The 68,003-nt window shown below is 46.0% G+C and overlaps 7 protein-coding genes and 2 non-coding genes across 16 annotated transcripts in view; 4 read left to right on the top strand and 5 right to left on the bottom strand.

Moving 5' to 3' along the window:
- The window catches only part of S100A16 (S100 calcium binding protein A16), a 6,346-nt gene extending 2,524 nt beyond the window's left edge, over positions 1-3,822 (bottom strand). Inside the window, exon 1 of one of the 2 annotated variants that reach the window (XM_058309674.2) lies at positions 3,655-3,822. Coding sequence is in view for 1 of the 2 variants with exons in the window: in XM_058309670.1 (XP_058165653.1) it covers positions 3,500-3,516 (17 nt within the window). In the remaining variant the exon portion in view is untranslated. Of the gene's footprint in view, positions 1-3,499; positions 3,532-3,654 lie in introns of those variants that run through there. The other variant, XM_058309670.1, reaches the window with a different exon arrangement.
- Positions 3,823-5,454: 1,632 nt separating this feature from the next.
- S100A14 (S100 calcium binding protein A14) lies at positions 5,455-7,094 on the bottom strand. Of its 2 annotated transcripts, none has more exons than XM_004474948.5 (4): positions 6,963-7,094; positions 6,489-6,602; positions 5,909-6,055; positions 5,455-5,683 (listed from the first exon to the last, which is right to left on the bottom strand). In XM_004474948.5, exons 2-4 carry the CDS (start codon positions 6,516-6,518, stop codon positions 5,546-5,548), a joined length of 315 nt encoding a protein of 104 aa, XP_004475005.2. In that variant the 5' UTR covers positions 6,519-6,602; positions 6,963-7,094; the 3' UTR covers positions 5,455-5,545. The 2 variants fall into 2 exon arrangements, with proteins under 2 accessions (XP_004475005.2, XP_071063547.1); XM_071207446.1 differs by having other exon boundaries at positions 6,489-6,574; positions 6,963-7,056.
- Positions 7,095-9,440: 2,346 nt separating this feature from the next.
- On the bottom strand, positions 9,441-32,573 carry S100A13 (S100 calcium binding protein A13). 4 transcript variants are annotated; one of them, XM_004474954.3, is made up of 3 exons: positions 32,436-32,573; positions 25,097-25,290; positions 9,441-9,675 (listed from the first exon to the last, which is right to left on the bottom strand). In XM_004474954.3, exons 2-3 carry the CDS (start codon positions 25,247-25,249, stop codon positions 9,532-9,534), a joined length of 297 nt encoding a protein of 98 aa, XP_004475011.1. In that variant the 5' UTR covers positions 25,250-25,290; positions 32,436-32,573; the 3' UTR covers positions 9,441-9,531. The 4 variants fall into 4 exon arrangements, with proteins under 4 accessions (XP_004475011.1, XP_004475010.1, XP_071063548.1 ...); XM_004474953.4 differs by lacking the exon at positions 32,436-32,573 and adding an exon at positions 26,160-26,914; XM_071207447.1 differs by lacking the exon at positions 32,436-32,573 and adding an exon at positions 26,116-26,174.
- Positions 29,107-31,010, top strand: S100A1 (S100 calcium binding protein A1). Its single transcript, XM_004474956.3, has 2 exons — positions 29,107-29,247; positions 30,691-31,010. The coding sequence occupies exons 1-2, from the start codon at positions 29,107-29,109 to the stop codon at positions 30,832-30,834; spliced, it is 285 nt and encodes a 94-aa protein (XP_004475013.1). The 3' UTR covers positions 30,835-31,010.
- On the top strand, positions 32,381-41,696 carry CHTOP (chromatin target of PRMT1). Of its 3 annotated transcripts, XM_058309676.1 has the most exons (7): positions 32,381-32,521; positions 33,500-33,581; positions 34,896-35,049; positions 35,663-35,746; positions 37,741-37,927; positions 38,713-38,850; positions 40,465-41,696. In XM_058309676.1, the coding sequence occupies exons 2-7, from the start codon at positions 33,517-33,519 to the stop codon at positions 40,668-40,670; spliced, it is 834 nt and encodes a 277-aa protein (XP_058165659.1). In that variant the 5' UTR covers positions 32,381-32,521; positions 33,500-33,516; the 3' UTR covers positions 40,671-41,696. The 3 variants fall into 3 exon arrangements, with proteins under 3 accessions (XP_058165659.1, XP_004475007.1, XP_023439426.1); XM_004474950.4 differs by lacking the exon at positions 35,663-35,746; XM_023583658.2 differs by lacking the exon at positions 35,663-35,746 and having other exon boundaries at positions 37,744-37,927.
- A 14,150-nt stretch (positions 41,697-55,846) lies between these two features.
- On the top strand, positions 55,847-57,271 carry SNAPIN (SNAP associated protein). The gene is made up of 4 exons (XM_004474957.4): positions 55,847-56,033; positions 56,277-56,323; positions 56,585-56,703; positions 57,026-57,271. The coding sequence occupies exons 1-4, from the start codon at positions 55,891-55,893 to the stop codon at positions 57,125-57,127; spliced, it is 411 nt and encodes a 136-aa protein (XP_004475014.1). The 5' UTR covers positions 55,847-55,890; the 3' UTR covers positions 57,128-57,271.
- Positions 57,272-57,838: 567 nt separating this feature from the next.
- ILF2 (interleukin enhancer binding factor 2) lies at positions 57,839-65,201 on the bottom strand. Its single transcript, XM_058309677.2, has 14 exons — positions 65,045-65,201; positions 63,855-63,914; positions 63,238-63,280; positions 62,745-62,849; positions 62,280-62,357; positions 61,840-61,942; positions 61,154-61,219; positions 60,725-60,841; positions 59,773-59,851; positions 59,456-59,543; positions 59,007-59,068; positions 58,814-58,928; positions 58,493-58,583; positions 57,839-58,352 (listed from the first exon to the last, which is right to left on the bottom strand). The coding sequence occupies exons 1-14, from the start codon at positions 65,047-65,049 to the stop codon at positions 58,192-58,194; spliced, it is 1,173 nt and encodes a 390-aa protein (XP_058165660.1). The 5' UTR covers positions 65,050-65,201; the 3' UTR covers positions 57,839-58,191.
- Positions 65,202-65,389: 188 nt separating this feature from the next.
- On the top strand, positions 65,390-65,461 carry TRNAM-CAU (transfer RNA methionine (anticodon CAU)). Its single transcript has one exon. It is a non-coding gene; the product is annotated as a tRNA-Met (tRNA).
- Positions 65,462-67,409: 1,948 nt separating this feature from the next.
- On the bottom strand, positions 67,410-67,546 carry LOC111759558 (small nucleolar RNA SNORA2/SNORA34 family). The gene has a single exon (XR_002793503.1). It is a non-coding gene; the product is annotated as a small nucleolar RNA SNORA2/SNORA34 family (small nucleolar RNA).
- Between the last annotated feature and the right edge of the window lie 457 nt (positions 67,547-68,003).

A 68,003-nucleotide genomic window follows, 5' to 3' on the forward strand; every position in this document is an offset into this window, starting at 1 on the left:
TTTTTTTTAAATCCTGGCTAGACCGTCTCCCTGCTTTTCACGCCGACCTCCATGGCTAGCCCACAGTGCCTCACTCAAGGTAGATGTTCTAGAAACGCTACGTCTCCAGGCATCCGAGAGCCCTGACTGCTCTTCTGAGCCGGTGAGGGTCTGTGCTCTCCTGAAGCTTCTTCTGAAGGAAGAGACCCAGAGGTGGGGCAGGTTAGCACAGGGAACGGAGGAAGGAGACTGGGACAGGCTGCCAGAGCCCGCCTGGAAAGCCCCTGAGGGGAAGCCTGCTACTAAGGACAACCTCGCTGAGGCCCTGGCCGCCAGGTCTGTTTGGAACTCTTTCCAGGGTCAAGGGGAAGCCTCCAAACAAAGGGCCTCCTCATTGGCCCCCTGAGAGCTCACAGGCGGGGCAACCAATCAGAAGAGCAAACAGCCGGGGCCCTCCCCAACATTAGGAGGGGTGAGGAGAGAAGGTCTTACAAAAAGGCCTAGGGAGCCAATGTGGCTCGCACGGTTGGGTGCCTGCCTCCCACATGGGAGGTCCTGGGTTCAGATCCTAATGCCTCCTAAAAAGAAGATGAGCACACAAGGAACAGACACAGAGAGCAGACAGTGAGTGCAAACAACGGGGGTGGGGGGAGAATAAATAAAACGAATCTTAAAAAAACGGCCCAACCTGGAGCCCCATGTGCACATCTTGCTCTGCAGCATGCCCGCAATCTATGCCTCAGATTGTGTGCTGTTTCTTTTCCTGTTTCCTAATAAAATTTTACTCCCTTGCCTACCCTATGACGTGTCTCTAAATTCTTTTATGTGATATAAACAAAGAAGAAGCCCAGAACCCAGAGCGTTCTACTAATAGAGGGACTAAGCCAGGAAGCAGGAGGGCAGGCGGCCGGGGTGGTCAGGCTGGGCAGCGCCCAGCTCCAGCTGGGAATCCTGCCCGCTCCTTCCCTGGCCTTGCCCAGCTGACCACTGGCCTGGCCGGAAGGATGAAGTATGGAGCTGTGACTGCAAGAAAGCATCTTCTTTTCCACCCTGGTCATTTGTTAAGGGTGTAACTGTGTGGCTCAATATTTGTATCTTTGTAAGACATATACACCAACACTCATGCACAAGTGAGGAGGAGAAATATTTGTCAGCCCCTGACCGGCCTGCTCTGCTGCCTTTGGATGTGGGGTGGCCCAGGCTCTGACCAGTGTTCCTGGGGCTTCTGGATGGGCTATGTGCCTCTCCCCACCCCCACTGCCTTCTTCATCCCCCTCCTCTGGGCAGTCAATTCTCTGAGAGTCTTCTGCCTTTCCTCAGTACTCTCCCCTCACCTGGCCTCTGGCAGCAGCCCAGCAGGCAAGACACACCCAAAAGACCACCCAGCCACTCGCAGTCAGGTGTGCTGGGTGATCCCAGAGAGGCAGCTCAGCGTCTCTGGGCTTCAGTTCCCAGGCCCTCTTCCCAGGAAACTCACCGCTCCACCCCACTTCTTGTAAAATGGACCATGCAGGAGATAACCATCTAGACAAGTTCTTTCCTGAAACTTTTCTAAAGGAAGAGTGTAAAAATTGGACAGTCAAGTGTTATTACCCTCTTGCTCCCTCCCTCCCCTGGGGGCCAAGAAGTAGGCTCTGCCACCCCACCAGTCCCATAGCCGTCTGCCCTCCTGCCTGCTCCATCCTCCCGCCACCCAGGCTGGAGGGACCCCAGGCATGAGGTGGGGGCGTGCAGCCCCCTCAGCCCATTGCCAGGAAGGGTAGGGCAGCAGACGGGACCTGCATTGACTTTCCCAAGGGTAGATCCTGGCCTGAGAGTTGGGAGGCAGGAGATAGACAATATGGGCTGGGGTCTTCCAAAAAACTGGGAATCAGGGCACATTATGTCCTCCAAAGCGCTGTCTCACCTGGGCCCCCCAGCCCCCTCCCCACAATGCTCTCATTGTCTCCTTGGCTGATTCATCATTGAGCAACCCGAAGGCTCTCACCCCCACCCTGCCTACCTCACCCCAGCTTGCTGACTTCTCTAAAAGCCCAAATTGCCCAGACTCCATCCCCCTGGAGCGCAGCCACTCCAGCCCCGCCCTCCCACCCCCACCCCTTCAACTCCCCAGTCCCCTGCAACCCCGAATGTCCACGACACCCTCCACAGTTCACCTTCTCTTCCCACCTCCATGCACAGTTTTCGAGTCTTAAATCTTTCTTAAGAGTTGGGACAGGTCCCCGGACTCCCAGCCCCCCTAGTCACTGTTCTCGCCAGTTCTCACCTGACCCTAAAGTTTGCACTCTCTTTATCCCTTCCAGTTGCCTGGCATTCGTTCACTCATTCCCTCACCGTTTGCTCACAGTCCGTTTTGCTCACCGTCCATTTACTTACTCATCCATTCATTGACTCGTTTGTTCACTCATTCATTTCACTTAGGTATGCCTTCTCTCGCTCATTCCTTTGCTTGTTAATTTGTTCGCTCACTGCACCTTCCTTCAATGTACAGGGACGGAGCCATCTAAACTGCGCTGTGATGCCTTACCCGTATTTGCAAGACTGTTTCAAACAAATTTCTCCATCTTCAAAGCCCCATTCTCTGCTCCCTCTTCTCATGCTCCTTTCCCAGTTCCATGAGGTTAAATTCTCAATCTCTTACACCTGTGCCACTGCCTCCCCCCTTCCCACTCTCAGGGGACCCAGCAATGCCCCCAATTCACACATACACACCCGAGAGAACAAGGAACTCTGCCGTTCCTTATCCTCTCTTCTTAGGTAACTCATCGGCTCTTCATTCCCTTCTGCTTTGGGAGAAACCGGCTCCTCTGACCTTTCTTCCAGAAAAGAGCATTGGAGGAGTTCGGTGTGGGTGCACGAGCACTCAGGCACGTGCCGGGCGACCCCAGCCTCACCAGCACCCAGACACGGCTTCTCCAGCTGGTGGGGAACCAGTACCTCCAGTGCCCCCTCTCCCAGCACCCCTGCACTCACCCTCCACCCCGCCAGGGCCGGGCAAGGGTGCTGCTCTAAAGTGGGTGGCTCTGCCAAGCAAAGCAAGTCAAGCCAGGACCTGCCTGGGTCCTGAGGTGGAGAAGCTGCTGAGGTTCGGCCCCCTGGCTCCCCGAGCTCCCAGGCTCCCCCAGGGCCTCACCCAGGTGGCTTCCAGGTCCCGTCGTCCCTCCCAAGGAACCATTCCCAGAGTGCAACGGGGCCTTCTTCGGGGTCCCGGGAAAAGCCACCTCAGCCTCTGCCCGGCTCCCTGGCTCCTCCCGGGCCCATCACAGCTCCCAGAGCCCGCTGAGGCCTGCTCCTGGAGTCTGGCCGCCCCACAGCCCCATCTGCAAACTTTGCCCTTTTTCCTGTGAGGAAGGATAGGAGCAGCTACAGGCAAACCTCCCAACCGCTCTGCCGGTGGCCTAGCCCCTGGATCGGAGCCCAGTGCGCTGCGGGGCTGGGGAGGGGTCTCCCCACCTCAACCCCTCCTCCTAAGACTCCCTCAGGCCCCAACCCCAGCAGGGCTCCCCCCTCCCAAACTGACCTCTCAGGAAAGTTCATTATTATCCAAATCTTCCTGCTCTGCCTCCCGCGGGCCCCTTTCCCCAGCCCGGCCCCAGCGCCCCTCCTCCTGGCCCCCCAAGCCTGCTGGGCCTCTCCGGCAGGCCCGCCGTCCCAGGCCAGGACTGGGGCACTCACCTGCCTCCTCAGTCCACCTCCTGTCCCGCAGGGCTCTGGGGCCTGGGTTCTGGCACTGCCAGGCAGCTGCCGCTCGCCCAGCTGGGGCTCCTCCCCACTGCACTCCCAGGATCTGTCCCACTCCCTCCCGGCCCGCCTGGCAGAGCTGGCTCGTGGGGAGAAAGTGACTGAGCTCCCTCAGACTTGGCCCTCGGGTTGGGCCCTTGTTAAAGGGATACACACCTTTTTAAACACCCTCCACCGCCACCCCAGAGGGAGTGGTGGAAGCTGACACTTCCCCCCACCCCACCCTCCCAACATCCCCCCCAGGGTCTGAGCAGAGAAAGAGACTGTGGCCAGCCCTTCGCACCTGGATCACTGGGGGTCCAGTTTCGGGGGCCCCCAATAGACAAGCTCAGTTAGCCCTCCTGGATGGCCAGGATGGCCCCAGATACTTCCTTGGTGTTGGACTTGCAGATGTAACCCCTGATTTCTGTGGGCTCAAGTCAGAAGCGCACGCAGCTCAGTCCATCAAGAGCCGTCCTGAGACCTTCCCTGGGACCCCCCCATGTGCAGCAGAGGACTCTTCTAGAACCACCCCCGCCCTCGGACATGTTCTGCAAAATACCCAAGGAAATGTCCGCTTTGACCTCATCATACAGCAGCTGCTGAAACGCAGGAAGGGGAACCCTACCCTGTCCTGCTCCAGGGATGACTCTGTTCACTCAGCACTGCCTGTGTGTCCAGCGCTCTGCCAAGTACTTCACGTGGTGTGGGGCATTATTATCCTCCTAACAATCCTGTGAGGGAGGCACTATTCATAGCCCCATTTTACAGATGAAGAAACTGATCATCTGAGAGCATTGCCCGGAATCCCAAAGACAGTAAGTGGCAGAGGCGGGATTCCAGCCCAGTCCCGTCAGCCTGTCCTCGGCCAGCTGTTTCCCTTGCTAAGAGTCAGCCAGGCCCCAGGACGCCTGGGTTCGTCCTTTTCCCCCAGGTGTGCTCACACGACCTCACCTTCTGTCAGAGGGCCAGGTCACTGGCAAAGAGGAAACTGTTCCTCCGAGAGACCCGGGTCTCCCAGCTTTTGGGTCTGGTACCAACCCATGGGAAAGAGAGAAAACCCATTCGCCCCCAAGTACCACATGTCCCACCCCATCCCCTGCTGACTCTCTGCCTTCTGTCCTCAGCCCTCTCACCTATGGGCCCTCTGGGGACAGGTGGAGGGGAGCGGGGGGTGAAGGGAAGGTAACCAATCCAGACAACATCTACTTCTTCCATTTTTTTATTAATCAAATGCTACAAAACCATCATTCTGTAAATGCCCAAGCACCCAGCTGGTCCCCTCACCCCCAAAGTCACACCCTCCTCTCTCCCCCACCCCACTGCCCCTCTCCCCCTGCCCTAGCCAGGGACAGAGCCCTGGGTGGCCGCTGGGCAGAGCTGGAGGTAGGAAGGGACAGCACTGGATAGACAGTTACAGTTTGGGTTGGGGGAGAGATCAGGAAGGTTCTTGGAGACCCTTTTTATTATCAAATATCCAACCCTATTCCCAACCCCATTCCTCAAATCATTCCCCAGATCCCAGCTCCTCTCTGCTCCCCACTACCAATTTCCTTGTCCCTTACACCATTCTCATGCCTCAGGGTCCCTCGAGATTCGCCTCTGGCCCCCGCCTACCCCTTGAACCTCCCTGGCGTGGGGAGCCCTGGCCCCATTAGCTCCACAGAGCTCCCGGGGAGCACTGAGACCCCTGCGGAAGGCGGGTGTGAACCGGGACCAGGGGTGTGAGGGGAGGTCGACTGAGGACTAGGTTGGTGGCGATGGAGAGAAGAGTTTTATTTCCAAGCCCACAGTCTCTAAGGTTCCCTTTTCCCAACATCCCCCCAAGAATTCCCAGAGGAGGTTCTCAGCTCCCTGGAGCAGGACTCTTCAGCTTCACACTCCTGGCTGCTTCTCCGATCAGCTCCCAGAAACTCCCAAACTCCAGTTTGGAGTCGTTACAGTTGCCCAAGTTGGCAATTTTCTCTTCCAGTCCACAGTTGCTCTGAGGGAAGAGAAGGCATCCAGGGGCTGAGCAAGGCAGTATCTCCAAATCTTCCCACCCCACCCTGCCCAGGGGCAGAAAGCAGGCTCTGAGTCTACTGGCACCCGGTGAGGGGGAAGGGCCAGGGGTTGCCAGTGCCCGGGGCTGTGCTGCGTGGGTGGGCCCCTGGAGTTCTTGCTTTGGAAGTCAGGGTGCTGTCTGGGGCCGGGCCCACTCCCCTAGTACCGGCATGAGGTGGGGCAGCTGCTGGGTAACCAGGTCCTGTAGCTCAGAGGCGGTCAGGGTCTCCTTGCCACCCTCCACAGAGTACTGGTGGAAGTTCTTGATGAGCGTCTCAATGGCCCTCTCCACCTCACTGAATTCCTGGGCGTCCTGAGGGCAGGGAACGTCACCCACATCAGGCAGGAGCCTGGCAGAGCCGACAGGGCAGAAGAGAGCTGGAAGGCACACAGGATTCTGCCCTCTCCCCACCCAAAACCCAGCACCCTGCACCCCTTCCAGCATCCCCCCGGCCACGGTGGCCTCTGCCCTGAGCCAGGGCTTGGGCACGGCTCCTCTCCCAGCGCCACCCCTCTCCCCAGGCGCCAGGCAGGGCAGGTGCCAGCATGCAGCCCAGGCATGGGAGGACTGCCTCTGCATCACCCCGTGTGGGCACCAGGGAGGGGCTTCGGCTCTCACGGGCTGGGTCTGGAGTGCAAGGCCAGGCCAAGGGGAGGGGACAGAAGTGAATGGGGGCGCACAGACCCTCAGGGTGGAGGAGAGGGGCGTGGGCACAGGAAAGCGGGCCAGGGCTGAATGGGCCCACCTCGGCGTTGGCTGACCGACACTGTCCCATGGTGGCCGGAGTGCCTTCGGTGCCCTGGAGAGAGTGAAGTCCTCCTACAGCCGGCCCTGGGGGAGCCGATGAGTCATGTTCTGCCTGCGGGGGGCGGCCCAAGGTGAGGGGAGACCTGGGCACTTCCTTCTCAGTCGCCCCTTTCGGCTCCACCCCAGATATTGTGGGCCTCATCCGGGGGGGTCAGATCCAGCCCCCCACAAGGCCTGTCGCTGCCCGGGCTCCAGGTCACAGGCCCCAGTCCAACCCATTTAGAGGGAATCCCCTCCGCCTCGTTCCTCCCACCTCTTCCAACCCCCACCTCTGCTACACACACACACACCAGACTCCAGGACCGGTCCCCCCAGCCCTTCCCCTAAGAGCGAAGGGTAGGGTGGGCTAAGGGTGCCCTCTCTTGGGTGGGGGGGGCAGCTCATTTAGGTGAAAAGCCCTGGGTTTCCTTACCTGCTGGCAGCTGCTGAGACAGAACGGAGGAGCCAACTCACCTGAGCTCAGCTCTTATACCTGGGGGCAGGGAGGGGAGGCAGGGGGCTGGGCCTCCACCCAAAGCCACCCCTGCTCTTGCTGCCAGCTGGGTGCTGAGCCAGCTCGGCGAGCCCCACCCTCCACTGGCCAGAGCGCCAGGAGGGAACCATGCAGGGCTGGCTCTGGGATGCCCGGGGCTCCAGACCGGCATGCAGCGTGGTGGGGAGAGAGGCGAGAAAAGGAGGGCTTAGAAATCCCACCTGGGGGGTGCAAGGGCCTGGAGGAACTGTGGGGCAGGGGAGGGGGCCTGAGAGGGACCAAGGAGCCTCTCTGTACTTCCTGAACATCTGCCACACACACACTCCTCCCAGCCAGGGCCAATCTGAGTAGTGACGCTCAGGCCTGCCGGGACCCCAGGACCCCCAGCCACTGTCAGTCTTGACGGCAGAGAGATAAATGCAGAGGCCCGGAGGAAGGGGTCCAGAGAGGGTGGTGGTGTCTCGACCTCCCTTCTCCCAGAAAGCTCCCTCAGCCTCTGTGTGCACACGTGCGTGCGCGGCCCACTTGGGTTATCTGGCAGCTAATTACCTCTCCAGACTGGTTTGACAGCCTTCTCCTTCCTCCCTCCGAGCTCCATGCCTTCCCTACCCCAGCAGCAGCGGAGCGGGCGCCCCCAGCCCCCATCCCATGGGGACATCCACGGAGCCCCAGGGAGCTTGGGCTGCAGGTCAGGGGACCTCAGCCTCAGTCTACCTCCATCCCAAGGAGGGATGGAACCTGGAGTCATTGGGGGGAAAGACTGGAAACTGGAGTCATTGGGGGGAAGGGGGAAGATGGGCAGAGGAGTGGGCTGACGGGGTGGAGCCAAGTCAAAGTCCATGGGCTCCTTTCCTAAACTCTTCTGATCTCAGTCAAAAGCAAGCTACTCAATGGAGGGACCCTTCCAAGAGCGGCTCAATCTGAGAGTCCCTCCACAGAGCTTCAATCTGGGAACCCCCTGAGCATCTCTCAATCTGGGGGCTTTTCCGACAGCGCCTCAGTCTGTGAGCTCTCTGAGGAGTCTAAGGGCCAGTCCTCCTAGGGTCTCACACTGTGGGGATCCTCCCACGTGGAAGCCTCTCTCTAATGTCTCAGCCTAATGGCCCTCCACAAGTCTAGGGACCCTCAATCCGAGTCCCTTTCATGGTATATGGTGGAGAGCTTGTCTCAGCCTAAAGGTCCCTCTGGACTAACGGCCATCCCAAATGGACTCCACCTCACAGTACTGGCCAGCCAGCCCCAGGGAGGGCCGTGCCCTCAGGAGCTGCCCCACTCCTGCTCCCTCTGGTGGTGGGCGGTGAAAACCACATGGCCTTGAAACCATGAAGGAAAGGGAGAGTCACGGCACCGCTGTGAAAGTCCCACTTCTGGCAGCATCGCCACCCTCATCCCAAAGCTCTTGAGTCCGAGCCGCTTGTCCATCCTTCTTCTGCTTCACCCTTGCTCTGGAAGGAGTTTGAAAAAGGTCTAGTGTTCCCAAGCACCCATCCAGAGAAGAATCACAGCAGCGCTGGAATTTCAATCCAGGTCTACCTATCCTTGTTTTTGTGACTTAACCCCTCCAAAATCTGTTTCCTCATCTTTAATACAGATCTTAAAAGTAGCACCTATGGGAAACGGACTTTGGCCCAGTGGTTAGGGCGTCCGTCTACCATATGGGAGGTCCGCGGTTCAAACCCCGGGCCTCCTCGACCCGTGTGGAGCTGGCCACGCGCAGTGCTGATGCGCGCAAGGAGTGCCGTGCCACTCGAGGGTGTCCCCCACGTGGGGGAGCCCCACGCGCAAGGAGTGCGCCCGTGAGGAAAGCCGCCCAGCGTGAAAAGAAAGTGCAGCCTGCCCAGGAATGGCGCCGCCCACACTTCCCGTGCCGCTGACGACAACAGAAACGGACAGAGAAACAAGACAAAGAAACAAGATGCAGCAAATAGACACCAAGAACAGACAACCAGGGGAGGGGGGGAAATTAAATAAATAAATAAATTAAAAAAAAAAAAAAAAAAGTAGCACCTATCTCAAAGAGCAGTGAGAATTAACTGAGATAATGCAGTAAAATGTTGAGCACCATAGCTCTCAACACACATTGACAGCTATCATCATCACCCAGTGCCACGAACCCCAGGAATATGAAAGCTGGGAGCCAGGCAGCACTGAGGCACTTGATAGGATGAGTCACCTCACCTGCCCCCTACCCAGCGTTCTGTCTCTACCTTCCATATATTCATTCATCAACCATTCATTTAATGAGCTCCTACTCTGTACAAGATCTGGAGCTAAATGTTGCAGAATATTCAAAGATAAGTAATATTCCCGACCCTCAAGGAGCTTGTAATTTCCAGACCCATTCTCAAGTCAGCAGAGCTTTCCTACCCTCTTGTCTTAAGAGAAGAAATCAATGCAGGGTGTGAATAAGTAGCACACTTGTATTTCAAGGGGGAAGCTTTATTTGGGAGAAGTGGGGTCTACTTGGCCCTGCCAGGTCCTGCCCTGTTTGCCCCATCCCTAGGCGGCTTTACTTCTTCTGCAACTCCAGGGCCTTCTCCTCCCTGATCTCCTTGGCCAGCTCCCCAATCAGTCTCCAGTACTCGTTGAATTTGAGCTCCGAGTCCTGATTCACATCCAAGCTTTTCATCTTCTCATCTAGGGAGCTCTCATCCTGGGGAGACACCAAGGGGAAGAATCGGGTTAGAAACCATGGTTCTTAAGACCAGGGGAGAAGAGAGAATTACCAATCGCCATGCTCTCAGGGAAGGGGTCTCAGAGAGCACTAGGACCTGCCCCTTGTCTTACAGATGAGGTTGCAGCCCCAAGACAACACTGCCACGGTGCCTGATTCCAAGGGTCATTATTAGGGCCCTTACTGATTTGTAGTACTTGCCATAATACTCCCACCACTGCTGACTTAAGGCCATAAATATGATGTCATTGAAGGCAGAGCATACCATTGGCACTCACCAGAGGTATGAGCCAGCTCCAGCACACCACTGCACCAGCCATGTTGTATGAGCCCAAAGAGGGGAGCAACTTGCCCAAGGCTACTTAGGGAGCAGCTGTAGGACTGGACTTGACCTGGCCACTCTCAGTGCCTTCTCAGACCATCCTCCCCCTCACAGAGAGCTGGAGATGTTCATAGCATTTAGCTGTTCATTTGTATATAACCTTTTTTTTTTTAAAGTTTTTTTTTATCTCTCCCCCTCCCCCCAGTTGTCTGCTCTCTGTGTCCATTCGCTGTGTGTTCTTCTGTGACCACTTTTATCCTTATCGGCGGCACCGGGAAATCTGTGTTTCTTTTTGTTGCATCATCTTGTTGTGTCAGCTCTCCGTGTGTGCAGCACCATTCTTGGGCAGGCTGCACTTTCTTTCACGCTGGGTGGCTCTCCTTATGGGGCGCACTCCTTGTGCATGGGGCTCCCCTACGTGGGGGACACCCCTGCGTGGCAAGGCACTCCTTGCGTGCATCAGCACTGCACATGGGCCAACTCCACACGGGTCAAGGAGGCCCGGGGTTTGAACCACGGACCTCCCATTTGGTAGGCAGATGCCCTAACCACTGGGCCAAGTCCACTTCCCTGTATATAACCTTAATACCTTCTCATCTTTCAAGCTGGGTCACTAGCCTGGTAGATCAGGGAAGTAGCAAAAACAGGGGGTATCTGGTTTTCTAAGTGGCCCTTGACAAAGTCTCTCCCCATGGGCCTATGAAATCAGTGGATACTATAAGCTGGACCATCACGATCAAAGAATATGTTGCCATTTAAACAAATCACAGCCAAAAGTTGACTGTTGAATAATGGATCAATATCAAACCAGAGAAAGCCTGACAGTCAACATTGGAATCAAAATTTGGATGAAAGCAGAAAAAATGTGCCAAATCTATAGCTGGCACAAAGCTAATTCATAGAAGAACTAAACAAAAATATATTTTTAAGCCACAGTCACACTTAGTTGTAAATACTATAAGCACTGCCAGAGGAAGGCAAGGATGCCCAGTGTAACATTATATTGGGAGGGGGGAAAATGCATGCAGTTAAATGAGAGAAATAAATAAAAGGTTAAGTATTGGGAAAGAAGAGGCAAATTCATCAATATTAGCAATTATATAGTTGTATACCTAGAAAATTATATAGCTATATACCTAGTAGCACTAACTGTTCCAAGCATCATACAACCCGTATTACATGTTTTCCTTCATGAAAGCCTCTATGAGCTCAAAGAATTTGTCCATCTTGTTCACCACTGTAATCCCAGGGGCTAGGAGAATGTCTGGCATATAAGAGGTGCTTCTTCACTGCAGTAACCCAAAGCCTAGGACAGTGTCAGGGCAGGACATGGTAGATGCTCAATAAATATTGATTGGCGGCGGACTTGGCCCAGTGGTTAGGACATCCGTCTACCACATGGGAGGTCCGCGGTTCAAACCCCAGGCCTCCTTACCCGTGTGGAGCTGGCCCATGTGTAGTGCTGATGCGTGCAAGGAGTGCCGAGCCACGCAGGGGTGTCTCCACATAGGGGAGCCCCATGCGCAAGGAATGTGCCCTGTAAGGAGAGCCGCCCAGCACAAAAGAAAGTGCAGCCTGCCCAGGAATGGTGCTGCACACACAGAGAGCTGACACAACAAGATGAAGCAACAAAGAGAAACATAGATTCCTGTGCCGCTGACAACAACAGAAGCGGACAAAGAAGACGCAGCAAATAGACACAGAGAACAGACAACCAGGGTGGGGGGAGAAGGGGAGAGAAATAAATAAATAAATAATAAATAAATAAATATTGATTGAATAAATGTAAGACCAACCCAATGAGAAAGAAATTATTATGAGTTTTCCAGATGAGAAAATTAGGGATCAGAAAGATTAAATTATTAGCCAACCTAGAATCTGCATTTGAACTTAAAACATCCAACTTAGAGTTTAAACTCTTATCCATTATTCTGTTTTCTCCATCCCACACCCCAAAAAAGACTATTGGAAATGATAAGCTGTCTGGTTATAATATTATTACTCAAAATCCAATAGCTTTTTTTTAAAAAAGATCTATTTTTTATTTCTCTCCCCTTCCCCCACTCCCCCCTCTCCCATTGTCTGCTCTCTGTGTCCATTCGCTGTGTGTTCTTCTGTGTCCTCTTGTATTCTGGTAAGCAGCACCAGGAATCTGTGCCTCTTTTTGTTGCATCATCTTGCTGTGTCAGCTCTCCATGTGTGCAGCACCACTTCTGAGCAGGCTGCACTTTTTTGCGCAGGGTGGCTTTCCTTACAGGGCACACTCCTTGCATGTGGGGCTCCCATGCATGGCACGGCACTCCTTGCACACATCAGCACTGCATGTGGATCAGCTCACCACACAGGTCAGGAGGCCCTGGGTTTGAACTCTAGACCTCCCATGTGATAGGCGGACACTCTTATCTGTTGAGCCGTCACTTTTTTGTTGCGTCTTCTTGCAGCATTAGCCCTCCGTGTTTGCAGCACCTCTCCTGGGCAGGCTGCACTTTTTTCATGCAGGGCAGCTCTCTTGCAGGGCACATTCCTTGCACATGGGGCACCCCCACACAGGGGTGCTCCGGCGTGGCACAGCACTCCTTGTGCACGGCAGCTCTACGCATGGGCCAACTCACCACATGGGTCAGGAAGCCCTGAGTCTCGAACCCTGGACCCTCCCATATGGTAAGTGGACACTCTACCAGTTGAGCCACGTTTACTTCCCGTCAATAGCTTTTAAGTATATAAATGTTAACCAGTTGGAAAATATAATAAGAAAAATCTCATTTAAAAGAATAAAAAAATAAAATACTTTGGCATAAATGTGGAAATCTTTTAAGCTTTTTTGAAGAAAACTGCACTGAGGAATATTAAAAAAAAACTTACATAAAAAGAAAAACCTATCTTTTTCTTGGAAAGACTCAATAGTGTAATGATATCAACTTTCCATAAACAAATTTTATATAATCTAAATTAAAATATCTAAAAAGTCTTCTTAACATAATAAATGTTGCTAAGACTCATCTTTAAAAAATAAACATGAGATTCACCAGTAAAATTCTTAAAATTAAGACTATTGAGAGAGAACCAGCCCTACAGGTATTAAAGTATACCAGCATACACCAGAGAAGTTGTGGGTTTGGTTCCAGACAACCACAATAAAACAAATAACATAATAAAGCAAGTCACATGATTTTTTTTGGTTTCCCAGAGCATATAAAAGTTATGTGGACTTCCAGGAAGATGGTGGAAGAAAGACACAGGACTCCCTTCTCTCCCAGAAAAACAGCTAGAAGACAGGCAGAAATGACCTAGAAACAAATCTTTTAGGGTTTAGGACACCATGGGAAGAATGGACACCAGCCAGAAGAGAGAGGGACAAAGGCACAGAATCCTGATCGCAAAACTGTGAGTTAAAAGCAGCAGCTGCTTCTGCCAGCACCCTCCTCCACACTAAAGATTGAATTCTAAGGCCTCTGGGCCAGCAGCTACAGACAAAGGGGGTCCCAGGGATCCAGCTCCCCAGGGAAGGGGAGAGAGAGGACACAGCCTAAGACTGATTCAGCTTTTTTTTTTTAATTGTCTTTTTTTTTTAAGATACATAGATCACAAAAAAATGTTACATTAAAAAATATAAGAGGTTCCCATGTACCCCACACCCCATACCCCCACTCCCCCTACATCAACAACCCCTTTCATCATTGTGGCACATTCTTTGCATTTGGTGAATACATCTTGGAGCACTGCTGCACTGCATGGTTTATAGTTTACACTGTAGTTTACACTCTCCCCCTCCAGGCAGAAACTTATTATCACATTGATCCAGTCCATGTTGCAGCAAACACACTCCAACCAAGCATTGAACTGAGAGGGCTGCCAAAGATCACCATCTGCTGGCAGACCAAGGAAGTGCATGTGAGGAAATTTAATATGTAAGAGAGAAGCGGATGTGGCTCAACCAATTGGGCTCCTGTCTACCATATGGGAGGCCCTGGTTCGCTCTCCAGCACCTCCTTGTGAAGACAAGCTGGCCCATGCCCTGCGGAGAACTGACGGCCCATACGCCACAGAGAGCTGATAGCCCACACCTGCAGAGAGCTGGCACAGCAAGATGACGCAACAAAGGGAGACAAGCAGACACAGAAGAACACAGCAAATGGACACAGAGAGCAGACAGCAAGCAAGTGACAAGGGAAGGAAGGGATAAATAAAATAAAAATAAATCTTAAAAAAAAAATTAATATGTAAGAGAGGCTTTTTCAAGCCTTTTTAGCCTCCCTTCCCAAGGCCCTACAAAACAGGTCTGCAACCCATTACTGGGTCCAAAGCCCAGTTTTGATCAACTAAAGGGGACAATCCAAAAGATACAGGTTGAACCAAGAATCGAAGAAAAGCAGTAACACACAGCCTCCCACCACTAAATCCCTACAAACGAGGGAGAAAATGAGCATCTGCGTAAACCCACCATCTAATCAGATGCCTAGACGTCAGCAAAAAATTGTAAGCCATACTAAGAAAATGGAAGACATGGCACAAAAAAAGGAATATATCAAAGCTCCAGAAGAGAAGCAGGATTTGAGACAACTAACAAGATTCACACAAATTTCCAAAACCAAATAAATGAGTTAAGAGACAATATGGCTAAACAGATAAATTACATCAAGAAGACACAGAGCGAGCACAAAGAAGAATTTGAAAACCTGAACAGAAAATTGACAGAGCTCATGGGAATCAAAGACATGATTGGTGAGATCAAAAACACATTAGAGGGAAGCAGAAGACGCAAATAAATACAAATCAGAAATGAAAGGAGGCAAGTTGCCACTGACCCCACAGAAATGAAAAGGATCATAAGAGGATATTATGAGAAACTATGTCAACAACTATACAACTTGGATGAAATGGACAAATTCCTAGAAATGCACAAACAACCTACACTGATGCTACAAGACATACAAGAACTTAACAAACCAATCACATTTAAAGAGATTGAATCTGTCATCAAAAATCTCCCAAAAAAGAAAAGTCTAGGAACAGATGGCTCACGGGTGAATTCTACTAAGCATTTCAAAAAGAATTAACACCAATCCTGTTTAAACTTTTCCAAAAAATTGAAAAGGAGGGAAAATTGCCCAACACATTTAATGAAGCCAACCTCACCCTAATACCAAAGCCAGATAAGGATACTACAAGAAAAGAAAATTACGGACCAAACTCTCTAATGAATATAGATGCAAAAATTCTCAACAAGATACTTGCAAATCAAATCCAACAGCATATCAAAAGACTTATACATCGCAACCAAGTGGGACTCATTCCTGATATGCAAGGATGGTTCAACATAAGAAAATCAATCAACATAATATACCACATTAACAAAATGAAGGAAAAAAAAACACACAATCATCTCAATCCATGCAGAAAGGGCATTTGACAAAATCCAGCATCCTTTCTCGATAAAAGCACGTCAAAGATAGGAATGGAAAGAAAATACCTCAATATGATAAAAGGTATAAATGAAAAACCCACAGCCAACATCATATTCAATAAGGAAAGACTGAAAGCTTTGCTTCTAAGACAGGAACAAGACAAGGATGCCCACTGTCACCTCTATTATTCAACATTGTGTTAGAAGTGCTAGCTAGAGTGATTAGACAAGAAAAAAACAAAGGCATCTAAATAGGATAAGAGGAAGTAATACTCTCACTATTTGTGGATGACATGGTTCTATATTTAGAAAACTCTGAAATGTCACCATTGTTCAACATTGTACTGGAAGTTTTGGCTAAAATAATTAGACAAGAAAAAAAATTTAGAGGCATCCAAATAGGAAAAGAGGAAGTAAAACGCTATTTGCAGATGATGTAATTCCATACTTAGAAAATTCGGAAATGTCTACAACAAAGCTACCTGAGCTAATAAATGAGTTCAGGAGAGTGAGAGGATACAAGATTAACATGCAAAAATCAGTAATGTTTTTTTACACTAACATTGAACAATCTGAGGAAGAAATCAAGGGAAAAAATTCCATTTACAATAGTCACAAAAAAGCTCAAATACCTAGGTATAAATTTAATCAAAGAAGTACAGGACCTATATGCAGAAAACTATGAGACAATGCTAAAAGAAACCAATGAAGACCTAAATAAATGGGAAGACATTCTGTGTCCATTGATTGAAAGACTAAATATTGTGAAGACATCAATCCTACCCCAAGTGATTTATAGATTCAGTGCAATACCAATCAAAATTCCAACAGCCTACTTTACAGAAATAGAAAAGGCAATAACCAAATTCATTTGCAAGGACAAGTGCATCTGAATAGCCAAAAATATTCTAAAAAAGAAGAGCAACATGGGAGGAATTTCATTGTTGACTCTGTAACATATTACAAAGCTACAGTGGTCAAAACAGCAGGGTATTGCCATAAAGGTAGACACATCGATCAGCAGAATAGAATTGAGAGTCCAGAAATAAATCCTCAAACCTACCAAGTCCATGTTACCAGGACAAAACAGTCTCTTCAACAAATGGTACTGGGAGAACTATATCTATAACCAAAAGAATAAAAAAGGACTTCTATCTCACTCTCTATATAAGAATCAACTCAAAATGGATCAAAGACCTAAATATAAAAGCCAGGACCATGAAACTACTAGAAGAAACCATGGGGAAACATCTTAAAGATCTTGTGGTAGGTGGTGGTTTCGTGGACCTAACACTCAAAGCACATGCAGCAGAAACAAAAATAGATCAATGGGATTGCCTCAAAATTAAACACTTTTGCATCTCACAGGACTTTGTCAAAATGGTGAAAAGGCAGCCAACTCAATGGGAGAAAATATTTGGAAATCACATGTCCGATATAGTTTAATATCCATGACATATAAAGAGATGTTTTACAACTCAACAGTAAAAAGACAAACAATCTGATTAAAAAAATGGATGAAAGACTTGAATAGATATTTGTCCAAAGAAGGAATACAAATGGCAAAAAAAACATGAAAAAAATGTTCAACATCACAAATAATTAGGGAAATGCAAATCAAAACTACAATGAGATATCATTTCACATCTATCATAATGGCCACTATTAAGACAGAGAACTACAAGTATTGGAGAGGGTATGGAGAGACAGGAACACTTATTCATCGTTGGTGGGAATGTAGAATGGTACAGCCACTGTGGAGGACTGTTTGGCAATTTCTAAAGAAGTTGCATATAGATTTGGCGTGTGACCCTGCAATACCACTAGTGGGTGTATACCCAGAAGAACTGAGAGCAGTGACACAGACAGACATCTGCACACCGATGTTCACAGTGATGTTACTTATGATTGCCAAAAGCTGGAGACAACCCAGGTGCCCATCAACTGATAAATGGATAAACAAAGTGTGGTGTATTCACAGGATGGACTATTTTGCAGCTGTTAAGAAGAAACAAAGTCGTAAAGCATATGACAGCATGGATGAACCTGGAGGACAATATGTTGAATGAAGCAAGCCAGACACAAAAGGACAAATACTGTATGATTGCACTATAATGAACTAAATATATTGTGTAACATAGTGTATGATTCCATTTATATAAAATGTAAATATAAATTTATAAAGTGAAATTATATGAATGATTATGTAGGGCAAGGCACGCTAAGATGGTGGAGTATTTCTTTTTGGAGTGATGAAATGGTTCTGTGATTTTTTTCTGGTGAATGCATAACATTGTGATTGTACTAGAAGCCAATTATTGCACATTTTGGATAGATCAAATTCTATGTGAATATATCTCAAGAAAAATGCTTAATAAATGAATAAATAATTGTGCAGGAGTGGGCCAGAAGTGGCAGCTGTGTACAGCAGGGGAAGCACAGAGAGACTGAGAGGTGAGAAATTTTCTTGTTTGTCTGTCTGGTTTTTGTTTGTTATTATTATTGTTGTTGTTATTGTTGAAATGGTGAAAATGCTCTAGTGATGACTGAAGGGATGAATGAACAGCTATGTGATTGCGCCAAGTGCCATTGATTGCACACTTTGGAGGAACTGTATGCTTTATTAATATGTATCAATAAATTTGATTTGTTAAAAAAAGAACAATATCGACAAAAATATAAATTACTATACTGACAGCGCACCACACATACAAAAAAAGAGAGAGGGTGATCAGTTAGAAAGAGAGCAACCCTTTCAGGATATGAAAATAACAAGCACTGATTGAATATTTTTATGAATTAATGGTAATGCTTTACATGCATTAATCTATACAGTCTTCAAAATAACCCATGAGGGTGGTGCTATTATTAACACCATTTCACAGATGAAGACTGCCAGCGCACGGGTTGGTTAGGGAAGCTGCCCATGATCACAAAGTCAGGGAAGAGCCAGGACTCAAACCCAGGCAGAGTCACACGAGAGTCTGTTGTCTTAACCAGTGTTCTGTAATACAAGACAACACTGACTTGATACACTTATGATCTCATAATGATAAACCTGCCAAAAGCATCTTCAACCGGGGGGGTGGGGGTGGGGCATATGGGAACCTCTTATATTTTTTGTGAACTATGTATCTTTAAAAAAAAAAAGAGAGAGACAATTGAAAAAAAAAAAGCACCATCTTCAGCCTACTCTATTGGGTAATCTAAGGTGATATCCAGACATTTTCAGACAAAAGAATCAGAACCCTTTTCATCACATTTAACCAATGACTGGGTTTCTGATTTACAAGTAAATACAAAGATGTATTCTAAAGTAACTTTTCAAATAACAATTGTATTTTTGCTATTTTGGACATTTTAAATAAACTTTTCATTAATATTTAGGGGAAGGTATTAAAAATTAAAATTAAGGGAAGCAGATGTGGCTCAAGAAATTGGGCTCCCATCTACCATATAGGAGGTCCAGGGTTGATGCCCAGGGCCTCCTGGTGAAGGCAAGCTGGCCCATGGCTAGCTGGCCCACGTGGAGAGCTGGTGCAGCAAGATGACGCACCAGAAAGAGACAGAGAGGAGAGACAATAAAAGACGCAGCTGGGTGGTGCAGGATAATGATCATCACCTCTCCCACTCCGGAAGGTCTGAGAATCGGTTCCGGAGCCGCCTAATGGGACTACAATCAAACACAGAAGAACACACAGAGAATGGACACAGAGAACAGACAACCGGGGACGGGGACGGGGTGGGGGTAAGAGAAATAAATAAATAAATCTTAATTCTTAATTTTAAAAAAAGAGTACCTCTTCTTAAAAAAAGAAATTAAAGTTAAAACACTAACACAAAGAAGTTGACAAGAGATTCAGAATCTTGCCAAATAATTTGCTACCATAGATTTTAGATAATCTATTCAACTAGTAGTTCTGATCTCTTCTTTCTGTTTTGCCCGGATTCCAGTTATTTTTTTAGGCCAAATTTTCCTCCTTAATTCCTTTCCTCTGCCTGCCAGCTCCCTGAATTGTAAAAAAAAAAAAAAAAAAACATTGAAACACTGTGATTTTTAAGTAGACAGTGTAAAATATGCCATTAAAGTGCTAAGGAGCAAGAAATATTGACAGGTTTGAAGGATGTCTGCCAACCCCCATAATCTAAGATGTGGTAAAGCACAAATGTAGAGAGTAATAATCCAATGAACTACATCATGATTATTTTTAGAATATCCACCTAACGACAGGAGTGAAGGCTTCCCCCCAGTAAATCTTACAAACATTTAAAGGCTCGAAAGAGGTGCTTTGTGCAAGAATGCAGAGTCACGCCACTCTTCACGCTCTGGGCATGCGCAGAGTGGAATATGCCCTCTTAAGGAAAGGATGGCAAAACTCGGGGCCACGGCAGTATCTTCCCAAGATATTAATCTGATAGCCTTTCTGGGGATAATTTAGACTTTTCTCCTTTACATTTCACTTGAAAAGGGGAGTTGAAAAGGCTTACAAAGGTAAAAATGTCGAGAATTAGCTATGCCTTCCTAGTATCCTGGTTTATATAGAGACCTGATTGGTAAATCAGTAAATTACTGGTTGAACTACTCACCTACCTACTTTGTGAAGAACGTAACTACTGTTGCAAGAACCTGTATTAACGCGGAGGTGAAAAGAAAAACACAAAAGACACAACACAACGGGGCTTAGGGGACCATCATCTCCAAAGAAATGAGGCTATTTATTCTTTATTAAACTGTCCTTTTATATCTTTTTGCTGACCTACTTAATACATTCTCCTTATCCAGTTCCAGCAATGACTGTCACTCCCACTTCCTCTCCTTCCTGTTCTTGGACAAAGAACAGGAATTAGGAGGATGCCCAGTTCTTTTTAATCTCAAGTACACCCGCTTCCATTCTCTAGGTCATCACTCTTTGTGCCCTTTTCCCAGATGATGACTGTGCCCTACCAAGGCCACAGTGTTCTCACAGAGTACCATCCCCACATGTCTAAAGGAGATGCCTGGAAATTCTCTGATCATTCATTCCTAACAGCAAAGTAATTAGGACCTGTATCCTGTAAAACATGGGTTTATCTATAAGTTATATATGTGCTACTCTATTTAAATATTGAGTTCAGTATAAAACACACACACACACAAAAAGAGAAAAAGTAAAAAAAAAAGTTATGTGCACATATACTATAGTCTAGTTAGTGTACAATAGCATTATGTCAAAGAAAACAATGTACATACGTTATTAAAAAATATTTTATTACTAAAAAATGCTGACCATCATCTGAGCCTTCAGTGAGTCACACCAGTGGAGGTGTCTTGTCTCGATGTTTTACCAGTGGAGGGTCTTGTCTCGATGTTGACAGATCTTGACTGATCAGGGTGGTGACAGCTGAAGGTTGGGGTGGCTGTGGCAACTTTTTTTTTTTAAGATTTTTTTTTAATTTATTTCTCCCCACTTCCTTGTTGTCTGATTTGCTGTATCTGTTCATCTCTACCTTGTTTCTTTAGGAGGCACCAGGAACCGAACCTGGGACTTCTAATATGGGAGGGAGGCACCTAATCACTTGAGCCACCTTCATTCCTTGCTTTGTTGTGTCTCTCATTGTGCTTTTCTTCTTGTGTCTCTTGTTGTTTCACCTTGTAGCATCAGCTTGCTACACCTGACCATTGCACCAGAAGGTTTTCAATTGACTTTGTGCAGATCCATCAGAGGAATCGCTATCTAGGGCAGCTATAGCCTTAAAAAATGTATTTCTTCAATAATAAGACTTGAAAGTCGAAATGACTTCTTGGCTCATGGGCTGCAGAACAGATTTTGTGTTAGCAGGCACGAAAACATTAATCTCATTGTATACCTCCATCAGAGCTCTTGGGTGACCAGGTGCATTGTCAATGAGCAGTAATATTTTGAAAGGAATCTTTTCTGAGCAGTAGGTCTCAACTGTGGGCTTAAAATATTCAGTAAAACAGGGAAGCGGCTCAATCAGTTGGGCTTCCTTCTACATATGGGAGGCCCTGGGTTCACGTCCTGGGGCCTCCTTGTGAAGGCAGGCTTGCCTACACACTGCGGAGTGCTGCCTGGCCCACAAGCACCGTGGAGCGCTGACTCGGCAAGGTGATGCAACAACAAAAAAGTGAGACAAGCAAAAACACAGAAGAGCACACAGTGAATAGACACAAAGAGCAGACAGCAAGCAAGCTGCAAAGGGGGAGGGGATATACAAATTTTTGAAAAAATAAAAAAAAATTCAGTAAAACATGTTGGGAACAGATGTGCTATCATCCAGAGTTTTTCATTCCATTTACAGAGCACAGGCAAAAGAGATTAAGCATAATTCTTTCTTTTTTTAAGATTTATTTACTTATTTCTCCCCCCACCCCCCTTGTTGTTTTGTGCTCGCTGTCTGTTTTCTGTGTCCCTTCACTGTGTGTTCTTCTGTGTTTACTTGTCTTCTCTTTAGGTAGCACTGGGAACTGATCCTGGGACCTTCCAAAGTGGGAGAGAGGTGCTTAATCTCTTGCGCCACTTCAGTTCCCGGGTCTGCTGCATCTCTTATTATCTCTCCTGTGTGTCTCTTTTTGATGTGTCATCTTGCTGAGCCAGCTCTCCATGTGGGCCAGCACTCCTGCACAGGGCAGCACTCCTGCGCAGGGCGGTACTCTGCACAGGCCAGCACTCTGCATGGGCCAGCTTGCCTTCACCAGGAGACCCTGGACATCGAACCCTGGACCTTCTATATGGTAACTGGGAGCCCAATTGCTTGAGCCACATCCGATTCCTGGAGCAGCACTTTTAATTTCCTTCAAGAACTTTTCCTTTGTATTCACAATTTGACTTTTTTAGTGCAAGAGGCCTAGCTTTCAGCCTATCTCTGCTTTCAGCCTGCCTTCCTCACTAAGCTTTATCATTTCTAACATTTGATTTAAAGTGAGAGATGTGTGACTCTTCCTTTCACTTGAACTCTTAAGAGGCCATTGTAGGGTTATTAATTGGCCTAATTTCAGTACTGTTGTATCTCCAGGAATAGGGAAGGAGAACTGCCAGTCAGGAGAACAGTTAGAACATACACAACATTTATCAGTTAAGTTCATGGTCTTATTTGGGCATGGTTTGTGACAACCCAAAACAATTACAATAGTAATATCAAAGATCACTGATCATCATAACAGATTTAATCAGAATGAAAAAGTTTGAAATATTGCAAGAATTACCAAAAGGTGACACAGAACTGTGAAGTGAGCACACGTTGTTGGAGAATTGGTGCCAACAGCTGGCTTAACATTGGGCTGCCACAGAACCTCAATCTGTAAAAAACGCAGTATCTGACAAGCACAATAAAATGAGATACACTGGTATTAGAAATACCAGATAAATAATAAATGTATCAATGAAAGAGGATAAAGAGACCCAAAATACATATGGAAATTGAATAAATAATAAAGTTAGCATTTCATATAGGTACAGAAATTTTAATAAAATAAATCTTGTTGTTTTGTTTTTTGTTTTGTTTTATTTTTAATATGTTAAAGTAGGGAAGACCTTTCTAAGCATGACAAAAAACACAGAAGCTGTTCAGGAAAAGTTTGATAAATTTGACTATACAAAAATATTTTACATTCTTTCTGACAAAATCTGCCGAACACAAAGTCAAAGTACAAAAGACAAATTAGGGGGAAATATGTGCCACACATATAATAGACAGAAAGCTAATTTCTTTATTCTACAAAGAACTATAACAAATCCATACGAAAAACTCTGGTTAAACCCAACATTCCACCTGTATTAACTTGCTAGTTAACCTGTTGGTTAAATCCAACCTTCTGTGCACTTGTGTAGTCAAATCTGATTGGAGAAAAATCCTCAGCCATGTTGACTTGCCTCACTTTAAATCTATAACCACAAACCCCAGGGGGACAACTGACACTGCCCAGCAATTCTACATTTCCCTGGTTGGTTCATTGACCAGCTCTTTCAGATGATTATTGCACAACTTTCCTCTCTCCTCACACTCCATTAGCTCCCCACGCCTCCCCCCACACACACACACACACATCGCTGTCTCTCTCTCTCTTTCTGCTGACTTTGTTTCTTAGTTCATTGAGAAAATAGGAGCAAGAAAGAAACTTCTACGTGTTCCTGCCACCAAATCTACCAACGTCCCCTGCCTTCCCTTCTGTTACCATGAAGGCACTGTCTGCTCCTAAGGCCAACCCCTCCATGGTACCCTGGGTCCCATCCCCTCTCACTTACTTAAAGACTTTACTCTTATAATTACTTCCTCTTTTTCTTGCATCATCAAATCCTTTCCTCTACTGGATCATGCTCCTCACTTTACAAATAAGCTGTAATCTCCTCATCTTTAAAAAAAAAAAAGAAAGAAAATTTCCCTTGCCCCTATAATCCCCTTCAACCATACCTTACATTTCTGCTTCTTTTACTTTGTTTATTTTGTTTTTTAGTTTTCTCTGCTTCCTTTCACAGCAAAATCTCCTCAAAAGCAATACGCGCTTACTTCTCTGGCCATTATCATGAAGACCTCTTTCTTACTAAACTGTCAGTTCTTATTTCCCATTTACACTGTTGAAACCCTTTCTTCACTTGGTTTTCTAGATACCAAGAATTCCTGATTTTCCTCCTGCCACTGGCTGCTTCTCCTCAGTCTCCTTTCCTGGATCATCCTCCTCTTCCCAGCCTCTAGATGTTGGCTTCCCTCAACACTCAGTCTTGCAGACCTTTTTTGTCCTCTCTACGTACATTTTCTTAGTGATCCTACGGCTTTAAGCATCTTCTATATGCTGATGATTCTCCAATCTTTCTCAGATCTCTGAACTGCAAACTCATTATTTCAAAATTAAAAATCGTGTTGTTGTTGTTGTTGTTTTAAAAAGCAATGCGTAGGTTTCCAGGAAGAAGACAAAGGGAAAATTCTGAGAAGTCTGAGGATATAGGGGATTTTGTGGAAGATAGGCTACCAATTTCCGAGGCTCATTTGTGCTTGTGCATGTGTGTGTCTTTTACGTTCATATTCACACATTTTCATATATCTGCAAATTTTCAGCCAAGTTGGACAAGAAACTTTAACAGGCTGTTAATAACATGGAATGAAATTTAAATCCTGACTCCTTCCTGTTAGGAGAGAAGGAATGTCCCTGTCAGGAGGACTGTAGAGGGGATTCCCAAAGTGGGTGGGAAGCAATCACAGATGCCCCTTCCAGCCCCTCCTACACTGAGGGTCTCTGAGTCCACAGATTTGGCTTTGGCTTGTTTTTGACAGGCTCATTCTGACCTCTGGGCCTCAGTTTCCACACATGTGAAGTGAGGAGGTCAGGCAGGGTTTACTCTTGGCTTTCTTCTAGGTCTGCTTGGTCTGTGACTCTCCGGGAATCTAGCTGTGCATTGGGACGCGAGACCAACAGAGAAACCCAACAGCACTGCTTGATGGAAGTACGAGTCCAACGACACACTCCCATTTGCACAGACACGGTATTTTTGCTTACTTAGTCACACACACACGCACACCCCAGACGAGAAGAACCAGAACCGTTCACACCCGCAGTCCCCACACCCCGCTCCCCACACTCACACTGGCGGTCCCATGATCACACCCAGCACTATGGCCTCACATACACAGCGTCCTGCAATCACTCTCACAAAGTCTTGGTCCCGCAGACCCCCACCTACCTTGAGCAGGTGAGGCAACTGCTGAGTGGCCAGTTCCTTAAACTCATCGACGCTGAGGCCGCTCTTTCGGCCCTCCTGCCGCACAAAGCTGAAAAAGGTGGTGACCACCGTCTCGATGGCGGTCTCCAGCTCAGTCAATGGCTCGGCTGCCATCAGGATCCTGGGCCTGGAGCTGATGTCCTCACGGGGCTGACCTGTGGGATGGGGAAGGAGCAGAGACGGGGAGTCAGGGAGCCCAGGGTCTAGGAATAGGCCAGAGTGGCCCCTGCCCTGCCACCTCGGGTCTCCCGGGTCTCCGCCTGGAGGGTGGATTACAGGGAGGGAAGGAAGGGGCAGGGGACCGAGCCTGGGGCAGGGGAAGGGAGGGTTTTCATTTGCAGAAACCTCTTCAAGAGCTTTCACAGCCTGGAGGTCCTTTTTAAGTGTCTGTGCTGTAGGGACCCCTCTGCGGTCAGTCTGGAGACTCCTCTGCGGGCGGCTCGGTCTGGGGATCCCTCTGGAGCATGCCCTCTGTGGGGTCTGTCCCAGGGGCCTCCTCTTGGAGTCTCCCGCAGAGCCGCAAAGGGTCATGAGGTTGTCTGTCTCCCACGCTTGTTTGTGTTTCCGGGTGTCCATATACCCTCTAACCACGCTTCCCGGCAGAGAAGCCCCAGGGTCTGGCGAATGTCCAGCTGGTCAGGGCTGGCTGAGTCGTCTACTCTCTTTTCTGCCCACTCCCTCCTCCTCCCCGTCAGGCACAGGTGCTGGGGGCAGCGGGTCCTGGGCTCAGCCCCCTCTCTCCTGTCTCCAGCTACAGGGGCCCGGGACGGGGCTCTGCTAGCTCTCGCACCCAGAGGGGCTTGGCAGCAGAGGGAATGGGCGCTCTGCGCCCCTGGGGAGGTGGAGTTGGGCTAAAGGAAGGGGGCTTGCCCCGCGCCTTCCCATCCTTACGCGGCACCAGCCGCTCCCCTCCAGGGACCGGTGCTGGCTGTCTCAAACACTTCCTGAACCCCCGTCTGAGATAGCTCCGGGGAACGGACCTGGAACCCCGAGTTCCCCGCAGAGTTACCGGGATGCAACTCACCGGGCTAGGAGATGGGGTGCAGGGAGCAGGAGCCACGGCGCGGAGGTTTTAAGCGCCCGGGGAGGGCGGAGAGAGCGGCTCCCAAGCCCCGCGGTGTAGAGTTTCCGCCGGTACTGCCCAATCACGCCTCTTGCCCGGGGCCATCAGCCTGAAACCCAGCTGCCCGCTCCACGCAGCCCCACCGGCGCCCCCACTTGGCGCACTCTGAGCTGCCCGGACACAGGCGCCCAGCGGGGGTCCTAGCCCTCCAGTCCCCGGAGCCTGCTGACCACCCCGCCCCCTACCTAATCAGGAGTGCGGACGCTGAAGGCGGAACCGCCGACTGAAAACTCAGGCGCTGAGACCCCATCAGGGAGGCACCACGAAGGGCCCCTCGGAATGAGACCCCACAAAAAAAGAGGTCCAGACTGACATCCCCAAAGAGGACTTCCCGGATTGAATCATTCAGTGGGGTCACGGAGCAAAACTTCTCAGGGAGACTCCCAAGACTAAATTACTCACGGAGAGTCCCCCCCACCCACCCACCCCCACCCACTCCAGGGGGTGCCGGGAGGAGACCTGGGCCAGCCGTGGTTGCTACACAGCCAAGCTGGGGTGAGACCTGACAGCGTCTCTCCCAGGACCTCCTCTCCCACCTCCCCTCCTCCCATGCCCAAGCTGCTGGTGCCCGGGAGGGAGAAGGGGAGCAAACCAAGGCTGAAGAAGACACAGGGCAGCCTGTTCCAGCCTGGGAGACAGAGGGCGCCTCTGTCCACTCCTGGGCCCTTGCCCTACTGGGTGTCTGTCTGTGAAGGGGTGGAGCCGCCGGGGAGGGGGGTCAGCCGGGGAAGGCCGACTGAAGACAGGTCTCCTCACACAGCTCCCGTCGCCACATTAGCTGCGTCGTCTGTCCAGAACCTGCTCTTATCTCAAGCCCAGGCCAACTGTGAGTATCCTGCCCCATCTGGGCTAGGTCCCAGCCCAGGCCAGCATGGGGGATAGGGGGCTTCAAAGGGGCTCCAAGAGTCTGGAGGTGATGACATTGTGGTGGACCGAGGGTCCGGGAGGAGTTAACCAGGGTATCAACAGTTTGGGGTTTGGGAGAAACAGGGTTCGGAGGGTAGTGAAGAGAAGTCAGCAAAGGTAAGAGTGAAACCTGGGAGCTCCATTAACGAGGAAGCCAGTGGGGAAACCAGCCACGGAGCTTCCAGGCAACCAGGTCTCCCCAGGAAAGAGCCTTCAAGTCCCCTCCCAAGACGGGATCCCTCAATCAGGTCTGAGGTGGACACCCAGCCCTCGCCTTACTTCCAGTGGGGTAAAAATAAGAAGGTAGATGGGACAGCTGCTTCTGCCCCCCCACTTCAGTCTCTGCCACCTCACCTACCCCTGCCAAGAGCTCAGGTCCCAGGGAAATCTGGAGGTGACAGAGCATGGATCCTGTGATATCAGGAAGGAGGGGTACCAGGGTATTGTACCCACTCCCATCTCTGCCTTCACATGCCCTCCCCTTTCTCCTACTCCCCCTCGTGGCCCAGAATTCCAGAGTCTTCTTTCTCCCAATTCTTTCCTCTTTGTTTTTCCATCTCCACCCACCCCTACACCCCCAAAGAGGTCCTCTCAGAACTGCCCCCACACAAAATCCCAGGCTTCTCGAGGGCTCCAAGCAACCTCCAGGAGCCCATCCTGGATAAGGCTGGTAACTGAGCCACCAGAACCCCTCCCTGGCATGCCCCCTTATCCTCTCCATCAGCCCCAGCTTGGGTTCCATCTCCTCTGTGTCTCTGTGACAAACGCTTCTCATGTCCGGAGTTCAGGTGACACTCACAAGGGCCCCATTGAAGAGTTGGGATGTCATGCGATCAGGGCCCATTGTCCAGCCCCCGCCCCCCAGCCCTGGGAAGGATGGGGACACCTGATCTGAGACACCCGAACTGCCCCGTGAGGCCATGGAGGGGCAATTGTCCCAGAGCCAGAGGAAAGAGGCCCACTGGCTTGTCAGCTTCGTCTCCCCAGTCCTCTCCTCAACAGGCCCCTCCATTCTTCTCTCTCCGAGCCCCTTACACTCAAAGGACCTCGTGCATTGAGACTTTATCTTCCCCAATATATACCAGCCCCCTTCCCCTTGCTACCACTGTCCCCACATCAATCAGGCTAGGCCTGGGAGACAAAGCCCTACAGGACTCCCCTCCCCCTCTCTGAGAGCCCCAACTCCAGGAATACACTCTCCATCCCCACTCATCCACCCAAGGGAAGGGCTGATTCTGCAGAGAAGCAAAGGAACTAAACTGGAGGCAATGAGAGGCACACCTTAGGGAAGTCAAAATGACAAGTTCAGGAGAGAATAAAGTTGAGGGACCAAGAGGTGCCCCCAGTTTGCTGATAGGAAGCTTAGTAGCAGTGAGAACCCTCCCCCCGCCCACCACCAGGAAGCCTTGGGCCACTCACTGGAACTGCCACCCCTCCATTCAGGGTCACCAAGGGCGCCCCACTGACTCCTTGCTAGGGGTGGGCAACAGAGTCAAGACCGTGAAGAAAACTCCAGCCCACCATCCCCAACAGCAGAGCTTGGCAGGGCTGGGCCAATGAGATTCAGGGTAAAAATAGATCCCAAAGCAGCCTTGCCAGGTCCTGTGACCACTCCTGCCTGCCCCACCCTCCTCAGGGTCTGCCCAGGCGGTCAGAAACCACTGCAGGCCTCGAGTTAGCCCTGGCCACTCAGTCTGCCTCCATGCCCCAAACCCTGACTCGCTCTAGCTGGGGTATGGACTGAGCATCACAGACAGTAGGTCTGGATTTAGGTTGGTTTGGGTTTTCCCCATTATAAAATCTCAGTGAAAGATAAAATTGCTGCGGGACTCCCGGCTCATGGATATGCGGGTGTGGGACTCCCCTCACCCCAACCCCAGATGCCCTGGGCCTGGTCCCCAGCTCATTTCCATGGTGGGGCATGCATAGGTGAGCTGCTGCCATGGGCTCTGAGCTGGAGACGGCAATGGAGACCCTCATCAACGTGTTCCACACCCACTCGGGCAAGGAGGGGGACAAGTACAAGCTGAGCAAGAAGGAGCTGAAAGAGCTGCTGCAGACCGAGCTCTCCGGCTTCCTGGACGTGAGCACAGGCTGGGGTGGGCAAGCGGGGTGGAGAGGGGTGGGCGTGCCCCTGCCATCGCCCCACCCTGCTCTCCTATGCATCACCTGGGTTTTTCCAGGCTCCTTTACTCCTCCTGGTTCCACTCAAAATGCCCCAGTTTATTAATCACCTCTTAAGTGCTAGGCCCTGTGCAGATGCATCAGTAACAAGGTTCAGGCTAGAAGGGAAAAACTGACACTTGAACCTTGAACTTGACACTTGAACACTTAAACCATGAACTCCAGGAAGTATAAAGAGCTCTAAGAGGGGTATCATAAAGGGTTTGGTAGAACATTAACCTGATTGGATTGGGACAGCTTCTCCAAAGACATGACACTTGAGCCAAAGATTTCCACTGGAAGGTTACTGAGGCAAATGAAGATAATTTAAGAAGTGCTATCAACATGAATAAAAGTATGGGAGGAAAGAACATGGACCGTGCTCAGCAGTTTGACTAGAGTGAAGGATGTAGAAAATTAGGCAGTAAATACTAAGAGGGGCCATATAGTAAAAGCCTCAGGATACAACAGAAAGTACACATTTATTCATTCATTCATTCATTTACTTAATGGTGTATAGGCTTTGAGGTTTGATTGGACCTGCATTCAAATTCTCACCTGACCACTTTCTAGCTATGTGACTTTGGCACCATGCTTAATTAACCACTGAATGTCAAATTGTTTCTTCTCAAAACTGGAAATAAAGGAACCTACCTCATACATATTTTTTAAAGGTTTATTTCTCCTCCCGCCCTCATTGTTTGTGTGTCCATTCACTGTGTGTTCTTCTGTGTCTCTCTTCTCTTTAGGCAGCACCGGGAACCAATTCTGGGAACTTCCAGAGTGGGAGAGGGGTGCTCTTGCGTAACCTTAGATCCCTGGTCTGCTGCATCTCTTACTGTCTTTCCTCTGTGTCTGTTTTCGTTGCCTCATCCGCTTGGGCCAGTTTGCCACACAGGCCAGCACTCCTGCACAGGCCAGCAGCCCACTTGGGCCAGCTCACTGCATGGGCCAGCTTGCCTTCACCAGGAGGCCCCGGAAATCGAACCCTGGACCTCCCATATGGTAGACAGGAGCCTAACCCCTTGAGCCATATCCACTTCCCTACCTATTATTTTTGTGAGAATTATATTAGATAATGCCTATGAAGCAACTAGCATTGTGCTTGGCACATTGTAGGCACTCAATAGATGGTAAATGATCCGAATATTATTACTCTGCCATGTAGAGGAGCTGATTTTGTAAGCAACAGGAGTTCATGAGTGTTTTAGTTTTGAGGAGGGGAGCAGGAGTCCCCTTAGGCGTAGTTCTCCCTCCTGTTCATCTCTGCCTCCTTCTGAATCAACCACCCTCCTTGCCCCAAACTCAGTGTTCGGTACATAGACTCCTTACACCACTGCCTTTCCCTCTCCTCCCTTGGCAGGCCCAGAAGGATGCCGATGCAGTGGACAAGGTGATGAAGGAGCTAGATGAGAACGGAGACGGAGAGGTGGACTTCCAGGAGTACGTGGTGCTGGTGGCTGCTCTCACAGTGGCCTGTAACAACTTCTTCTGGGAGAACAGTTGAGCAGACAGCCCCAGTGGGCAGTGCCCTTGCCCTCCACCTTGGCAGATCTGCCCCTTCACCTGGCTTCCCTTCCACCCCCTTTATCCTCATGTTCCCCCTCTCCCCATCAAGGGCACAAGAGTAGTAGGCCAGGCCTGCAACTCCTCTTTCATTAAAGGCTCCTCTCTGGCCTGCCACCCACTGTCTGTCTGCTCTGCGGTCCCGGTGTGGGTGAAGTGAGTGAGAGCTGTTCACTTCCAACTCACCTTGTTTGGGGAGGGACCTTACTTGGCAAGTCTTATTTGGGATTGGAGAAAAAATCATGTACATTAGATCTTCCTGCATGAGGAATGCTCAAGGCCCAGGAATGTGGGGTTCTAAGTTTCCAGCTGGAAGTTGGAGAAATATCAGCTTCTAAGCTATAAAACCAGAAGAATCTCTCAACACTCAAGAATATTTTACTGAGAACCAACATGCTAGTTGTTGTGTAGGAACGGGGGACACAGCAGGCAACAAAATACAATCGCTATGCTCACCAAACTTTAGCCATATAAAGTCTAACACCTGAGTGTTTACACCATTAAACACATACACACCTAAGTTTTAGGAAGAAAAATAAAAGGGTCCTGGCGAGGAAGAGATGAAGGAAGAGATTGGAGTTCATTCACTCATTCCTCAAACATCTGAGCACTTTAATATGTACCCAAACATTTTAAAAAATCCTATAGGTCTGTGGATGGCAGGTCTGGACGGCAGGTGGAGAGAGAGGGCATGGAAGGGGGAGCAGGGACGCAAAGGTCTCCTCAAATAACGATTAAACAATACTGAAGCCAAGTTAGCTAGGGAAAGAAGTGGAGAGAAAAACACCGACCGGCGGAAGTAACTGGCAAGGGGTCCGACAGAGGTTTGCTATCAGCACTAGCCTCCCGGCCTTGGCTAGGGCGTTCGTGGCGATTCTCAACTCTCTGAACAGGGTGATTGGAGATCAAGAAGAGCCGGGGTAAATTACCCAGGTCCGGAGGTCATGCTTTCTCGGGGGCAATCTCGCGTAAATATTTTTCGATGGTCTGCCGCAACTGAGGAGGGAACGAGAGAATATAATTTCTCTTTCTATCCGGGCAGACTCCGTTCTCAGCGACGCAGATAATGACTCCAAAAGATTACCGCTCTACCCCGAACCCCGCCAGGAACGCGAGCCCTCTTACGCCCAATCCCAACACCATTGGCCACGCCCCTCCGCGGTCCGAGCGCGGCGAGCTACACAAACACGCCTTTACAAAGGCCCCGCCTTCTCACCCAGGCTCCGCCCCTGATCCCGCGCAGGCGTAGCACCAATCTTTCTGGCCCTCCGGTTATGCGCAGATCTGACGCCTGACGTAATGGCGCCGACGCCATTTTAGCCGGTCCCACTCCGCGCTAGGCGTGACGGCCATTTTGTTTCCGACGCCGAGCGGGAGTTGGCGGCAGCTGTGGTGGCACAGACGAAAGGGAGGAAAAGGCACGCCGGGCGAGCAGACTGACCGGCCGACCAAACAGCTAACCAACAGCAACGAACTAACCTAGCAACCCACCGCTTTACGTATCTAACCAACTGCCCACCAAGTTAACCCGAGCTCCCCCACCGTCAACTCAGGTTCGGCCGATTCCCGGCCTGCCTGCCCAGCCGTGGTGGCAGCCCCGGGAGGAGCACTGGCGTCCGTTTCTTTCGGTGCGTTTCTGCGATGAGGAGAGGGAAAAGCCTTCGGGAGCGGAAGGGGCCAGCGGACCCGGAGTGGGGGTTAGTGGGATGTGGGAGAAGTTAAGATGTGCTGTTGCCGCGTGGAGGCCCCAGGGAGGGGGCGGAACCCGGAGGAGGAGGAGGAGGAGGAGGAGGAGGAAGTGGGGGAGGGGTGGGCCTGGAAAATAGTGGCTGGTTTGATGGAGAAGGTTGGGAAACGATACAGAGGAAGGGAAAAAAAAGGAAAATTGGCGGGTTGAGTGAAGTTGGACGTCTTGACAGGACTTTGAGATGATAGGAAGATGAATTGAGAACCACGGGGCTTTGGGGAGCGTTGGAAACTAATGAGTATTTTAGTGTTAAGTTTTGTGAAGGGCTCTCTGGGAGCCAATTTCCTGGTGAAAGCCCATTTAAGAAACCTTTTCCACCCCACAGGTCCCGAGTTCCTTGCTAAGTTCCGTCAGTTTTAGAGTCGAAAGCCAGTGTTGAAACCAGTCATATCAGTATCTTCTCTCTAGATCAGTAATTCAAAGCTTTGGCTGAATGACTGCGCCTATGTAGCCTTCCCTTCCTCCTCCCACCCCCTCTCCACCCACTTGCTGATCCCATGCTCAGAGGTTGTGGTTTAATTGGGATCAGGCTTCTGTTTTTTGTTTTAAGCTCCCAGGGTAAGTCATAAGCAGTAGGTTAAGAAAGACTACTCTAGATTAAAAGCCAAACTTACACTTCTTTAACCATTTTTGGATCTGCCATTTTTTGGAGCAGATACGTTTTGTCTGTCGACTTGACATTTTCATAGTTTGAGGTAACTGACTTACAAACTGAAGCACCTGAAATGGGGTTTCGTAGGATTTTCTAATAGTCAGTGATACAGATCTATTCATTCATGGTTGGGTTGGGTCCTGACCCTTGTAGGTAAGAGGTGGCCAATATTCTGCCTCTTTACTCATTTTGCCTCTTGTCCTCTAGATTCTCGGGATTTGAAGATGGCTGCACAATCAGCTCCGAAAGTTGTGCTAAAAAGCACCACCAAGATGTCTCTAAATGAGCGGTGAGGCAGCCAACAGCAACTTCAACTCGTTCATAAGAAAACATTATTAAATTGGCCCTGGGGTCCAAGGCACAAAAACCAGTTTTAAGCTAACTAAATACCAACAGAAGGCTACAGACCTCTGTTCCTAGTTGCATCTTATGTGGTACACAAAACAAATTGGGCGGTTGTTTCAAAACCCCTTATCAATAGATTTTTGTGTTAAGCTATCTGAAACATATATATGGTGGGATGTATTTTAAAAAGACTCCTCACCCTCCCTTTTCTTAACATTTTTCACATTGATACAGGGGTGGTGCAGCATGGTAGCATGGTACCCTGGCTGCAGTTGGCTTGCTGCCCAGTCCAAGGCCAGCAGTGTTGTGTCTGGCCTGTAAGAGGCAGGTAGCAAGCTGTGAATCTGTCCAAAGGCCCTTGAATGTCATTCTTGGACCTTGTAAGAGGCACTTGCTTTGCTCCATTTCACTTTCAATCCATTCTGCTTTTAGTTTGTTTTGTTTTGTATTCTTGTACAAGTAAGTGTTCTCTTCCATTCCGTTAAACTTTACTTGACAGGTGTAAAAGAGGGAGTGTCTTCACAAGCTCTAAAGTGATTTAAATAATGTAACTTTTTCAGAAATCATTTGGCATCAGAAAAAGTGGTCATTCACGACTAAAACAAGTTAAAGTATTTAAAGGCAGTTTCTGTCTCAGAGCTTTGTTCATTGAGTGCCTTTGTTTATTGATTTTATCAAGTTGGCGTTAGACCACTAAAATATTTAATATGTATTTTTGCCTTTCTAAACCATGAGATGCTATCTTCTATGGTATGATACCATAATTATCCATATTCACATGTTACTAGATGAACAAATATATACAAATGTGATATACTCCTAAAGTTTATATGGGTGTTTAGTGTATCCATGGTCTTGGAAAGTACTCTAGTCCTTCCTCATATTTGGCCTTAGGAATGTACCCTCAGTCTTCCAGGGTTTTGGGTTTCTTTGTCTTTGAAACTACATCTTCTGTCTTTGTCATCATATCTGCTTATTGCGTGTTTTTCATACTTTCCACCTCTCAAAGCCGTTACCTGAGCCCTTGTTATCACTTTTGATTCAATGTGCTACACTTTGCTGCATTTCTCAGTTTCTGATTCTTGCAAGTTTGTGGAAACAGAGGAGTCTTTAACCCACATCAGCCTTGATCTAAGTGTACCGCTTTACTTAAAAGTTCGTGGGATCTGGAGCTCCTGGTCTAGCAAGCCATGAAAATGCCAATAAATGTTTTGTAATAAAGCTTTTATTTAAACATCCATTTTGTTCGACCTTGAAGCTTTACTAATATGCTGAAGAACAAACAGCCGATGCCAGTGAATATTCGGGCTTCGATGCAGCAACAACAGCAGCTAGCCAGTGCCAGAAACAGAAGACTGGCCCAGCAGATGGAGAATAGACCCTCTGTCCAGGCAGCATTAAAACTTAAGCAGGTGAGAGAATGGGTTTTAATATTCCAGAAGGAGCTGGTGATCTCAGTCAGACAGTCCACTGAGGCTGTCGGGACGTGATGGATGATTACAAGGTGGCTCAGGGCAAAAGCTAAACCTTCTCTGGAGGAAAGAGAAGTTCAGAGAATTCCAATTTTGGCAGGTACTAAGTAATTTTTTTATTATATTGTCTTTCTCTGGGGGAGTTTGCTCTTAGTGTGTCCTCTTTTGAGATTATCGGTAAGTGTTACTCTCTCTGTTTTCCGGTCCTTTACCCTTAACTAGATTCCCTAGTTTTTCCCACAAAGAAATTTGCTTCCTGTTTTAGATAATCTTCAAAACATTCTTCATTTCTCATTAAATGACATAGAAGTTAGAGAAGTCATTTTATTTTTATTTTTTAGTGTAGGGAGTCGGAATGGCCTTTGTCAGAACTTTCAGGTGCTAAAATACAGAAAGAGGTGGGTGACCCTCGTCTCCACAGCACCTAAAGTTTTATCAGTAAAGTAAGAGCACTGAGTAATTAATTTGAGAGTTAGTGGGTTCTCTTTCAAATTTCCAGTAAGAAATAATCCTATTCTGACCTGAAATAAAACCTGCTCTTTATTATTCATAGACTTTATATGCAAGTCCGGACAGTGGCTGTGGAAGGATATGTCCACGCTGTGGCTGGGCGTCTGGAGGGCGGTGCCATGCAACTGTAAGGACTTTAACTGGTAGCATTGCATGGCTGTGCATAAATTCAGCAGTTAAATATAACACCCTCTCACCCTCACCCTGAACCATTGGACTCACTGACCAAAAATAAACAAGGCTTTCCATTTTGGCTACCGTAAGCCTTGGGAATGACTGGATTTGTCGCTGACCCAGGAAATGAGTAAAAAGCACCACCATTTTCCAAGAGTAAATACAAAAAATTATTGAAGTTAAGTGTCTGGCAGAACCTTCCAAAAGTCCTTTCAACAGAAAGCTTTAACTATAGGCTGTGCAAAAAATAGCTTCTTAGAGCAGTACTGTCCATTGGAGCTTTCTTTGTTAATGGAAATATTCTGTACCTATGCTGTTCAATACAGTAGTCACTAGCCACATGTGGCTGTTAAACATTTGAAATGTGACTGGTATAGCTGAGCTGAGGGACCTGGATTTTTAAAATTTAGTTTGAAATTTAGGGGCTTTTTTTTTTTTTTTTAAAGGAAGAACCAGGGATTGGACCTGGGACCTCATGTGCAAAGCAGGTGTTCAACCACCAAGCTACACCTGCTCTGCTAGTTTGAAATTTAAATAGCCACATGTAACTAATGGCTACCTTGTCGTTACAGCACAGCTCTAGAGTGCAGACTGGGTGATTAGAGTTGACTTCCTTAAGCTTCTTGTAATGTTAAAGACCAGTTGGTGCCAGCTAAGGATTGAGAAGGGAGAAAGAAACACTGCCTAGCTGTCCTCTTCACCCCTTCTAAACACAGTTCAGGAGGATATACTCAAATTACTGAACACAAGGGACCTGTGGAATGAAATCCTGACCTTATAATTGTGCTGCTGTTTAGGGAGTGATGTGAACAGGCTCTATTCTTGGTTACACCTCCCTTTTGGTAGGTACATACTAGAAGCCATTCAAGATCTTGTGCTAGAAAGCTAATAATAATACCTCATGGGATCTTTTTTGAGGGTGTGATTGCAAAAATACACAGAACATTGGTAGTTACTTCTGGGTGAAGCCTGAGGATGCTTAGAATTTAATTTCATTGATGTCGACTGCCTGCTTTATAGGAAAACAAGTTTACTAGGACCTTGGTTGTGTTTAAGGCTGGACTGTCCTCTTTTCCTTTGAAGGAATTTGATTCTCTTTAAGATGTGGACTTCATTAGGGATAGATTATTGAGAATCTCCATCTCTGTAGTGTACCCTTGTCTTCAGATATGGCTCTGAGTTTTGTGATTATAGGTCACCTGTTTTGCTACTAACAGTTTTTGTGGCTCTCAATGAAGATACATTTGACTTATATATTTATTTTGAACTAAAGATCATTATATTGGTTTATTGGAGTTGTTTCCAAAGATAGACATGAATATTAGTGGATATCATGATTTGTAAGGAAAGGTTTGACTTTGTGTTTATTTGCATCTTAAGATAAAAAGTGGACCATTTGGAGATAACTGTGAGGAAAAGTGAAGCACACTGGCCTCTTTGAGAAATCTATCTTGTTCTTAAGTCACAAGAACTCTCATGAACTTGTAATTTAAATTTTGCCCAGATTGTGATGAACTTCTTATGGTATATGAGTGAGCCTTTGAAGACAGTGGTAGTCCTTGGGCAGGTGTGAATCAAGTCATATCATTGTCAACCTGTGGTTCAGAAACCATAGAATCCAGGATTTAAAATAGAGTGTTCTTATCAAAACTAAAGTTTCAAATGATGGTGTGTGACTTTTGTATCCAAACTAGTGAGGTAATTATTGTGATACCAGTTTCATGGAATCATACACAAGCTTTCTGGTTTGCATCCCAATAATTCTTTTATACCCAGTTTCTGAGACAAAGGCTTGCTTCTGATTTGTGATCTTTTTATCACCCACAGCAGACCTTACCTCCCACCACACCAGGCATCTCACTTGCCGCTTTTTCTCTGCACTTTGAGTTGCCAAATCCCATTGGATTGCTTTTTTTGATCTCAATCCCCTAACACCTTTTTTTCCAGAAGAGCTTAAAGCAGCGTCTGGGTAAGAGTAACATCCAGGCACGGTTAGGCCGACCCATAGGGACCCTGGCCAGGGGAGCAATCGGAGGACGAGGCCTGCCCATAATCCAGAGAGGCTTGCCCAGAGGAGGACTACGTGGGGGACGTGCCACGAGAACCCTACTTAGGGGCGGGATGTCGCTCCGAGGTCAGTGCTGTGTACTTAATATTTCAGATCCTACCCCTTCCCTTTTTTCTTGGGCTGCTTATGGACACATTTGTTTAACATCTTTAAGCCTGAATTTGTACTAATATAATGAATAACTTTTGAAATCACATATTTTTAATAGTGCTGCATGTCTTTTATCGATACCATTCCTTTTCTGATAATGTGCAATGGTGAGAGGCTATGACCTGCATAATAACAGGTAATTCACATCATCTCCATTCCATTTTAAAAACACCCTGCTGCTGCTTGAATCAAAGCACATTCACGTAGAAATAACTGAAATCTGAGAAATTTATGAGTCAGTTGGCCATCACTATGTTCCTGGTGCTAGTGAAGTGCTCTCTTACATCCAGGAAAAAAGGACATGTTGACCCATAGTACTTAACTGTATGCTGCATTTAGGGCACTGTTACACTGTTCCCTGTATAGTTCTTATCCCATACAAGAAATATTGAGAGCAGAAACCATATCAGTTATTTTTCAATCTGCTGTAATGTTAGGCATCTATCTGAATATTCAATAGTATTTATTAAGCATTATACTAACTTCCACTTCTCCCAAAAACTGATTTGTGGCCAGACTTGTTAACTTGATTGACTAAAAAGCAGCTTAATTCTATTCACACTCAGTGTGCAGCTTGCTCCACCAGATCTAAAAATTAAACGAATTACTCTCATTTAACCCTTAACCACCTTCCTTTGGTTAGAATCTACATTGTCTCTCTTGGATTTACCTGCATATACATTGTATGCCTCCTCTCCAAGGTCAAAACCTGCTTCGAGGTGGACGAGCCGTAGCTCCCCGAATGGGCTTGAGAAGAGGTGGTGTTCGAGGTCGTGGAGGTCCTGGGAGAGGGGGCCTAGGGCGTGGAGCTATGGGTCGTGGCGGAATCGGTGGTAGAGGTTAGTCAGCTACCAACTTCAGAGAGTAGCTCCCTCTTTATTTCCCTCCCTTAAAAACTCAGAGCCACCTTTCTGCACAGCTTCAAGTCCTAGGCAGGCTTATTTGTTTGTCTTGTTTTGTTTTAAACTGACTTACTTTCTGAATTCACGTGCTGGTAGTGGGAAAGTCACGGGATTTTTCTAAGAACAAGTCAGGTGCATACTACAGAGCCAGATTATATGCAGTCTTTTCCCAGGTTCTCGTAAATTTAAATTGTATTATCAAAATGGTCAGTATTGGGTTTTATCTATTTTATCCCCACTCCACCACCACACACACACACCTGATAGTTCAAAACCCCAGTCTAAGTCAAAGAAGGAGAGAAGAGGGAGATGTACAAAGGTGAAGCACTCTAAAGGGGATGGTAAGACTTGGAACTGGGCATCAGCTCTGAAACCAAGTAAATTCAAGGTAAAGTTGGTGCCTGTGAGGAATGAGAGACTTGACTCTTTTTTTTTAGATCAAGGTAGAAAGCAAGGTAATATTGTCAGTCAACTAACTAGCTGCTGTTAATCTTACCTTTGAGACTTACTGATACTTGTGTCCTTAGGTCCCAGGTTGGAGAGGAGTTTAATGTGATGGTGGTAATGCCAAATTTCGTGGGAGCTTTCTGTCTTAGAGCTTATTGGAAAACTCCCCCCCTGCCCCCAACACCTATCCAAGTGGGGAGGGGTCTTTTTTATAGTCCCTGGCTTTATTTTCTTTAGTCCTTTTAAAGTGTGGTGGGTCTTCCATAATTTATGACCTTTAAGTTGCCAGGGTATAATCACTGTTAGGAAAGGAAATTTGATAACTGAGGGCTTGTTTTACTCCCCTATTATATGCCACTTGGCTTATTGAGTGAAGTGCAAGCTAGTTTGGGTTTCAGGGTGAAATAGCATGTTTCGAAGTTATCTTTGATTTGGTTTCTGAGACTTCCATGGGGTGGAAGGACAGAAGTAACTTTTCAGGAAAATAAATATATTAAGTGAATTGAAACCACCCTCCAGATTACCATACTTGTCATATGGTGGCTAAAATTAGAGGTGAAAGCTGGGATAACTCAGTGTTTTTCCTCATTTCCCCCATTGTTTCTATGTCAAAATAACTCCTCTGTCCCTTGACTTGGGGTCAGCTCATTGGGCTTATAGGTTTAAAGAGAGATGAGATGACTTTCCAAAGAGTTTCCAATAAAGATTAATTTGAAAACTGTCTAGCTACACACCCTTGATCTGTGCCCTTGCCTCCCTATCTTAGTAAATTGTTTATATTTTAATTAGGAACTTAGAGCGAGTCTCAAACTTTAGGTAATTTCTTTATCTTTGGAGAGATTAAGTTTTCTTTAATAGTTATTTTCCCTTTTTGGTAGGTAAATTTTTAGTGGCATTTAAAGATGAGCATGTAATAAGGGGTTCATTGTGTGTGCTTTCCATGTGTTGCTTTCTACCCATATGTTTACTGTTTTTCCAGATTTCTCTTCTTTGCCCTCCCCTTCAGCCTTTCTCAGCTAGGCCCCCTTGTTCTAAGGGGCATGTACCATAGCACCTATTAAACCTACTTGTAACTGTCTTCTGTTTTTTCTTTTCTTGGGCCAGGTCGGGGTATGATAGGTCGGGGAAGAGGGGGCTTTGGAGGCAGAGGCAGAGGCCGTGGCCGAGGGAGAGGTGCCCTTACTCGCCCTGTACTGACCAAGGAGCAGCTGGACAACCAGTTGGATGCATACATGTCGAAAACGAAAGGACACCTGGATGCAGAGTTGGATGCCTACATGGCGCAGACAGATCCTGAAACCAATGATTGAAAGCCTGCGTACCCTCCCATGAGAGACTCTTGTTAAAGTCACCGCATCTGTAAATAACCTTGAGTAACAGATGAGAAGAAATTTGATTGATGCTGGAAGGACCTATCACAACAGGCTGTGGACTGACTTGCCACCAGTTTGTGCATTTAGTGTGTTCCTTTTACTTTTTTGATACTGTGTTGTATGAAACCCGTTTTTCCTTTGACTTGGTTTTTTATATATATCTATATAATTTTAATTTTTTTTCGCCCAAGACTTCTCTGAGTATGAATGTGTTGACCTTGCGGCTAGAACACCCTCTTCCACCTGCCTCCTCTTGTATGCGCTGACATTCTAACATTTCCTTTCTTCATCTCTGTGCCTCCAGAAAGAGTCATTTAGGGTACACTTTACAATCAGTGTAATTGGGAGATTAATGTGCCTCCCTAATGTCCAGGTTTCTAAGGTATCATCTTTAATGTCTTCTTAGGAGTGTATAAAAAATCTGAAGCTTAAAAATTGCATTTTGCTATATTTATAAGCCATCTAGCAAATTGGGAACATTTGAATTAGCAGAGCCAGATAATCCGTTACAGGTGGTAGCAGCTCTGATCTGGTTAAAGTTACTACTGCATGTGTTGACACTACATAGATGATAACCAGTGTGCTGGGTTGGGTGGGTGTACTTTCTACCTTTGAGATTAGTAAACTTTCCTCTTGGCTTTGTATCATGTCCAAAGGGGTACTGTTGGGTTGGCTTACAACTGCAGTATGGAGAAAGAAACCATTTGGTTTGGCAAATGCTTCAGAAGGGAGAGGGATGGTAGACTTAACTGCTGGGAGGGGTCAGAAGAACCTGTGCTGAAATGCTGTTACCCTTACGTTGATTCCAAACCTATTTGGGCTTCTCCTGCTCATTGACCTTGTTTGACTCACTTTTTATTTCCCTTAAAGGTTTAATTAAGTTCACCATATTCTGTCAGTTCCAGTTTCAGTGGAATCTTGAATTTCTGGTTCATTATAACAAGAAATCTTTCTCAAATCCAATCAGGATTTTGTCTTTATTTTTTGGGTTTCATGACCACTTTCACAGTATCTTGATACACTTGTATATTTGAGAATCCTCTTCTTCCTTGGACTAAACTTGCGGGGGAATGTGGGTTTGGGGTAGAAAGAGTGAAGGATTTGTCTAAAAGGGAATGAAGGGAATATATGGGATGTCTGTTCAAATTTAGGTTCAGATATGATTTTAACATAAGAGCAGTAACTCCCCTCCTTCAGTTAAGCCCTGGAGAAAAGACGATCAACCTCACAAGTAATGAACCTTTTTGACTTCATAGGAAACTAAAAGCAGGATGGTCTCAAGACAACATCCTGGATCCTGGCACTGGTTTTCCTTTTTCTCTTGCTGTTTACTGTATGGGAAAAGCAATGCCACCAACCAAACCAATTACCTTTGGGCTTCTTGGCACCCTGACTACTGGGAAGCAATGTGTACTGAGGACTGGAAAGGAAATTTTGGCCCTGACAGTCAGCTTCATTCCCACACATATGATCTGCACTGCTTAACTACTTAACCCTAGGGTTGTGAGGCCAAATGCTTTAGTTCATCCTGTAGAAGGGAGAGCTTGAGGCAAAGACCAGATGGTTTGGAGGACCAGACTGCTGATAAGCAACCAGAACTGGTTTTCAAGTGTTTATACTGTAATTATTTCCTTAGTAATAAAGTTGAGAGAAGGTCTTTAGTCCAGAGAGGTATTCGTACATTGTCTTGGAGGAAATGAGAAAAAGTATTTTTGTATGAGCAAGGTCAGTTGAGGGGTGCCTCAGGCAGACTGCAGAATTGTCAAGGAACCGAGGCCTCTGAGGGAGGTACTGATTGGCAGTTGGCTGACTACCACTTGTCACGCCTCACATCCATTGGTTTACCCCACAGCAAGTACCTCCCAGGGCCTCCAAGACACCTTTGGGAGGGAGCTGCAGAGTAAGTTGCTTTCTTACCCCTTCTTTCCAGACTCCCCTATGGCCACCCCTGTGGGTTTTTTCCCAGCCATCTCCTCACTCCCAAATACTTTGCCCCTCCCCCATGGGGGCTAACAGGCACGTCCCCCAAATATGACTTCTTTGTACCAGGGACCTACCTCGACCTCCATAATCACTGAGAACCTCTCAGAAGAGTGAATGGGACACCTTTGGCGCATATGTGAGGAAACAGGAACCCTGAACTTAAGAAAGATAAGGGGTTCTAAATTTGCAGGGCTTTGGCAAGACCCCAGCCTGAGAGCCAAAGAGACTGTAGAGTCAAGGAGGGTACAGGCACAGCCTGCAGACACTGGTCATTCAGCTGCCATTGGGTCTAGAGTCAGGGTAATTGATCTGGGTTGGAGATGGCCACAGTGGGGCCTCTGGCATAGGAGTCCAGCTCTCAGAATGCCCCCTTCCAACTCCATGCAACCCCACACACCTATATGTAATTTCCCTTGGAAGAGTGCACACGTGCACTTTTGGCAAGGTTCCAGGGTGACAATGACGTGTCCCAGGAAGTCTGCAAATGGAGAAAAGGGCACAGGATGGTGGCATGCATCAGCACTAAACTCCCCTCCCACTACTACCCCTCCATCCACTAATGGAAATCCAGTGGGGGTGCATTTCAGGACATATTCCCTGGAGGCCTCAGGCCCAGCTACCTGGATTCTTTGAGAAAGGGGGGCTTCCCAAGATGGCGGGTAATGCCTTAGCAGCTGCCACTCTGAAGGTCAAGCTTTTCCAGCTCAGGGTCCCCCCTAATCAGAGTGCTCCAAACCTTACCCCATCCTATTGACTCAGTGTCCTTGGTGCCCAGAGGTGGCTGACCAAAGACCTGGCCCATGTCTTCTCCACTGTCTCTTGCAGGGTCCACCCTGCAGTGTGGTGAGCATCTGTGAATCTTTACTCCTACTACTGGGATATCCTGACTGAGGAGGGGGGTAGGCAAAGTGGTTTCTGAGGGTACCAGGGGAGAGGGGCAGTGAGGGTTAGCAGAGGGCTGAGTATTGGACAACAGTCCAGAAGAGCTCACCCCCATCCCCAGCTCAGCTCCTGATCTTTTCCCAAGGCCGAGGCAAAGGACTAAGGAACTATTCCTGCCCCCATACCCACACACCTGCCCCAACAAGAGCAGGAGGCTGAGATCCCTCCCACCCCCCACTCCACCCCAGAGGAAGCGGATGCTCAAGGGAAGGGCTGGGTAAAGGAGGTGGCCACGGTAGCCTGAGCACCCTCCTCCCTTTCTGCTTCCTACCTCATGAAAAGAATTCATGCCAACAGTGGGCACATGTAGTTGCCCTACCAGCGCCACCACCTGCTAACTGCAATTCCCAGAGCCTCCTGAAGCCTGTGTCTGTCTCTCCCATCCTCAGTCCCTGGTGAATGACCTGGGTAGATTGGGACAAGGAGTGTGAGCCTGGCTCTTAGGGTCAGCCATTTGGCCACTGTCTGGTGAGGGCCTGCCATACAGACACCAATAAGGCATATGTTAGTAAGAAAGATAGTCCCAGCACAGAGAAGATTAATGAACTGGATTGTGAGTGTCAAGGGGAAATTTAACAGAGAAAAGGGAAGAATATTCCAAGCAGATGGAACAAGTACAAAGGTACAAAATCCTAAAAGAGCATGTGTATGCCAGGGGAAAGGAGCATTCAGTGGGCCTCCTTTACACAGAAAACTGGGGGGAGCTGAAGAGAAGGCTGGGAAACCATAGTGCTTTTAAGGTAGTCCAAAAAAATAAAAAGAGGGCGTGCAGTTGGGCAGAGGCAATGTGGATGAGGAGAAGGCCACACCCTCAACAGTTTCCTAGGTATCAGGTGTCTGGGATGAGGTGTGAGGGCAAGAAGAGCCAGGGGTGGCTCCCAGGTGTCTGGCCTGAATAACCTCATGAGAGAAAGCAGAGGCATGTGCTGCTCCCTGGCCTGCTTGTTCTGTCTCCCTAGTGCCAGTGTGGTGACTCCATGAGTCCTGACCTGGAACAAATGGAAGCACGGCTGCCCACCCTCCAACCCAGCCTCCAGAGCAGCTGTCCACTCCTCATGGCTTCAGGCCCTGGTGAAAACCAGACATCTAAGCAAAAGCAGCTGGCCAAGGACAGAGCCTCCAACCCCAAAAGCCCTGATGGTGGCACCTTCCTCCCCTCCTCTAGGCTCCCTCGTGCCTTGTCAGGCAGTTCCAGCTACATACCCAACCCCCAGCAGCCATGCAGCACACAGACTTGTATTGCAAGTGGGGCAGGCCTGGAAGGGCGGTGAAAGACCCAGAGGGGCTGGCACCTGGGGAGAGGGCCAGGCCCAGCCTCTGTGCCCTCTTCTTTCCCATGACTGTCCCATCCACTGCTGCCCCAGCCCTCTGGCTTCCTGGAGCCATTCCTCCCAGGAATTCTCCAGAGAATGTGAGAAGAGCAAGTGTGCCCAAGTTTCCATTTTCCTGGGCTCTGGGACCTCTAAGTACTCACACTCTGCCTCCTGCCCACACCAACCTCCCCACCCCCCAACATTCTCACACAGCACAATTGCCACAAGGGGGCGCATATCTTCTGGTTTCTGACCTTTCACCTTTCCCAAACACCACTGTCCAGCCTGACGAGGAATCTCCACATCTCCAGATCCCTGGTGTTCGGTCTTCTCCTTTGAGCTGACATGCCAGGTGTTCCAGGTGTCACCTGGCTGGCCTGTGTCACTGCAGATGCCACGTGGGGTAGGCTCCGCTTCTGCCAGGCGGGCTCTCCAACACACACTGCACCCCTAACAGTGACCCAACCAGTCAGGTTGCCCTGACTGACCACATGTCCCAGGGCTACGTGGGCAGGACTGAGGCACAGAGTGGAGCAGGGAAGATGACCCCTGAGGGTGGAGACCCAGGCCCAGGGGTGTGGGACCTGTGGTGGGGGCAGCAGCCCCTAGTCACGTGCAGGCAGGCTGGCAGGTCTGGGGCAGCTAGGGCCCCATGAGACTTCTTTAACGGGTTTACCTGAGTCTCCATTTGGGCTTGCTTTATTTTATTTTATTTTTTATTTTTTTTAAAGATTTATTTATTTTTACTTCTCTTCCCTTCTCTCCTCCCCCAGTTGTCTGCTCTCTGTGTCTATTCGCTGTGTGTTCTTCTGTGTCCACTTGTATTCTTGTCAGTGGCACCAGGAATCTTGGGCTTGCTTTATTTTTATTGTGTAAGGCGATTACCAGCTTCAGATTTAAACACAACCACAGGGGGCAAAAAAATACAGTGAAAAGACTTTCTGAAAGAATTATGAGTGGATCAGGTTTCCCCAAAATACCCTAAAGTTTTCCGTTTTGGGAGTTTAACTGAAAGCAGATCCTCTAAAGCAATTTAAGTTGAAGGGGAAGGTGAGAGAACAGGGATGAGTGAGGAGATAAAGATGAGAGAAAGGCCCGTAGTGCCCAACTCAACCCTCCAAGGCCAAGCCCCACACTCACCCTTCTGAGCCCTTTGTGATAAGCAGGAGTCCTGGAGTCTGACCTGATCCTGGGTTCCTGTTCTCACCAGAGAATTTGCCCACGGGAGGTGTGGGGGGATGGTGGCTTTCCAGCAGCACCAGTTGTTATGCCAGCTGGAATCTCAGACCTCCTGACTGCCTTTCCACCCCTTCCCCGCCCCACCCCTACTGCTGCCCCTTCAGCAACTCCACTGAAGCATTGCGGTGCTCTCCAGAGTTGCGGACTCCCAGAAATCAGGATGGAACAGGGATACCCCTGTCCTTTACTTGGACCAGGCAGAGACTCAAAGAAGGCTGACTCTCACTTCCCCCTTCCCAGTTGAAACCATCAACAGGCTCCACTCTGCGCTCTCCCCACTACCCCCAGCTCCACATGGGGTGCAGGGTGCAGGCAGAAGTCACTGTGTGGCTGTGGTACCCGAGCTAGCACAGCGTGTTCCTGCAGAACTTCCTCATGGAACAACAGGCAGGGGTCCAGGACTGCTGGGCACAAGGTCTACCCCAGGACCCACCTTAAGGTAGCTGGCAAGGAGGAAGCAGGTCAACCTGGGCACAGGTTAGGGGGTGGGGGAACATTGAGAGGGCCTGAGGTAGGGCAAGGTCAGAACTCCCAGGACATGACAACAAAGCTAAAGACTAGAAGAGAAAGACTTGCAGGCACTGAAATCCCAGCAGCATCTAACCCAACACCCCAAGAAAACAAGCTTTTCCAGCATTTGAATGGGGCTGAGGGTTGGCAACGTGGGCGTAGCTGGATTGGGAAGGTATCCTCACCATCTGCCTCCTGCCAAGTTTTTGCCTGTGCCAGTCAGCCTGTGACAGACTCAGCAGCAGGTAACTACAGTCACGCAGCAGAGACTATGGTAGACAACATCCTCAGATCTGACTCATTGGAGGGCATTATCCCTCTCATGGGTGAGGGAAAGGAATCAGTAGGCTGAGGTTGTTGGAGGGAGATAGGGGCATGTGGTCCAATGCTGCCCATAAAACAAAAAAGGGGTATAGTAAGTGAGCACTGGGAAGATTTTCCTAGTAGAGATATGGTAAGGAGGGAGACTTTCAGACTCTGGAGGCAGCTTGGATAGAGGGTCTGACCCAGGGGATTCTTGAATTGAAGTCAGGGAGAAAGTGAGATGTTTCAAGAGATGGTGGAGAGCTAAGACACAAACTGAAGTATAATAAATCAAAGTCAACCCAAGTGGGGTGGATGTAGCTCAAGTGCTTGAGTGTCTGCTTCCCATATACAAGGTCCCCCGTTTAATCTCTGGTACCTCCAAAGGGGGAAAAAGAAAGGTCAACCCATGTTCCATTCCCTCTCCTGAAACTTATCACCTGGCTGGCAGAGGCTGCAGATATTAGGACAAACAACTTAAAAAGAAGATCTCAACTAAGTAATCTAACCTCATACCTGGAGGAACTAGAAAAAGAAGAACACACTTAACCCAAAGTGAGCAGAAAGAAGGAAATAATAAGCATTAGAGTAGTGATAGACGAAGTAGAGAATGGAAAAACAATAGAAGCAACAAAACCAAAAGTTGGTTCTTTGAAAAGATCAATAAAGTTCACAAACCGGATACAAATAACAAAAACTATAGACCAATGCAATGGACCCAGGAATTGAATTGAGAGTTCAGAAATAAATCCATACATCTATGGCCAATTGATCTTTGGCAAGGGTGCCAAGTCTATTCAATGGGAAAAGAGTAGTCCCTTCAACAATTGGTGCTGCGAAAATAAGATATCCACATGCAAAAGAATGAAGGTGGACTGCTATCTCACACCATAACAAAAGTTCACTCAAAATGGATCAATGACCTAGCTATAAGAATTAAAACTATAAAACTCCTAGAAGAAAACATAGGGAAACATCTCCAGGACCTTTGGTATACCATCAGCAACAGCTATGCATCCCTTGCTAAGCTTTGTGGATAGCTGGGACTCGATTAACTGCACCTGATAATCACCCACACACCTGCTGAGTGGTGATATGCTGGACCAGGTGCTACACAACATGCTCATTGCTCAACCTGATCCCCAGCTCTAGCTGCCCAAGCTATGGGACTGCAGATATAGGGTAACTCAAGGTGATGAGTGGAAAGGAAAGCATAAAAATGAGATACATAGTGATTTTCCTCAGAAAACTAGCCTTTGAAATAGGATTACCAGATAAAATATTTACACTAAAAAATTATCTGAAATTCACATCTCAATGGGTGCCCCGGGTTTTTTGTTGTTTGCTTTCTTCTGGCAATTCTTCTTTGAAGAGGCACCTGAAAGGACTGTGGCTTAACTCAGCTTTCTTGTCCAGGCACTGGGTCATCATCCTCCAAGTCCCCTTACCAGCCCAGACCAGCCCCTGTTCTCTCTTCCCGGTATCTTCCTCAGGGACTTGGCCCTTTTTCCTTTCCTCTTCAATACTCTTTACACCCTGGGCTTCCCCTTCTCAAGGCCTGACTATGAATTGCGCTGCAGTTGCCCTAGCTGTCCTTCTTTGCTACTTACTCCCAAAACAAGGAGGGAAGGTACAGCCTCGTAACTGGTCGCTTTGCCTTTGTCTCTCCACTTTTCAGGTCAGCTTGCACTCTAAAATACCAGTCAGATTAGCTAATACTCCTGCTTAGAGAAAATTAGCACTGGAATGGACCCCCAGCCTCTCACGGAAGTTTTACCTCTTAATTTCTAGAGAGAAAGACAGAAGGAAAAAAACACAATAAAAAACAATCGCATAAGACTTTAAAAGTTATCACAGTCGGGGTTCTCAGATTTACAGCTGCTGACCGCTATTCCCACAGTGATTCAAACACCTTCTCTCCCTTTATTCCTGAGGATGAAGCTTGAGGCCAAACATTCTGGTGCCTGTTTATCTCTATGGGTCTCTTTGCCAGTCCTCTGGAGCTTTTTTTTTTTTTTAACATTACTTACAATTTTCATTCTCTTACAAAATAAGTTTAACTGTAAAATAACATCAAAAGATCTCTTGGAAGACTTTTGGAGCATTTCTGGACACACATCTTTTACATGGCCCAGGGAATTGCTAGCCACTGGAGGAATTTAAGAACTTGAGGGAAAAAGATGGCTGAGTTTCTTTTTGAGAATTCAACAAGAGATGTAAAATCTCTGGAAAGCCAACCATGTCAAAGCAAAACCAGGAAACATTTTCAAGGGAAGCAAAAGTGAAAATATGGAAACACATGCAGTTTTGTACATATTTTAGTGTCCTTAAAAATATACTCTTTCTTCAGTGCCATGTTAGTTGGCCCTACTTTGGAGTTTGTGTTTCTGTGTGATGGAGCTAGACTCAGATGTGATCTTTGTCCACAAGTCTCTCCTGTTACTTTTGCCGGAACTGTGGTTGGTGCTGGGGTTTAATGTATGCCTGGGGGACCTGAATCTCTGGACTGACCGTGTGATAGCCAGGCCCTGAGCCTCAGCAGACTTGCAACTCCTACACTCTGGTTTATTGGACTTACCCTACTCAGCTAACATGGAGGTGAAGAGGGTCAACCACCACACCAGGGAGCCAAGAGTGCCTACAGCTGGAAGCAGGAGAGTTGCATCCAGCATCCATGTGGAGTCTAAGCCCCCTCTTGATATAGATGTGGAGTGGACACAACCATTCTAATGTCCACAGGATGGAGGAATAGAGTATGGATTAGAGTGGACTTCCTGATATTCTATTCATGAACTATTGTGATTAGTAATTGAAAAAAATGTGGCATTGGTGTGGAGAAAGTGGCCATGGTGGCTGCTGTGGGTAGGGAGTGGAAGGAAGAGATGAGATATGGGGGCATTTTCAGGACTTGGAGTTGTCCTGGGTGGTGCTGCGGGGACAATTACTGGACATGGTATGTCCTCCCATGGCCCACTGGGTGGACTGTTGGAGAGTGTGGGCTATGATGTGGACCATTGACCATGAGGTGCAGCAGTGCTCAGAGATGTATTCACCAAGTGCAATGAATGTCTCATGATGATGGAGGAGGTTGTTGTTATGGGGGGAGGAGTGGGGTGAGGGGGGTGAGGGGTATATGGGGACCTCATTTCTTTTTAAAGATTTATTTATTTATTTATTTCTCTCCCCTTCCCCCTCACCCTCCCGCCCCGGTTGTCTGCTCTCTGTGTCTATTAGCTGCGTCTTCTTCTTTGTCCGCTTCTGTTCTTGTCAGCGGCACAGGAATCTGTGTTTCTTTTTGTTGCGTCATCTTGTGCCAGCTCTCCGTGTGTGCGGCGCCATTCCTGGGCAGGCCGCACTTTCTTTCGCGCCGGGTGGCTCTCCTTATGGGGCGCACTCCTTGCACGTGGGGCTCTCCTACGTGGGGGACACCCCTGCGTGGCATGGCACTCCTTGCGCGCATCAGCACTGCGCATGGGCCAGCTCCACACGGGTCAAGGAGGCCTGGGGTTTGAACCGCGGACCTCCCATGTGGTAGACGGATGCCCTAACCACTGGGCCATGTCCGCCGTCCTCATATTTTTTTTAATGTAACATTAAAATAAATAAAGACAAAAAATATATACTCTTTGGTGGGTCAAAGAAGAAATTGTAAATGAAATTAGTAAATATATTGAAATGAATGAAAACGAAAACACAAATTATTAAAACTTATGGGATACAGTGAGATGGTGCTGAGAGGGAAATTTATAACCCTAAACACCTATATTAAAAAAAGTAAAAAGAGCTGAAATCAAAGATCTAACTGAACAACTAGAGAAACTAGAAAAAGAACAGCAAACCATTTTCAAAGCAAGCAGAAGGAAAGAAATAATAAAGATTAGAGCAGAAATAAATGAAATGGAGAACAAAAAAACAATAAAGAAAATTAACAAAACCAAAAGCTGGTTTTTTTGAGAAGATCAATAAAATTGACAAACCCTCAGCTAGACTAACAAAGAAAAAAAGAGAGAAGATGCAAATAAAATGAAATGAAAGGGGAGAAGTTACCATTGACCCCACAGAAATAAAAAGGATCATAAGAGGATACTATGAAAAACTCTGTGCCAACTAGACAACCTGGATGAAATGGACAAATTCCTAGAAACACACAAACAACCTACACTGACACTACATGAAATACAACTTAACAAACCAATCACATTTAAAGATCTCATGATGATGGAGGAGGTTGTTGTTATGGGGGGAGAAGTGGGGTGAGGGGGGTGTATGGGGACCTCATATTTTTTTTATGTAATATTAAAAAAACAAATAAAGACAAAAGAAAAATCTCCCAACAAAGAAAAGTCCAGGACTAGATGGTTTCACAGGTGAATTCTACCAAGTACTTAGAGAAGAATTAACACCAATTCTCTTTAAACTCTTCCAAAATATTGAAGAGGAGGGAAAATTGCCCAACACATTTTATGAAGCCCATATTACCCTAATACTAATGCCAGATAAAGATACTACAACAAAATAAAATTACTAACCAATCTCTCTAATGAACATAGATGCAAAAATTCTCAACAAAATACTTGCAAATAGAATCCAACAGCATATCAAAAGAATATACACCATGACCAAGTAGAATTTATTTCTGGTACACAAGAGTGGCTCAACATAAGAAAATCAATTAACATAATAAAACACATTAATAAATTGAAGAAAAAAACCCACATCATCATCTTGATCAATGCAGAAAAGGCATTCAGCAAAATCCAACATCATTTTCCTGATAAAAAACACTATAAAAGGGAAGCGGACTTGGCCCAGTGGATAGGGCATCTGTCTACCAAATGGGAAGTCCACGGTTCAAACCCCGGGCCTCCTTGACTTGTGTGGAGCTGGCCCATGTGCAGTGCTGATGCATGCAAGGAGTGCCGTGCCACGCAAGGGTGTCCCCCGTGTAGGGGAACCCCACGCGCAAGGAGTGCACCCCATAAGGAGAGCCGCCCAGTGCAAAAGAAAGTACAGCCTGCCCAGGAATGGTGCCACACACACAGAGAGCTGACACAACAAGATAACGCAACAAAAAGACACACAGATTTCCGTGCCACTGACAACAACAGAAGCGGACAAAGAACACGCAGCAAATGGACACAGAGAGCAGACAACGGGGCGGGGTGGGGGGGATTGGGAGGGAAGGGGAGAGAAATAAAAATTTAAAAAAATAAATCTAAAACACTATAAAAGAGGAAGCGGATGTGGCTCAAGCAGTTGGGCACCCACCTACCACATGGGAGGTCCCGGGTTGTGATCCTGGTGCCTCCTAAAGAAGACAAGCAGATGTCTGCACCCACCCCAGTGAGAGCTAGACACCCACACCCACTGTAACAAGCTAGATGCCCCCACTGAAACAAGCAAGAGGCCACACCCTGCTGCAATGAGCTAGATGCCTCACAGCAGCAACAAGCTAACTGCTGCACCCACCACAACCAGCAGACACCTTAGAGCAGATGTCACAAGCCAGCAAACATCACAGCCAGGGCAGGGAGCTGATGTGTCTCAAGCCGTTGGGCACTCACTTCCCATGTAGGAGGTCCCAGGTCTGGTGCCTCCTGGAGAAGGCAAGCAAACAATGAGCAGACAGATGAGAGAACCATCTGGGGGAGATGGGAAGTAAATTAAAAATAAGTAAAGTAAAATAAGTAAATCTTAAAAAAAAAAAAAAAGACAGTACAAAAGATAGGAAAAGAAGGAAAGTTCCTCAATATGACAAAGGGCATATATGAAAAGCCTATAACCAACACCATACTCAATGGGGAAAGGTTGAAAATTTCCCCTCTAAGACCAGGAACAAGACAAGGATGCCCACTGTCACCACTGTTATTCAATATTGTGCTAAAGCTTGAGCAATTAGACAAGAAAAATTAAATAAATAAAAGGCATCCAAATAGGAAAAGAGGATGCAAAACTTTCACTATTCACAGATGACATGATCTTCTTTCTAGAAAATTCTGAAACATCTAAGACAAAGCTACTTGAGCTAATAAATGAGTTCAGCAAAGTGACAAGATACAAGATCAACACACAAAAATCAATAATGTTTCTGTACACTAGTATTGAATAACCTGAGGAGAAATCAGGAAAAAATTTCCATTCACAATAGAAACAGAAAGACTCAAATACCTAAGAATCAACACAACCAAAGATATACAGGACCTATATTGAGAAAACTACAAAACAATGCTAAAAGAAATCAATGAAGACCCAAACAAATGGAAAGAGATTTTGTGTTCATGAATTGGAAGATCAAATATCATGAAGATATCAATCCTACCCAGACTGACTTGATTCTATGCAATACCAATCAAAATTCCAACCACCTCCTTTTACAGAAACAGAAAAGGCAAATATCAAATTTATTTGGAATGCAAAGTGCGCCCAAGCAGCCAAAAGCATTCTAAAAAAGAGGAGTAATGTGGGAGGTTTCTCACTGCCTGAATTTTAAACATACTACAAAGCTACAGTGGTCAAGACAACATGGTATTGCATAAAGATAGACAAATTAGTGAAATAGAATTGAAAGATCCAGAAATAAACCCTCACCTATATGGCCAACTGTTGTTGTTTTGTTTTGTTTTGTTTTGACAAACCTACCAAGTCCATGTTAACAGGGCAAAACAGTCTTTTCAACAAATGGTGCTGGAAGATCTGGATACCGGTCTTTTGAATGAAAGAGGACCCCTATTCTCAGTCCCTATACAAGAATCAACTCAAAATGGATCAAAGACCTAAATACAAAAGCCAGGACCATAAAACTACTAGAAAAAAATACAGGGAAACATCTTAAAGATCTGTGGTAAGTCGTGGTTTATTGAACCTTATGCTCAAAGCACATGTAGCAGAAGAAAAAATAGATAAATGGGACATCCTCAAAATTAAACACTTTTGCACCTCACAGGACTTTGTCAAAAGGGTGAAAAGTCATCCAACCCAATGGGAGAAAATATTTGGAAATCACATACCCAATAAGGTTTTAATATCCATGATATATAAAGAGATGCTACAACTCAACAATAAAAAACAAGTGACCTGATTTTTTTTAAATGGGCAAAAGACTTGAATAGACATTTGTCCAAAGAAGAAATACAAATGGCAAAAAAAAAAACACAACAACATGAAAAAATGTTAAACATCACTAGTGTTTAGGGAAATTCAAATCAAAGCTACAGTGAGATATCATTTCACACCTATTAGAATGGCCACTATTAAAAGACAGAAAACTACAAGTGTTGGAGAGGATATGGAGAGAGAGGAATGCTTATTCACCATTGGTGGGAATGTAGAATGATATGGCCACTGTGGAGGACTGTTTGGCAGTCCCTAAAGAAGTTGAATATTGATCTGCCACGTAACCTGGCAATACCACTACTGAGTATATGCCCAGAAGAACTGAGAGCAGTGACTCAAACACACATCTGCACACCAGTGTTCAGTTGCGTTATTCACAATCGCCAAAAGATGAAAACAACCCAGGTATCTGTTAATCAATAAATGAATAAACAAACTGTGGTGCATACACACAATGGAATATTATGCAGCTGTAAGAAGAAATGAAATTGTGAAGCATATGACAACATGGATGAACCTGGAGGACATTATGTTGAGCGAAGCACGCCAGACACAAAAGGATAAATACTGTATGATTGTGCTATTATGAAGGAATTGATGTCACAGATTAATAACTAGAACATGGTTCACTAGAAAATAGAATGAGGTTAGAGAATGGAAAGCTGGGCATTAACCTGTGTAGAATTGGTAAAAAGGTTGTGTGTTAATCTTTGGAAATGAATAGAAAAAGTGAAAGCATAACATCGTGTTTGTAACTAGCAGTACTATTATATGGGTATGACGATAGTTGAAAGGGAAATTCTAAAGTCATGTAAATTACTAGAACCAAATTTTTAAAAATGTAGCATGGGACTGTATAGTATATTAAAACCTCCTGTGAAATATGAATATGGGTAATATTGCATATAGAAGACTTTTTCTTTGAAAGTGAACAAATATATATTAATGTTACAAGATGTTAATATCAGGAAAAACCAAACAAAACAAAGCAGTATGCTAGGTGAAAGAAACCAGACACAAAGTACTACATATTATATGATTCCATTTATACAAAATGTAAATATAATTCAATTTATAAAGATGGAAATAGATTAGAAGTTATGTCAAGCTGGAGAAGGATAGAGGGACTGAAAGGTGATTGCAAAGAGGTGTGGAGCTTTTCTTTTCGGAGTAGTGAAATTGTTCTAAAAAATTGTGTGGTGATGAATGCGCAATGCTGTGATTATACCAAAAGTCATTTTTCATACACTTTGGATAGACTGTATGGTATGTGAATATATCTCAATAAAACTGCTTTTTAAAAATCTTTTAAAAAAATTAGAAAGTAAATATATACACACACACATATACTCTTGGTTTAGAAATATAAAAATACAATATGAATATAATATAACCTGGTCTCATAAAGTTAACATGGGGAGACTATGAACAACTGAGATTAGCATTTACTTTTCAACTTTCTAGAAAACAAAAAGTACCCACCCCCCAAAACAGTCCCTTTCCTCAGCTCCTAAAAGGTGGAGAACAAGGCTTTCAAAATCACCGTAGCAGCGTCTTCAATGAACTACAATTCCCAGGGGACTCTAGGGCTGGGCCCTTCGTTCCTCCTTGTTGGGTCCAGACTCCATCTCCCAGAAATCCCAGTTTCTGGATGGGAAACGGCAGTTCCCGAGCGCCCCCGCGCGGCGCACTTCGGCGAAGCTGTAGTTCCCGGCGGCCCTTGCGGCAGGTTCCGGGCATTAGGACGGGTCGCGATGGCGGGGGCTGGTTCTGCTGCTGTGTCTGGGGCGGGGACTCCGGTGACAGTACCCGTAGGCCGCGACCTGTTCGCCGAGGGGCTCCTAGAGTTTCTGAGACCCGCTGTACAACAGCTCGACTCTCACGTCCACGCCGTCAGGTGCCCTAGAGGGAAGGTTGGAGGGCGGGGCCAAGGAAAGGGCGGTTTCTAGATGGTGGTTAGGTGCCACTAAGAATAAGTTTGGGAAATTGATTCGAGGCAGGGCAAAACGGGTGGAAGGCCGCAGGTTGGCGGTGGGGGGTGTTGAGGCTCGCTTCTCTCAGCACTTGGCAATCAGTAGGGGAATCAGTTTCCTGAGTTCCATCAGCTGATTGACCGTCTGGGCCTTGTACCCCTTTGCAGAGAGAGCCAGGTAGAGCTTCGGGAACATATTGACAACCTAGCTACAGGTGAGTGAGCATCCCCATAGATCCGGAATCCTCCACTTTACTCTCAGGATCTTTTCTTTTGCCCGCCCCAGGGCTGGGTGTCTGTCACTTGCTTCTAGGACATCAGGGCTGCCAATGGACGTCTTTCAGGGATGTCTTAAGTCTCTAGCGGTTATGGCCCATTTACGTGAACGTGTGTTTTCTATTCCATCACTGACCTGCTTTCCCTGAGAACAAGACATGAGCCAATAGGCGTTAGTTGCACCTCACTTCCACCCCCAGAATTATGCCGCATCAATGAGGACCAGAAGGTGGCCCTGGATCTTGACCCCTATGTGAAGAAGCTCCTTAATGCTCGGAGACGAGTCGTATTGGTCAACAACATTCTACAGAATGCCCAGGTAAAAGAATTTCTCGCAACAGTGATTCTTTACCCTGCTTCATAAGTCCTTAAGGTATTCTCCAGTTTTCAAGGGTGGCACGAAGTCTTCAACATGAATCACAGTAATTTAAAAAATCTTTCGGGAAAAGGGAGTTGTAAACTATTAATAGAACTCATTATGCTCATTCTCCAAACCCAGGTGGTCATTTACGTTATTTTATATCTTAGAAGACTGACCTTGAGACGGACCAAGCCCAAGATATTTTGCAGTGTCTACTTGGCAATGAGCTCTAAAGCCTTTCATAGAGCAGTTATTAAACTCTAAATCTTTTGTCTTATAGGAACGGCTGAGACGTCTAAACCACAGTGTTGCCAAGGAAACGGCCCGCAGGAGGGCAATGCTGGATTCAGGAGTTTACCCCTCTGGTTCCCCAAGCAAGTAACACAGGCGACAGGAGGGACCTATGGCCTCAGAATAGCACAAGAACTGTTCCCCAGCTGCCTTGTTTCAGCAGTCATAAGACGACTCCAAGAGATACTTAAGTACCTTAAGACCTTGGGACATCAAAAAGGCAGCCCTAAGGTTTGCATTTGAAGCAACCATCTGTGCGGATCGCAAGAAACTTGTGTTCCCAAAGGACTTAAGACTTGATATAATGGCACTTACTGCTTTCCAAGTATGAGCTGAGACCTCAACATTTGATTTTTAAAAGCTTCATACCCAAGGCCCACCTCCCTCTTCTTTAGGCCTTGTTAATGAGGGTATGGTCTCCTGTTACATGCCTGGTGGTTGGGGGCTGGACAGCATGTCCTCTACCTAGTGATTTCTCATATTCCTTTGTTTAGAGGATTTGGAAAAGGCAGGCAAAGTCAAGGTGAATGACTTCTGCCCACCCACTTTTGTTGACTGCACTGGCTTGATTATAATAGCAGTATTTCTAGAATTCAATAAATGCTTAAAACAGTACTCTAGTTTACTTTGATATGGGGAAAGGTTTTGAGAGTCATCTGTACTTTGTTAATTAAAATTGCTTCAAATTGTGACTTGGTATTTACTATTAAAGGACCCAAGTATTATTTTCAGTGAAAAGAATATAGAAAGCAAAAGGAAACAAAAAAGGTGGTCAGATGCCAAGAAAAAACAAGACTAAGAATCCTACTAGGAAGTACTTTAATTGTTCTTAGAAAAAAAAAAATTTCTAACAGTTCACATTTCAACAACAAGGTACTGGTCGAGAGGGGTTTCCAGGAGTTGGGGATTCTGGAGTATCAGGAAGAAAAGTTGGTATCCTGCTTCACTCTAGATGGATGGCATAGGTCATAAACGGGAGATTTCTGGCTGATAAGCCATTATCAGAACCCAGTGGAATGACACCTTCTCTATGGTTTTTCCTTCTTGTTCTCTTTCCCCTATCCCATAGAAATGCCACCATAGAAAGCCCAATAGCAATTAGGTTAGGCTCCAGTCTTTCCCTTGGACAGGAAAGGGAATGAAGAGAGGGGAGGGTCACTCCTGAGTCTCCATGCTTTCCTCTTCCTCTCCTTGAGGTGGTTCTTCTGTATTCTCCTCCTCTTCCTCTCCTTCCTTCTTTTCTGGAGGCTTCTCATAAGCCTTTTCTGAAGGTGTCACTATCACTCCATCCCAGGTGGATATTTCAGAAGCAAGATCTAGAAGCCAAAGAATGGGGATTTTAGACAAGTAGCCCAGCATTTAAGCCATGGAAATATTAAGATCTCTGAGTAGTATATAGCTTCTTTATAGACCACAGAGGACCATAAGGAGGCCCTATTCCACAGTGGTTACTCACAGCTAGCATCACCCTCCTGGCCAAGGATCTTTCTGAAGCCTCCATGAGAGAGTATTCGGACGAGAGTCTGAGCTGTGTAGCAGACCATGTCCTGAAGGAAAGCAAAGTAAGGGTAAATTAGCAGGGAGAACCAAAGTACCTTACTAGACTAACATCATCCTTGTGAAAAAAAGAGATGAAGATAACTTTTAATCTCAGAGCCAAAGTCTTTGAGAACGCCAAGTTTCTTCCCTGACTCCTAAAAGACCACATTCCATTTTCCTTTTGACCAGGAATATTCAAGGGTGGGACAGAACAGACCTTTTCATATTGTCCCAATACCTGTTGTTCCAAAGTCATGACTGTGTGTACTCTGAAGTTACCACTTTCACAGGGGTCAGTGATACCCACTGAACCTGGCAGGAACAGTCCTGCAGCAAGAATCTGTAAGCAACGCCTGAAACACAAGGCAGGTATTTTTAAAAAGCACAAAACAACATATTCCTAGCCCCACACCCAAAGAAGCAGGTTGTACCTGTATGCCACGTTGAGGGCCAAAGGCTGTCTGGTGGGGTTGTTCATCACAGCATAGTGCCCCTGGAAAACAATCAATCTCAAGTAGGAATTCTATCCTCAAACTAAACTTTAAACCATCATTAGCATAGGAAAACTTTATTAAGGTCTAGCCAAAATGTTGACATTCAGGGACAATTCTGAAACAGCTCCTTGTTCAGTAATTTCCAATACAACAATAATGAAATGACAGCAGTAATGACAATAAAGGGCCACTGTAACTCAACAACTACTCATTTCACTGAATAATTCAAAAAACCCAATGAAGCAATAAAACTTTTAATCCTTATTGGATTACTTGTCCACCAATGAGATTTCTCTTAAGCTTCACCTAATGTCAGATTCTGGTAGGTTTCAGAGCAACTACTATTAAATAGGGATGATTAGGAACTCCAATTGTCCTTGACTTACAAGTAGATCGAGGATCCAGGGTGTGAGGGGTTCAAAGCCAGGAAAACGAATCCTCAAGTCCTTCAGCAGTCTGATGAGAACTTTAACTCTGAAATATTAATAGTAGTAAGATCAGGTACTTCCACACCTGAGGTACAGAGCTAAAACTATTTCTAGAACTACACATTCTCTTTCTGTCCATCTAAATTGCTTACTTAAAGTAAAATCCAACAGATCACAGCCAAAACAGTTCTGGCAGAGGAAGTATGGGAGGTATCCTGTTATTCCTGCAGTTAGCAGGGTTAGGTTATCTCAGCTCAAAATAGGAAGGGACTCACGTGGACTGAGAAGCATTTTCCTCAAACCAGCGAGCATGCCGGATGGCTGCCAAGGCACTCTGCAATACTTTGATATCCACTAGAAGACAAAACAAAAACAGGATGAGATGAACATTCCTGTCATAAAGCAAGCAATCCAATCCCACTGCCATAGTCCAAGAACTAGGAAGGAGGGAAATGGACTTGGCCCAGTGGTTAGGGCATCCGTCTACCACATGGGAGGTACGCGGTTCAAACTCCGGGCCTCCTTGACCCGTGTGGAGCTGGCCCATGCGCAGTGCTGATGCGCGCAAGGAGTGCTGTGCCACGCAGGGGTGTCCCCCGCGTAGGGGAGCCCCACGTGCAAGGAGTGCACCCCACAAGGAGAGCCGCCCAGCGCGAAAGAAAGTGCAGCCTGCCCAGGAATGGCACCGCCCACACTTCCCGTGCTGCTGACGACAACACAAGCGGACAAAGAAACAAGACGCAGCAAACAGACACACAGAACCGACAACGGGGGGGGGGGGGTGTTAAATAAATAAATAAAAAATAAAAAAAAGAACTAGGAAGGAGGGCAAAATGATTTAGCTCTTCTTCACCCAGTGTTCCTCAGATTAACAAATTACTAGTCCAAAAATCACTATATCTCTTCCAAATCAAATCTAAAAGCATGCAACAACTCACAATTTTCTCCAAAAGTCTATCACCCCAATAAATACTTCCTCAGGTATTTTAAGTCTTCAAATTGCTTGCATGGCCATCCTGTCTTTGAACATTTCACTAGCAATCAGGTAAAACTATTTCCAAACAGCAGAAGGAGATTGCAAAGATAAAGAGAAACTTAGGTCCTTCAATTCCAAGAAACTTGTGCGTGGACAGAAACAAGCTAAGTAAACTCAACAGCAACTTTATATCACATCTTTAACCAAATATCCAAGCAATGGGCACACACACACACAAAAAAAGAACTAACAATGGAGTTCTGGGTCCAGTTTTCGGAGATTGGGTGGCACTGTTGTAATAAGAATCTTCACTGTAGCGTCAGAAGAACTGATCTCAAAGCCAGTTTCATTGGTCAGCATGGTTAAAACTGAAGGAAAAGAAAAGTCAAAAGCTCTAATTCACATTTCCATTAGATGACCAAGGTTAAATCTAGGATGGGGGGTGGAAATCGGTAGGTTTTTTTGTTTGTTTTTTCAATAGCAAGAAGAATCTTGAATGAGTATTTAGAGCACAGAAGGGAGATCAAATGGATTGTCAACACCTAAGGTCCCTACAAAATCTTCCCAATATAAAATTCTGCTTTTACTCTTCCACCTGACCTGACTTTGTTGAGAATATACTTAATTATAGGATCTAGCTACTATGGCTACTAAATACATATTCAGCAACAAAGACAAACCTTCAGAAGGATCCTGTGCTCTTAGGCTTTCCACAACTTTGTTCCCCAGGGCAGCAACAGCTTCCACTAGATTGTGAAAAAAGGAAATAGAGAATGTTGTAATTTATTTATATAGACTTTCTATACATCTCTAAGCTACTTTGCACACTTCATTTCTACCCCATTTTTCAAGGCAGAAGCAAGAGTGTGTAATAAACACTTATAAAAGGGGAAGCCAAGGCCTAGAAGATAACTTGGAAGGCTTTAGGGGAAAAGATACCTGCTACACCCATACCCTTCTCCTACAGAGGATTACTTATCAGTGGTACTAAAGATATTTTGGGCTGGATAATTCTGGTGGGGGAGAGCTATCCTGTGCATTATAGGATGTTTAGCAACAACCCTGGCCTCTACCCACTTGATGCCAGTAGCACTCCCTAGTTGTGACAACCAAAAATGTCTCCAGATATTGCCAAATGTCCGGGAAGGGGGGGGGGAGGCAAAATTGCCTCTAGCTGAGAAACACTATTAGTTCTTTCAGACAATACTCAAGTTTGCCCCCAGTTACCCCAACATACATCATAAAATAAAGTTCCCACTTCTCTTCCAAACATACTTTTTCCCAAGAAATTTAGGCTTTGAAGACCCCTATGCCCAAAACGCAACTGCTATGTTCTGCTTCTGTGACCAAAAAGGGGTATACTCACATGTTGGTAGAATCTTTAGAATTACTACCAGGTCAGCCACGTTGTGTCCTGTGGTCATTGTTCCCTTTTTGTATGATCCTACCTGTCGGACTTCCTCAATTTGCTGTTGGAAAAGGGATTTCAAAAAAGCTTATAAGAAAGAAGGCTGCCTAGTTTCTCTGAGAACTCCATTACAAGGCTTCTTATTATCCATATTTAGATATAAGAGAGGCCAAACCATATCCACAAAACCACATGAAAGCCTGATATATCATGGCTAGCTGATAACAGTGATACAAGGCTTGTCTACAAGATCAGCACTACAAAGGAATTCCACTGCATGTTCCCATTTTAGGCTTGGATTTGGATAAAAGGAAACTGAAGAATTAAGAGACAGAAGCCAAGAAACTGCCACAGTAGAGAAGCTGCCCTTTCTTAGGACTTATCTAACAAAAACTCACCACTTCAAATGTCCCTGGAGCCACAATTAAATTGTCAATCACATTGTTTATTTTTGTCACCAGAGAAAGGATGGAGGCCTGGAAACAGCATAAGACAAAAATTCTCTCAGGTGAAAAATCACAAGCAATTTCTCAGAGTTTCAATATTTTCTCATAATCCTTTTCATACAAGCTGAAACAATACCAACACAGAGCTTTAAAAACATTTTGATCCTTCTGGCCTTGAATATGCCAAAAGGGAACTTTGTGATCCCATAAATAGATTTCCCAATAAAAACCTGAATATATATGTAATCTGTTAATATACTCAGCTGGCTTTCTATCTCCATTCACAATGAAAAATAAGAACAATTAAACCCTCTCTGGGATTCAGGCTCTAGTAACATTGGTCTTAACCTCATCTAAGGTTATCCACTTTTCTAACTTACTTAGAGAACTCTCAGGCAGGAAGTCAAAATAACATACCTGTTCAGCAGAATTGGGAGCAAGGTCCTGATTCCTCTTCAGCAAGGCCTCACTGAAGGAGGTTTCATCAGGTGCTGGTTTGACCCTGGGAAAGGCCATTTCACACTGAAACAGAAATCAATTATTTACAAACAATAAACAGACTGTTTACCCAAAATAATAAGTGCTATGTAATGTTGCTACAATAGTACATGTAACAGAACAGCCATAATTCAAGGTCATTACTTTTATATTGATAAGCCAGATTGTACAATTAATTATTCAGAACAAAAAGTACAATCATATCACTGCCAATAGTAGCCATGAAATCATCTCTTCACCCTGTTTACACTTTTTTGTATGTAAAACAACACACAGCTGACTCAAATCCAATTCTATTCACAAATCCCTGTACCTGCTCCATTTGACTTCATTAACAGGGGGATGTTAAACTCCACTTATATGTTTATGGTAAACAGCAGCCAGAAAATTCCTATTAACCCAAGGTACTCACCAAATAGAAATCAAATGGGATATGTGGCACAAAGGGCCTGAACCTAAAACAAGAAAAACAGTCCAAATTATGTACCACACAGAAATCAAATGAGCTGTTTGGCACAAGCTGCCTTAACTTAGAAACAAAGCAAAGCAGTGTTTTTATGTCCTCTCTTTCACAAGTTTGGTTTTCTAGCACCTCCTGGAGGCTGACATCAAGAAAGAGAGCTCTCTTAGTATTCCAGATGACATCCAGCTTCCTGAACAGATAAAAATTTAACTAAGATATAAAACAATCGCTCAAAGTTGGAAGTTCTAAAAATCTACATCATAACTGCATACTGCACCCAAACCTTTCACTCAACCACTGACATCTAGTTAATAGGTTCACATATTAGGATTACAGTGCACCAGCCATTTTGAAAACATTTGTGCCCTCAGACTTGGTAACAGTCTCCTGTAGGGAATCTTTCTTAGTCAAGTCAATATTTAGCAGGACAGCATGAAAAGAGATATTGCTAATAAACCACTGTCAGACTTCACAAAAAACAGATAACACTAGTCCACTCCAAATTCCAATTTAGATAATTAAAAGAGAAACCAACCAGTGCAGAGATGCTAAAAACTGGCACTCACCCTCCTCCTGGGCCTCCTCTGGAACCAAAGCGCCCACCACGACCACGGCCTCTGTCACCCCTAGAAATGAATACAAGGATTTTGTTTTTTGCATGTCCTCCCATGGCCCACTGGATGGAACGTGGGAGAGTGTGGGCTATGGTGTGGACCACAGGCCATGGGGTGCAGCGATGCCCAGAGATGTACTCACCAGATGCAATGGATGTGTCATGATGATGGGGGAGAGTGTTGCTGTGGGGGGAGTGGTGGGGTGGGGGCGGTGGGGGTGAATGGGGACCTCATATTTTTTGAATGTAATGTTTTTTTAAAAAATGAATAAAATAAAAATTTTTTAAAAGAGGATTTTGCTTTGACTTCGCTGCAGCAATCTCCACTCTATCAACCACATCATTTCAAATTAGCCAACTTCGATTGTTACAGTAAACAATCCCTCTAGAGGCCAAGTGACCCTACTCCAATCACTTACACTTCTCCCCATTCCAAATGGTACCCATCCCCTCCCCATCCAAGGTAATTTTAATCACACCACCAGATAATGATGGGGCCTAGATACTGAATCCCTACATACCCTATTAATTCCAGAAGTTATTCTGAGATTACAGTGGTTGCCCATTTATTCACTAACGTATTTTAGAACTTACTGATCATGGCCTATTATGTGAAGCAACTGGCACTGAGGCTGAATGGGCAAGTTCCAACCTTGTCAGTCTAGACCAGCGGCTATTAACCTTTTTTGTTCCACGGACCCTTCTGCCAGGTGAAAACCACGGAACCCTTACGAAGTCCACACTATACTGTGTACTAGTTAATAAGTACATCACACCCGCACCAGGACGTCCCCACAAGAATAACGTTTGTTTGCATTTCAATTCAAGCTCAAGCACCCCTTGTTAAGATCTAGACGGAGTAGGGGTATCTCTCCACGGATGATCCTGGGATCTGGGGACACCCCCTCTCAGAGACAGAGAAGTCGAGCCCGCCTCCCCACTCCTGGGCCCCACCCCCATCCCAGGCCTATTTTCCCCGCCCCAGCCGGCCCGCGACCCCTCCTCCGCTCCCAGGGCGGGAGATCTCAGGTTTTAGACCAGCCCCGCATCTTCCTCAGGCTCCTACCGGCCCACCTTCTCAAAGCTTCTCAAAGTTTCGGGTCGAATACCCGAAACTTTCTTAGATCACCCCGGTCCCCTTACCTCATGGCGCCCTAAATCCCGAACAATGGAGACCACACCAACCGCCCCTTTCCTCTGAGAAGCCGACAACTGGAGCAACAGCTTGCCGGCGTCCTCCAACAAAACACAGCGCCATTGGCTCCCGCCTTACCCCGTCGTTTGTGCCTATTGGTTTATTTTGGCAAGCCGGCTTAAGAACCAATTAAAAAAACCCTTGCTCTCTCAGGAAGCAGCCAGTAAGAACAGGCTCGGTAGCAAAGACATTTCTTTTCTCAAACACTAGGTAGCGCCCGTAAAGAGACGTCAGGATCCCAAACACATTAAGAAAACTTTCTATATGATATTTTCAAAGTTGGTTTAGGAGGTAGCAGAGTGGCGCAGCGGAAGCGTGCTGGGCCCATAACCCAGAGGTCGATGGATCGAAACCATCCTCTGCTAGCCCGCTACTTCTTTTCCCCCTTCCTTACTTTCTAGGGTAATACGTGTAATTTTAATTCCTTTAATTTTAATTTTTTCTCTAGATGCTAACGCCATCTTTCTAATCTTCCTTCCTCAAAATGTAGCATTTCAAAGCTGCTTCTGGCACTGGCGAGGAAAGAAGGCAGCAGTGAACACTACACTTGTGTGGTTCACGGAAGGCTAGAAACTCGAGGCAAAAAGGGAGGAATTGTACTGACTGAAAGAGACGAAAACGCTTTGTGGTGAGGGGCTAGAAGGGAAACAGGCAGCCTTTAGAAGGGGACTCAGAAAAAGGGAGCAAGGAAATTGGCACCGAGAGGACTCAACCCATCTTTGTTCCCCACTTTCCCCCAGCTCTCTTCTCTCCTCACTCTACAAACTGGCGGATTTCGTCCTTATATAAGGTATACTGTGTTTGTATTTTTTAAATCAATTTTATTGATACATCCTAATAAAGCGTACAATCCATCCGAGGTGTACAATCAATAGTATTTGATATAATCACTTCGCTGTGCATTCATCACTTTAGTCATTATTAGAGAATTTTTCATTATCCCAATAATAACAAAAAACAGACAAACATAAAAATCTCTACCCCTTAATAATCACCTTTCACTCTTTCTGCTACTCCTGCCGTACATAGATGCTATTCTGTTTCCATCTTTCTATTTATTTCTATTTGTATTCTGTATAGATGGAATCAAACAATATGTAGTACCTTTTGTCTAGTTTCTTTCACTTAGTTTTTTTTCCTTTTTTTTTTTTACCCTTAATGGAAGATTATTAATGTATTACTATACATTACTGTCCATATTTTGCTTCCATTGGATTTTTGCCTGATATTAACATCTTGTAACATTAACGTACATTTGTTCAGTTTCAAAGAAAAACTGTATTTATACTTAAATCAATCATATTGCTACGGCCTCTCTATTGTCCCTTCTGTTATCCACCCCCCTTCTTACCTTCTTTGGCATTGATCAATTAATGTTTATTATTACTTTTCCCCCTCTGTTAATGGGAAATTATGGCACTCTTTTGCTACTCTTAGTAGCCACCCTAAAAATTACAACATGCATCCTTTTTTTTCCTTGTTATTTCATTTATTTACAGTAAAAATGAACACTATCAGCTGCTTCTGTCTTCTTTTAAATCTGTCCATAAATTGCCTTTGTCCAATTACATTTTAAGCATTTATCTTTAGTTTTTAATTACTTCACACAAGCATTTTACACATTAGTGATAGTAACCCTTTATCAGTCATTTGTTGCAACAATTAACAAACTAGAAAAACATTTAAGAAACAATATAAAAATTCATTTTTCCTGTCGAAAGGAGAGAGTTCTCCTTCTCATCTTCCTAAAAAAAATACATCTTACTTTCCAAATATTTGCTATCTTTCACCAAGCAATGAAATCCAATGAAATCTGTGCCTTTCATCACATTTAATTAACTAGTGCCTTTCCAGTGAAATCAGTTTTTTTCAACCACTGTCTGTAATAAAGATGCACTTTCAGAATCCAATAAACTAAAAACTTTTTGTTGTCTATTATTATCATATTAGGTAAATGTAGTCCCATAGCAGAATCAAGAGACATTATGATAGTTTCAAAGGCAAATTAACTGAAAGGAGGAAAAAAATACCTTGTTTTTAGAAACAGGAAGGTTCTCACCTTTGAATGAAGTTTAAAATATACAAGTTAGGGCTCTGACCATATAATAAGAAACAATATTCAAAGTAAGGTCACAGTCCTGAACTGTCCTACTGTTTTGGATGGAAAATCCTTCCACAATAATTTTTGGTAATAATTAGTTTAAACTGCATTATAATTCTAAAGAACAAGTTAATCAAGGAACCGTATATTTTAGATTCCCAGGTTTTTATTATGACTACAAGTAAATACTAGTTCACACCTATCACCAATGACTCAGATATTTTCTAATGAATTGACCATAACATTTCCAAAGTTTTGAAATGGTCAACAGACCATAGGAAGACATTTCTTTAGGATCCTGTTTGAAACCAACAGCTCCATCAAACTGCTGACCTTGATTCAGGGTCAAAACAACATGCAAAGTCTAATGTTATGCAACATTTTCACCCTCCTCCTGAAATATAAGAATAAGTTAATTCCATTTACCACAGCCATTCCCTCCAGAATTACATACTATTGCTGTTATGTAATCTTTTATATATTTTATTGATATATAATTTATATAGAGTAAAATGCACAGATCTTAAGAGTGCAGCCCATAGTTTTGAGTAATGTATTAAGTACATGAAACCATACCCAGATTAAGATAAGGAACATTCTTATCACCTTGGAAAGTTCCCTCGAATATATCCTCGTTTCACCTTTGTTTTTGAAGTATAGTTTCCTTCCTAGGTGTCATGGGTAATTTTATGTGCTAACTTGGCTAGGTTATGGTGTCCAGCTGTTTGGTTAAACACTGGCTGGGAGGTAGCTGTGAAGGTATTTTGCAGATGGAATTAGCATCTATAATCAGTTGATTTTGTGTA

Source organism: Dasypus novemcinctus, chromosome 13 (assembly GCF_030445035.2).
Source record: "Dasypus novemcinctus isolate mDasNov1 chromosome 13, mDasNov1.1.hap2, whole genome shotgun sequence".
Taxonomy (NCBI): Eukaryota; Metazoa; Chordata; class Mammalia; order Cingulata; family Dasypodidae; genus Dasypus; species Dasypus novemcinctus.

Excerpts from the sequence above, each read along its gene's own strand:
- S100A13 (XM_004474954.3), bottom strand. The coding sequence starts at position 25,249 with ATGGCAGCCGAGCCATTGACTGAGCTGGAGACCGCCATCGAGACGGTG. Across the intron at positions 9,676-25,096 it reads AGTTGCCTCACCTGCTCAAG|GATGAGAGCTCCCTAGATGA; the intron begins GTAGGTGGGGGT and ends GTGTCTCCCCAG.
- S100A14 (XM_004474948.5), bottom strand. The coding sequence starts at position 6,518 with ATGGGACAGTGTCGGTCAGCCAACGCCGAG. Across the intron at positions 6,056-6,488 it reads GTCGGTCAGCCAACGCCGAG|GACGCCCAGGAATTCAGTGA; the intron begins GTGGGCCCATTC and ends CCCTGCCCTCAG. Across the intron at positions 5,684-5,908 it reads AGCTGCCCCACCTCATGCCG|AGCAACTGTGGACTGGAAGA; the intron begins GTACTAGGGGAG and ends CTCTTCCCTCAG.
- S100A1 (XM_004474956.3), top strand. The coding sequence starts at position 29,107 with ATGGGCTCTGAGCTGGAGACGGCAATGGAGACCCTCATCAACGTGTTC. Across the intron at positions 29,248-30,690 it reads AGCTCTCCGGCTTCCTGGAC|GCCCAGAAGGATGCCGATGC; the intron begins GTGAGCACAGGC and ends CTCCCTTGGCAG.
- SNAPIN (XM_004474957.4), top strand. The coding sequence starts at position 55,891 with ATGGCGGGGGCTGGTTCTGCTGCTGTGTCTGGGGCGGGGACTCCGGTG. Across the intron at positions 56,034-56,276 it reads TCTCACGTCCACGCCGTCAG|AGAGAGCCAGGTAGAGCTTC; the intron begins GTGCCCTAGAGG and ends ACCCCTTTGCAG. Across the intron at positions 56,324-56,584 it reads TATTGACAACCTAGCTACAG|AATTATGCCGCATCAATGAG; the intron begins GTGAGTGAGCAT and ends TTCCACCCCCAG.
- ILF2 (XM_058309677.2), bottom strand. Across the intron at positions 61,220-61,839 it reads TCTAAAGATTCTACCAACAT|TGGAAGCTGTTGCTGCCCTG; the intron begins GTGAGTATACCC and ends TTCACAATCTAG. Across the intron at positions 58,929-59,006 it reads GCCCTCAACGTGGCATACAG|GCGTTGCTTACAGATTCTTG; the intron begins GTACAACCTGCT and ends CTTGTGTTTCAG.
- CHTOP (XM_058309676.1), top strand. The coding sequence starts at position 33,517 with ATGGCTGCACAATCAGCTCCGAAAGTTGTGCTAAAAAGCACCACCAAG. Across the intron at positions 35,747-37,740 it reads GAGGGCGGTGCCATGCAACT|AAGAGCTTAAAGCAGCGTCT; the intron begins GTAAGGACTTTA and ends CTTTTTTTCCAG. Across the intron at positions 38,851-40,464 it reads TGGCGGAATCGGTGGTAGAG|GTCGGGGTATGATAGGTCGG; the intron begins GTTAGTCAGCTA and ends TTCTTGGGCCAG.